The sequence below is a fragment of the Calliphora vicina genome, chromosome 1, assembly GCF_958450345.1.
Source record: "Calliphora vicina chromosome 1, idCalVici1.1, whole genome shotgun sequence".
NCBI lineage: Eukaryota > Metazoa > Arthropoda > Insecta > Diptera > Calliphoridae > Calliphora > Calliphora vicina.
The window spans coordinates 166,164,110-166,228,604 of NC_088780.1; the positions used below are offsets into that span (position 1 = coordinate 166,164,110).

The 64,495-nt window shown below is 29.3% G+C and overlaps 1 protein-coding gene across 1 annotated transcript; it reads right to left on the reverse strand.

Moving 5' to 3' along the window:
• Positions 1-10,051: 10,051 nt before the first annotated feature.
• On the reverse strand, positions 10,052-42,166 carry LOC135960368 (uncharacterized). Its single transcript, XM_065511644.1, has 4 exons — positions 41,772-42,166; positions 28,700-28,842; positions 14,228-14,363; positions 10,052-10,329 (listed from the first exon to the last, which is right to left on the reverse strand). Exons 1-4 carry the CDS (start codon positions 42,143-42,145, stop codon positions 10,080-10,082), a joined length of 903 nt encoding a protein of 300 aa, XP_065367716.1. The 5' UTR covers positions 42,146-42,166; the 3' UTR covers positions 10,052-10,079.
• Between the last annotated feature and the right edge of the window lie 22,329 nt (positions 42,167-64,495).

Here is a 64,495-nt window from a genome sequence, read left to right on the forward strand (position 1 = left end):
TGGAGAGTATTTATTTTACCCACCAGAAGCAATCTATTGGAGAGTTGTCGAAGGAAGGTTTTTGTTACAAGCAATCGTTTATTAAACCGTCTAAGATATGTCTTTTTAGCTGATTATTTGAGGTCAATTAGCACCTGTACATGTTAAAATAACTAGTTATGTAGCTATATTATATAACCGGCGCTATTTAACCAGTATGTAAATCCAATGCTTTGACTACTTTGGACCAGTTATTAGGCAGCCTCATTGTAATCCAAAAGGGTCAATTGACCCCCTGCTTAGGAAATGCACGTGTTAAAATAACTAGTCACGTAGTTATTGAAGTAACTAGTTCCCAACCTAAATTATGGGTAAAATCACTAGTTCGGAACTGTCTCCTAGAACTACTGGGTTATATACCAATAGTCGTATACAATTACATTTACTGTACAATTTTGCCTTAAATCCTTTCTTTTATTCACATGCATTTACTTTATTGTACAGTAGGATGGCCCTTATTTTGCACTTTTTGGATTTTCGATTCTCCAAAGTTTTAAAATTGTTCTCCGTCATGTAAACACCATATGCTGCTGAACATTTTATCAAAATCGAATAACGTTAAAATGTTGCAAATTTTATTTAAAAATAAAATACTTTTTGTAATTCATTTATCATACATAGATATTTAAATATAAAAAAATATAAAAAAGAAGAAGTTTTGTCGAGTTTAAGTTTTAAATTTGGACTGCATGGACCAAACAGGGGTGCGGCCAGGGGTCCCCAGAGTAGGACACCTCGGATATGTTCAAGTTTTGTAATGATCCTATTTCTTCGTCTGTATTAAGATTTCAAAAATATTACATATAGTATTGGCCATAACTAAAGCACCCTCTCAATGGATTTTTTCGAATCATAATTTTTTTGATAAAAACGGCTTTTTTGGGATGTATTTTGTATATATTTTATTAACTAATATTGTTAATGTTCATTTAATATTCATTTAGTAAAAGATAATTTTATCAAAAATTAATTTAAAATGATAAATCATATAAAAACTCAAAACGCATCGGACAAAACAAAAGCACCCTATTATAAGATGTTTAAAAATTTGACTCGGTACTGCATATTTGCAATGTGAGTTATCGGGAATCACAATGAATGGACTTAAGAATTCCAAAATATAAAAATATAGGAAGACGTAGTGTACAAAATTTAAGTTTTATACAGTTTATTGTGAAAAAAATGACAAGGAACAAGTACTCCAGTAAATTTAAAATTAAAGTTATTGAAGACTGGAAGACGGGCTTATCACTACATGAATTTAGTAAAAAATATTCAATTAACAGATCAGTTATTTCCAGGCTCGTTTCAAAATTTTTTAAGACTGGTCGAAAATCTCCGGTGCATTCTGGAGGTCGTTCGTGAAAAAAACACGATATTATGATTCCTTGATCAAAAGAGCAATTCAAGTACGAACAAGTTTAGGATTATGCGTTAGCGAATGAACAATCAATAGAAGAGTAGTAGAAGCCCGATTATTCAGCCCGATTATTCAGCTGACGACCAGCAAAAAAAAATATATCTATCAGCTAAGAACAAGAAAGCTAGACTGAAATTTGCCAAAGCCCACATGGACTGGAGTGTCCAAAAATTAAAGACACTACTGTTCCCTGCCGAATCCAAATACGTGTACGCAGACCAAAAGGAGGAAGACTGAATCCTAAGTATTGCAAAGGAACAATTAAACATAGAGAAGGTTATGTAATGGTCTGGGGTTGCTTTTCTGGTCAAGGATTTGGGCCAAATCATACAATTTATGGGATTATGGATCGGTTCTTGTACCGTGATGTATTGAAAGCTGTAATGTTGCCTTATGCCAGTGAAGAGATGCCAATTATAGGGAGCTTCCAACAGGATAACGATCCTAAGCACCCCTCCAAACATAGCAATAAGATTCAAGTTCTTCATTGGCCTGGTCAATCTCCCGATCTCAATCCTATTGAGAACTTGTGGCACATTGTTAATATGAAAATAAATCGTGAAAATTTTTGAAATAAGGATCGGAAATTTTCACGATTTATATATTTAAAATAGCCTGGAAAGGAATATCGAAAAACGCCATAAAAACATATTATCTTCTATGCCAAGAGATGTTCTTGTGCCATCCAAAACAAAGGATTTGCAACAAAAAATTAACTAAAAATTTTTTTATAGTATATCCTTGAAGGGGTGCTTTAGTTTTGTCCGTTTCATTTTCTACCTTAAAATATTTTTTGATTTTAAGTTACCTCTTATAGAAAGGTTAACTTTGAAAGTATTTGTTTATCAATAATAAACATATTAACAAATGAAAATAATACATAATAGATATTTAAAACTTTGATTTTATACAAAAAAATACCATATGAAAAAAATTCATTGAGGGGGTGCTTTAGTTATGGCCAATACTGTATATAGAATCTCTTCATCAAGCTATCAAACATCTCTTACAACTAAGGAGAAATTCGCATTTGAAAATAAAATTTTCAAAATTTTTACCCACCCTACTCCAGTTTTTTGATAACAGGGTCCAAATATTTCCCGAATTTCTCCATTTATCTTTTATTGGACTAACAATAAATTTATATGTTAAACAAAATAAAGAATTGTTTAAAAATCATGGATGACTTCAAAGTTATATGCATTTGAATTTAAACATTTAAAAAAAGGCGTGTTTCTTTTTAAGTTATCTAAAAAATTTCTAAGAAGATGTATTAAGAATTCATACATTTTGAAAAGCTAACTTTACACCAGCGAAATGCAATGAGCTCTCAAATGAGCTCTCTTGTTTTTATTTTCACATGTAGGGTACTCATTTAAACGCTTAAGTTTCTCATTTGTGCAAATGGGCAAATTTGCGCGACATGTTTCATGAACCCACCTTTTCAATTTTGTGCAAGTTTATACAGAAAATTTATATTTGTCAAATAAAAATACATAAATTCAACAAAAGCTTTAATAATTTTTTTTCAAATTTGCAAGTTTGCAAGTCTAAATTGTCGCGCGAACTTATCGGAGTTGTGCAAACGAATTTCCATACATTTTTTGACATTTCATTTGCGAGAGTGTAAAAATGCACAGATTGCACAGTTTGCGAGGCTTTTAAGCGTTTACATGAGGACCCTTATTGTATAAAAATAGTCAGTCTCGCATGAGCATTGATAGAAGCAGGTTGTGTTATGCTTTTATGCTTGTTTATTTCATTATTTCAGCTATTTGTTTTTGTTTTTGCCAGAGAATAATTCTCAACTCATACAACTACAATATCTAAAAACTGTAGTGGTGTGAGTTTGCATTTCGCTGCTTTACACTTAATATCTTAAATGAAAACAAATTTGAAAATTGTTGATACCGAGGGGACCAGATCCAAAAAGAAAACACATATTTTTTTATGTAAAATTCAACTTTAGGGCAAAAATTCTCAAATCGCATAGTTGATATCAAAATACAGTTACCCATTTCAGATGACCAAATATGTTTTTAATTGTTTCGTAAAGGGTTCCGGTAAACCCGCTATTGGTATGCATATTATAGCTAAAAAACTAACAAATCCATTTTTGGTATTTTTCAACACTTTTTTGGGAATTGCAGGATTTTCCAAATTTTAATTTGAAAAAATCCCTACAAAAAGGGAAAATTAAATACACTTCTGATCTCAATGTTGAAGTAAAGAAAAACCAAATGAAATTAAACAAATTTCGGGACATTTTTTACTTTTGCGGCTACCTAAACGGTGTTAAGAATCATTCCTAGGAAGTTCGTATGTTCTAGAATGTTGTTTATTGATTGTTTCCTTGAATTTTGAACGGTTTGCTACCTATGGACCTGCACAGGGGAAAAATGTTAAAAATTTTTAATTTTTTTTTTCGATTTTGATTCTTTATGACAATAGCTACAACTTTGCCTCAGAGAGTAAATAAAAATTCCGAACAGTTTGCAAGATATGAGCCTGAGAAAATGATCACTTTTTTGCAAAAATTACACCGAAGCCCCAAGTCTTTGGGGGCTCATAAAAAAAGTTCATAACTTTGGGCAAAACTGGGAGACATGCGTATTTATTTATTGGTCTTTTATCACGTAGTGGTGTCCCTATGTGGTTATAGTTTTTCGTGTTGCACTGTGTAATCATCAACATATAGCGCTCGCCTTGTCCGTCATGGCCTGGCTAACGTCGTTCTCAAAGTAATATGGAACGATGACACCGCCAGCCCGAAATCCACACCAAACAGTGACTTCTTCGGGATGCATTGGACAGTATTTGATCTCATATTGATTGGTATCCCAAATTCGTCCATGCTGATTTGGCGAAATAAACTGAATAAATGACAGTAAATTGTAGTGATGTAAATTCAAAAATATGGCTGATATTACCTGTCAATGTTCAGAAGAACCTTTACAAAAACTATATTCAATTGGATTTATTTTTCAACATCATTTTTTTTAATATTCGTACCTTTAACAAAAACTCTACATAGCTAAACGTTTCAGCACTTAGTTTTTAGATGACGGTGACAGATTTTACATTTTAAGAGTATCGAAAATCCAAAAAGTGCAAAATAAGAGCCACCCTATTGTCCTTTGAATACTTACTGACTTGTTCAGCAACTGGCTGGCTAACATATACGTTTCGTTTGTTTACACATAACTACACTTACTTGCATCCATTTATTTTTAAATTTTGTTGTTTACATTTCAGTTATTTATCTTTTGCAGTATGCGTGTGTGTAAAATAACAATATGTAAATATTTAGTTGCATCAGGTATTACTTGATTTTTAATTAAAATTTTTGAAAAAATACAATAAAGAAATCAACAAAAAACAAACTTGCATAAATAAAAAATCAAATGTAATCATGTTAATAATAAATTTCTTACGTGTATCCTATGTGTGTTGAGTAATAATATTTACTTGCCATGTGTTTTTATATTTTATGTAATTTGAATTAAATTACATCATAAATTTATTTTTTTTTATAATTGTTGCTTTTTTATTTTTTATTATTATATTTTTTTTTACATCAACTTAATTACCAGCAACATTTTCCATTAATAATTTACAATAACAGTAACCTTATTAAAATTACAATATTCACAGAAACTGTTCTCATTCTCATTATTTACAATATACATACGTACTATGTAAATATTATGTGTAAATAAATAAACATACCTACATAAACATAAACATAAGTATGTATATTTATTCATTTATTTATATTTGTTGGGTTTGTGTGTGCATTTTCCTGTTTTACATTATATTTATTACACCATATCTATTTTCAATTTAAAAAATATAACAACTGTTCACATTAAAAAAAAGTTTCAGTCTTACTTAAAGGTAATTTTATTGCGGAATTTCGGATTTTTTAGTTTATTCTATAAGCTAAAACGTTTTTGAGTTATGCGAATATATGTTGTGCAACCTCCTCCATTTTCGAAATAACATTATATCTCGAAAACAAGAGCTAAACTAAAAGAAACGGTTATCAGCACTGGATTCAGAGTACTCGAATTTGTTTAAACCGCCGGGTGGCCATCTTGACAGGAAAAAAGTGTAAATTTCGTGCCCAGTGTTATAATTTTCAAAATTGTTAATCAGTTTTCGCGACGTATACTTAATATTTAATTATGTATATTAAATATATATTAAGTATACGCTTCACTAAAGTAATATGTTCTCAAAAAATGGTTAATAAATAATTGTAAACAAAAATAATTGTAAAAAATGCCCTTCACCACCATAGTGGGGAGGGTATTAAGTGTTTGTACTGATGTTAGTAGCGCCAAAAATATTAGTCCTAATTTTAAAGTAAAACGATCAACTCAGATTCACTTTGTGAATCGATTAAAAAAAATATTTCGATCAAATTACGCAAATTAATTGTTTTCGGCCCAATGACAAATCGGTTCATTATTTCACCTAGTCCCAAAACAAATGTCCTACATAAATATGACTTTTTTGTAATAAATGTCTGATTTTTATCGGTATCTAGACAAATTTCTCCACAAATAAGTTTTATGTTTGACCTTCCAAAAATCACTTTAATTTAACAAAAATAAGTTTCTTAAAGAAGGAAATCACGCGAGTTATTTTGATGACGATCCAAATTCAAAAGTTCACTTTAATGAACATAAATCTCTGTAAAATGTTGCAATCCAAATAAAATTTAACAAAAACAAGTAGGATGGAAAAAAAACTTGGAAAATGACCTTGCGTGGGTTATAGGTCTTGCTGAATACATTACAAATTGTGTCAAAAAATTTCAGAAACACATTGAAATTCAGAAGTTATTCTAAAAAATACTGTTTTCAGTGATGTTCGTCAACTTATCGACCTGTAACTCAGTAAATTTTTGTCCGAATTTAAATTTGTTAACGTGTTTGGAAAGAAAACTGATTAAGCTTTAAAATGACATGCATTTATTGATATATTTGTAAGTTATAAGTATTGTTTTTGTTAAGAATATCTAAAAACAAAATTTATCAACTTTTTTGATTATAGTCGCTTTTCATTGATTATTTTGATATGAAAGCTTATAAGAATGTATATCAATGTATACAAAAATTTAGTTCTTAAAAAGACAAGGTTTGAATTTTTCAAATCGGATGAAAACTGTAAAAGTTATGCAACTTTTCATTAATACCTTTTTTTAGTATTTTCTCCTCCAGCACATATGAATAAAAAAAAACAAAAAACTATCAGCCCAATTATGAATAAAAATTCCGCGGGAGTTTTTCTCCTTTTCTCATTTTTCCTATTCAAATTCAATGGGAAAAAACTCCCGGGGAAGAAACTCCCGCGGAATTTTTTATTCATAATTGGGCTGTATACAAAAAAGCAGGGACCGTAAATAATGGTTATCCAGAAAAATTAAAATTAAAAAATCTCTATGTTAGAGTCAACAGTGACCTATACTGTTATATACCAATAGATTCGTATTGACGTGCTATTTCAGAATCTATAGTGATGATCTCTAAAACTGATCTAAAAGATTCCAACGTAAAAATAAAAGTTCGCTGTCATACATAAAACTCATTTGAGAACTTTTATTTTTTCCGTCAGAAAAAATATCTCATTTGAGGAGTTTTATTTTTCCCGTCAGAAAATAAAACTCTTTTCGTTTATTTTCTAATTTATCTCATTTGAGGACTTTTATTTTTTCCGTCATAAAATAAAAGTTATTTGAGGAGTTTTATTTTTCCCGTCAGAAAATAAAACTCTTTTCGTTTATTTTCTACTTTTTTCAGTATATTTCTTTATTGATTCTATCTGACTCAATTACTGAATGTTTGTAGTAACAAAAATTTGATAATAGGAATCAGACAATAACAAATTTGGAATCCCACTTGATTTTATTTTAATGAAAAATTATTCAATTGTAATGCAAGGGGCTTTACAAATTATAATGATCTGCAAGCTTTAGGAGCCAATTTCCATAAAATGAATTTTATTTTCTGACGGAAAAAATAACAGTCCACAAATGAGTTTTTTTTCTGAAGGAAAATATAAAAGTCCTCAAATGATTTTTTTTTATAACGGATATTTAAAGATCTTTTTTTAAGAGTTTTGTTCGAACTTTTTTTTTACGTTGAAAAATAACTGTTTTAGATGGATTTTTATTTTTAAAGTCACAAAATAACTGTTATAAAATAACTTTTTTGATATCACTTATAACAGTTACGGTCCCTGCAAAAAAGAATATTTGTAAAATTTTTAATTTACAAGGAACATTTTGTTGAACTTTAATAACTTTTGCAAATATAACCCGATTTAAAAAATTAATATCACGTTATTGTCTAAATAAAATTTTCTTTAAAACACTGTGCAAAAAGAATTTGGTTTTAAAAAAAAAAATTTAAAATAACTATTGTTGAATTTGAAAAATTCTGATGAAAATAAAAAAAAATTTAACTTTTTATAAAAACGGTCTAAAAATGTGTGAGTTAGAGGTATTAAAGTACTACCTACCCTAAAACAGTTTTTTCAAAATAACTCAAAATTTTGAGTTATTTTGAGGCCTAGGTCCATAGCGGAAACTAGAAAAAAACTCAAACAAAAAATATACTCAAAATAATCACACATACGAATGTTGTTTTTGTTTTCACATAGTTTTTTCTACTAATACATTCTCACCACTTAGGTTTCTGACAACTGAGTTAGGTCTTTGACAGCAGAGTTTCCGCTCTATGTCTATTCTCTATGCCTAGTTCGCTTTTCAAGTTCTGACAAAAAGTGTCATTTTGTAGCAGAGTGTAATAATTAATACCTTACAGAAAGTAAATGAGCAAAAACATTTTGTTTTAAAATTTCAAATGGTCCTTATATGGGAACTATGACCAACTAAATACCGATCGCCATGAAAATAGGTCTTGCGATTTATGTTATTTCTGTTGAATTTTATTTTTAAGAGATTTTCGTAATGTAAATTTTAACCAATTTTTTTTTTTTAAATTTGTGTAAATATTGTTGGGTATATGACTAAAAAATGCGGAAATTTTTAAAAATTTTAGCTTTTAATTTGCAACAGTTGTACAATATAATACATTCAAAGTATTGGCCATTTACTTTTTCCCATCTTTCTAGCAACATATGGATTCCGATCCAAAAGAACTGCTGCCAGAGCATTCTGCATTGATCGAAACAAATAGTAGACGGATGGAGCAGAGTCTGGATTATAAAGTGGGTGGGGGGCGTTTTCCGGCCATTGCTCGCTTCAAACGAGCAATAGAAAATATCAGAAAATTTTGTTTTTGAGCAAATGAATACTTGATTTAATTAAGAAATAATTGAAACCAGTTCAATATGTGACAAATATTTGAATTGAAACGGTTTAAGAAATAGTTTTTTCTGTGTAATGGTCTGGTCAGATTTCAGCAGCTCATAATCATCATTCAAGAGCTCTCTGCTCTCAGGGAATTGGTACGAATCCAGCACTTTTTGAGTTTTACAACAATATTCATGGAGTAGTGACTCCAATTTTTGGTCTTCAAATTTATTTGGCTGGCCTGTGCGATTTTTGTCTTCCGTGAACCACACAAACCAACTCTCTCACGTTGAAACCTCGTAATCCACTTCACAATCGTAAGTTGTGAAATGGATTAAAAAAAAAAATTGATTGCCAACCAGCCTTGTAGTTTTGGTTATTTATAACCAAAGACCTTTCAAATTAATAAAAAATGTCGATGGTATCTCACACACATTTTGTTTTATTTAGATTTACAGAAAACAATTAATGAAAACCCCTTTATATAAAATAGTAAAATAGCCAAAAGTAAAGACATGAAATTTTGATTATGTACGACAACAATATATTGCTACAATGAACACAGTATAGATACCGTAACGTAACATGTTGAACCATTTTTTTATCTTCGTGTAAAATCGAGTCATTCGATTTTGAAGAAATCTCTACTAATCTGTTTTATCTAAGAAGAAATAATAAAATGAAAATTATTAAGAATTGGTTGAAATTTCTAAAAAATACTTTTGATGCATAGGTATGATAACTGTACAGAAAATATTGAATGCAATAATATTAGAGCTGTGTTAATGAGAAACAGATGGAGAACAATGAACAATTCGTAAGCCGCTATCCAGATTTGGTGAGTAATCGAATATTTTCTAATTGATTTGGAGCCAAAACAAATAAAAACACATAAAATTTCATTTTATTTGAATTAATACTATTATTTATTAGTTTCACAATAAAAATTAAAATTTCTTTAAATTTTTGATGAGAATGGTGTAGCTAATGAGTTCATTACTACATAAAAAAAAATCTGCAAGCACTCAGTAGTCAACATGGCATACACAAATGCAATCACTATTTATTTTCTATTTCTTTTGCTGGTCTTTATTTTTCTTTTTAATGAAACGCCAATGATTTTCATTACGATTCCATTATACCTACTATAGTACATTTAATATGTTTGTTTGCTGCTGCAGAAAGTAAGACCATCTAACAAACTCAATTGAATTGAATCAATCCATACGTTCAAACATCCATCTATCCATTCATCCATCTAGCCAACCATCAGTATACAACCTCCAAGCATCTACTTTATGACATCAAGTGATGATTTTTTATCATGAAGAGCAAAGATATGGCCAGCCATAATGTCCAATGGCAATGCTGCAGTTGGGCTATGGTAGGTGTGCTGCCGCACGTTGATACTTCAAATTGACGACAATTGCTGAAATGCTTTTCATCGGACAACATTTGAGCTGTGGCACGTGCAAATGCGGCCGAATTCTGATAGCATTTGTACCGGGCACTATTATAGATGCAGGTCTCATAAGCATAACGTGCGCTGCAAGTAATCAAGTTAAAAGGAAAAGAAATGAAATGAAATTTTAAAAATGTTGTGAAACATAATATTTTTTGCTATTTGTAGGACACACAAACAATTAAATGATATTAATATTGTACACTCATACTTGAGGTTTTTTTAATTAAAGTGAAGAGCTAGAATTATTTATTTTGGGAAAATATTTGTACAAAATGTTGCAGTTTTGAAGACACATTTCCTAATTAGGATTTTTCACTGAAATGCGGAGAATTATAGCAGTGTTTGTTGGAAAAAAAAACTTTCTCAAAAAACATTTTACATGTTATTTTTGTCCTTTTTCTGATTAACGATTTATGAGTGATTTTAGTTTTTTTTATATAAAAATCGATATTTGATGGGAAATAATAGTGATCACAGATTTTTGTCCTTTTTCCTCTAGGACTCCTTTTTAACGCCTTATGATTGATTTTAGATTTTTCATATAAAAATCGATATTTGGTGGTAAATAAGAGTGATCAAAGATTTTTATCCTTTTTCGTCTAGGACCTCTTATTAACGATTTATGAGTGATTTTAGATTTTTCATATAAAAATCGATATTTGGTGGGAAATAAGAGTGATCACAGATTTTTGTCCTTTTTCCTCTAGGACCTCTTATTAACGATTTATGAGTGATTTTAGATTTTTCATATTAAAATTGATATTTGGTAAGAAATAAGATTGATCACAGATTTTTATCCTTTTTCCTCTAGGACCTCTTATTAACGATTTAAGAGTGATTTTAGATTTTTCATATAAAAATCGATATTTGGTGGGAAATAAGAGTGATCACAGATTTTTGTCCTTTTTCCTCTAGGACCTCTTATTAACGATTTATGAGTGATTTTAGATTTTTCATATTAAAATTGATATTTGGTAAGAAATAAGATTGATCACAGATTTTTATCCTTTTTCCTTTAGGACCTCTTATTAACGACTTATGAGTGATTTTAGATTTTTCATATAAAAATCGATATTTGGTGGGAAATAAGAGTGATCACAGATTTTTATCCTTTTTCCTTTAGGACCTCTTATTAACGACTTATGAGTGATTTTAGATTTTTCATATAAAAATCGATATTTGGTGGGAAATAAGAGTGATCACAGATTTTTGTCCTTTTTCCTCTAGGACCTCTTATTAACGATTTATGAGTGATTTTAGATTTTTCATATTAAAATTGATATTTGGTAAGAAATAAGATTGATCACAGATTTTTATCCTTTTTCCTTTAGGACCTCTTATTAACGACTTATGAGTGATTTTAGATTTTTCATATAAAAATCGATATTTGGTGGGAAATAAGAGTGATCACAGATTTTTATCCTTTTTCCTTTAGGACCTCTTATTAACGACTTATGAGTGATTTTAGATTTTTTATATAAAAATCGATATTTGGTGGGAAATAAGAGTGATCACAGATTTTTGTCCTTTTTCGTCTAGGACCTCTTATTAACGATTTATGAGTGATTTTAGATTTTTTATATAAAAATCGATATTTGGTAAGAAATAAGAGTGATCACAGATTTTTATCTTTTTCCTCTAGGACCTCTTATTAACGATTTATGAGTGATTTTAGATTTTTTATATAAAAATCGATATTTGGTGGGAATTAAGAGTGATCACAGATATTTGTACTTTTTCCTTTAGGACCTCTTATTAACGACTTATGAGTGATTTTAGATTTTTCATATAAAAATCGATATTTGGTGGGAAATAAGAGTGATCACAGATTTTTGTCCTTTTTCGTCTAGGACCTCTTATTAACGATTTATGAGTGATTTTAGATTTTTCATATAAAAATCGATATTTGGTGGGAAATAAGAGTGATCACAGATTTTTGTTGTTTTTCCTCTAGGACCTCTTATTAACGATTTATGAGTGATTTTAGATTTTTCATATTAAAATTGATATTTGGTAAGAAATAAGATTGATCACAGATTTTTATCCTTTTTCGTCTAGGACCTCTTATTAACGATTTATGAGTGATTTTAGATTTTTTATATAAAAATCGATATTTGGTGGGAATTAAGAGTGATCACAGATTTTTGTCCTTTTTCGTCTAGGACCTCTTATTAACGATTTATGAGTGATTTTAGATTTTTTATATAAAAATCGATATTTGGTGGGAAATAAGAGTGATCACAGATTTTTGTCCTTTTTCGTCTAGGACCTCTTATTAACGATTTATGAGTGATTTTAGATTTTTTATATAAAAATCGATATTTGGTGGGAATTAAGAGTGATCACAGATATTTGTACTTTTTCCTTTAGGACCTCTTATTAACGACTTATGAGTGATTTTAGATTTTTCATATAAAAATCGATATTTGGTGGGAAATAAGAGTGATCACAGATTTTTATCTTTTTCCTCTAGGACCTCTTATTAACGACTTATGAGTGATTTTAGATTTTTCATATAAAAATCGATATTTGGTGGGAAATAAGAGTGATCACAGATTTTTGTCCTTTTTCGTCTAGGACCTCTTATTAAAGATTTATGAGTGATGTTAGATTTTTCATATAAAAATCGATATTTGGTGGGAAATAAGAGTGATCACAGATTTTTGTTGTCTTTCCTCTAGGACCTCTTATTAACGATTTATGAGTGATTTTAGATTTTTCATATTAAAATTGATATTTGGTAAGAAATAAGAGTGATCACAGATTTTTGTCCTTTTTCGTCTAGGACCTCTTATTAACGATTTATGAGTGATTTTAGATTTTTCATATAAAAATCGATATTTGGTGGGAAATAAGAGTGATCACAGATTTTTGTTGTCTTTCCTCTAGGACCTCTTATTAACGATTTATGAGTGATTTTAGATTTTTCATATTAAAATTGATATTTGGTAAGAAATAAGAGTGATCACAGATTTTTGTCCTTTTTCGTCTAGGACCTCTTATTAACGATTTATGAGTGATTTTAGATTTTTCATATAAAAATCGATATTTGGTGGGAAATAAGAGTGATCACAGATTTTTATCTTTTTCCTCTAGGACCTCTTATTAACGACTTATGAGTGATTTTAGATTTTTCATATAAAAATCGATATTTGGTGGGAAATAAGAGTGATCACAGATTTTTGTTGTCTTTCCTCTAGGACCTCTTATTAACGATTTATGAGTGATTTTAGATTTTTCATATTAAAATTGATATTTGGTAAGAAATAAGATTGATCACAGATTTTTATCCTTTTTCCTCTAGGACCTCTTATTAACGATTTATGAGTGATTTTAGATTTTTCATATAAAAATCGATATTTGGTGGGAAATAAGAGTGATCACAGATTTTTGTTGTTTTTCCTCTAGGACCTCTTATTAACGATTTATGATTGATTTTAGATTTTTCATATTAAAATTGATATTTGGTAAGAAATAAGATTGATCACAGATTTTTATCCTTTTTCCTCTAGGACCTCTTATTAACGATTTATGAGTGATTTTAGATTTTTCATATAAAAATCGATATTTGGTGGGAAATAAGAGTGATCACAGATTTTTGTCCTTTTTCCTCTAGAACCTCTTATTAACGATTTTTGATTGATTTTAGATTTTTCATAAAAAATTGATATTTGGTGGGAAATAGAGTGATCACAGATTTTTGTTGTCTTTTCTCCAGGACTTCTTATTAACGATTTATGAGTGATTTTAGAATTTTCATATAAAAATCGATATTTAGTGGGAAATAAGAGTAAGATGATATTTAACTACATTGCTATTTTCCTCATCACTTCTGTGTTTTCATAAGTTTAAATTAAATGTAAAACATGGCTATATATATGTATGTAATTAGGTGTGTAAATAAGTGTAAATGACAATGAGTTAAATTCTCATGTTATTATTTGCTTTACAAACAAATTGTTAACTTAATAAAACTTACCAACAAAATTCCAAAAACTTTTCCGTTATATTTTTCTCCGAGTGTAGACCTTCTGACAAAATATTTTGAAAATTTTTCGTACAATGCATCCAATCCTCTTGTATGTAGGAAAAACATTCTTTGTGACTTAAATAATCTGGATAAAATGAAAGAGAAGAGAAGCAAATAAATCATGAATAAAAGCAAATTTGTCATATTAACAAATGTATCAAGTTGTCTTTTCTAATTTGACACAATAGTAAACTTATTGCATATTAACAAACAGGAAGATGTGGTCCAATGGGTGGTGGTTGGTTGATGTGTTTGAGAGAGTTTGAGTGGAAAATGTTGGTACTTTGTATTTAAATGGAAATTGGTAAATTTGTTACTTAATGTCACATTTCACAGAGAATAAGTTGATTTTGGTGTTTTGTTTGTGTCAAATGTCCTTAATGTGCAAAAAAATAAACAGAAACATAACCAAAACCAAAAGATACATATATTTTGCAGACGTGTCGATAAGTAACTGGCATAAACCAGCAAACAAATTAGAGGGATTTTGATTTGTAAAAGTCTGTTTATTTTCAACTACATTTTTGATAATAATTTTTAATAACAATGTGTGTAAAATGATAGTAGCTGAACTAAAAAACCAAATCCCTAATAGTTTTGCAAAGTTGGCTCTAATGTCATTTTAATGGGATTTAAAAGTTTGTCTACATATGAGGGTCTTAGCTACATATGTAGCGTATACTTAATATTTATTTGCTTTTCAAATTGCATATTAAGTATACGCCACATATGAAACATTTGGAGATATTCATGATTAGTGTTGGGTTATGCATGCATAAAATTGAACAGAGTTGTAGATTGGAATGATTCACACCAAGTAGGTACTGGTAGTTCTACAAAAAAAGTACAAAAACAATAATATTGCATATTGGTGTATAACACACTTAACTACGAAAAAGCTTCTAGGTTTTGAAACTGGGACGAAACGAAACATATCGTTCAAACAAATTAATTTTTCAACATTTACTCTTCTGTTTTCGATAACATTTGCTATACATGTATGTATGTATGTATGTATTCCATGCCCACACAAAACTTAAAGCTCTCTAGAATTTGGAGGTTCAAAGTTAAATTTTTTTGATAGATTCGTGCAATATACCTAAAATAAAACTGTTAATAACTTTAGAACTGTTAGTGGGATTTTAAAATATTTGACATTGTATTAAATCTAATGAATCCTAGAATTTTTTTTCATGAAATCATTATCTCATCAAAACTGGGTATAACATTACGTTCTTGAACAAAGGAAATCTCAAAAATTCTATCTTTGTTTTTCCAAAGATGTTCATTGATGTTACAATTCTTTGAAATTTAACCATATTTTATTCAATTGAAATGTTGTGACTTTAATAGCAATAAATCTAAGCATAATAAATATAAGAAATGTATAAAATAATCTGCAAATGTTAGCACAAAATATCCATATTTTGATTTATGACCCTCTTGTCGCAAACCAATGTTATTCATGTGTATTTCTCTTCAAAGTAAGGTTTTCTCATTAATATTTAATACTTTAAAGTCAAGTGCAAACATACGAATGTTTATAGCTGACTTTAAAATACAATTTGCCACAATTTTGACCTTATGTTATTTAATCAGTAATAAAGTAACGTTTATTTGAGCCATTTCCATGAATTGACTTAACTTTATTAAGAATGTTTTGTAATTGAAATGTAGCCTTTGGTTCTTATAATATATTTTACATACATACTTATATATATACATATATTAGGCTGTGTCGATTTGCATGGACGATCAAAAAGTAAAAAATCAAATAGCAGAAACGCAATCTACGGAAAGATCCTAAGAAATTTTCCCCATGAAACCATAGGTCTGAAATCAAATCCTATCTTCTTTTATCCAATAAAAAAACTATTAAAAAAAATAAATACTGAAATATCATTGGATAAAAGACGAAATGCGCAAGATATGATTTGATGTTAGACCTATGGTTTCTTGGGGAAGATTTCTTAGAATTTTCCGTAGAATGCGGTTCTGCAATACGATTTTTCGTGAAAAAAATCTACCCACTTTAACGTATATATATTAGAGTGACAGCCGATTTTTTTTTTTTAGATTTCAAAGAGTGCCGGGTGGAATATTGTGACACTAGGCCTAAATGTTAAGTGCTGAAAATTTGAGCCAAATCGGGCAACGATTTCTGGACGCGCATCGAGGTCAAAGTTCAGATATATGCAAAATTATACTATTTATATGGGATAAATAGGTGAAACTCGTTAAATTTCTGCATTGTTTTCTAGAAATGTATAGATTTATTTATATTAATGAATATTACATTAAAATTTTTTTTTTGGAAGTTAACCCTGCATCTCCTTTGTGTCAAAATGACCCAAAAACTGTATTATCGCCAAAATTCGGAAAATATGCAAATTTTTCAGATATTTTAAAAATTTTGCTACTAAATAAATACTTTTGCAATTGAATGCAAAAGAATCGAAATGTGTACGTAATTATCGTTGTAATGAGATATAAGTGACAAAATTTGGTTAAAAAATGTTAAAGTTATTACAAATTCGCCAGACCATTAACGTGTTTCAGGCCACTTGAACAAAAAATTTAGGAAAAAAAATTAATATATTTCGAGAAAAATTAAAATAAAAGCTCATTTTTACTTAAAATATGTCCATATTTACTTGTATATAAGTTTTTGTCTTCGTAGGATACCGTTAACCTATTCGCAGGTATGGCCAAAAAAAATAATTTTTTTTAACGGCTGTTTCAAAACTCCATTTTCAAATTTTTAAAAATTTTGTTAAACAAATTTCAGATTTTTTCGATCATCACATTGGGGTTTATTGAGATCAAAATAGGGAATAAAAATATTGAAAAATTATGTCAATACCTCTTACAGTTTTTCCGTACCTGCGATTGAAATTTTGCGTTTTTCAAGAAAAACTAATTTTTTGTCCATATTTAGGCGAATTAGTCCAATTTCCTTACTGTTATAAATTTTAAGTAAAACCTATTCATAACATTATAGTCCTTATAATTTTAAATATGTTCTGAAAGTTTTACTAAAATCGGAAAACGATTACCTTTGAATCGTGAAGGTCAAAGGTCAAATTTTTCAATATTTGGAATTTCTAATGAAAAGATAGCGAAATGTTACATATTTTTGGGCCGATTTTCATGAAACTTGTGGAAAATATAACATAAAGTCCAGAATTTAAAATAACAGCACAAAAATGGAAATTAACCCTTAGCAGCACTTGGGGTCCAAATTATTCTCAACTTTTAAAATCAAGAAAAACACAACCATTTTGACCCCAAGTCCTCTTAAAGGTTAAAATTCATTTTTGCACTGTTGTTGTAAATGCTAGACCCCAATATATATTTTCCTCAAGTTTCATGAAAATCGGCCCAAAAATATGTAACATTTCGCTATCTTTTCATTAGAAATTCCAAATATTGAAAAATTTGACCTTTGACCTTCACGATTCAAAGGTTATCGTTTTCCGATTTCAGTAAAACTTTCAGAACATATTTAAAATTACAAGGACTATAATATTATGAATAGGTTTTACTTAAAATTTATAACAGTAAGGAAATTGGACTCATTCGCCTAAATATGGACAAAAAATTAGTTTTTCTTGAAAAACGCAAAATTTCAATCGCAGGTACGGAAAAACTGTAAGAGGTATTGACATAATTTTTTCATATTTTTATTCCCTATTTTAATCTCAATAAACCCCAATGTGATGATCGAAAAAATCTGAAATTTGTTTAACAAAATTTTTAAAAATTTGAAAATGGAGTTTTGAAACAGCCGTTAAAAAAAGTTATTTTTTTTGGCCATACCTGCGAATAGGTTAACGGTATCCTACGAAGACAAAAACTTATATACAAGTAAATATGGACATATTTTAAGTAAAAATGAGCTTTTATTTTAATTTTTCTCGAAATATCTAAATTTTTTTTCTAAATTTTTTGTTCAATTGGCCTGAAACACTGTAATGGTCTGGCGAATTTGTAATAACTTTAACATTTTTTAATCAAATTTTGTCATTTATATTTCATTACAACGATAATTACGTACATATTTCGATTCTTTTGCATTCAATTGCAAAAGTATTTATTTAGTAGCAACATTTTTTCAAAAACTGAAAAATTTTCATTTTTCTCTAATTTTGGCGATAATACAGTATTGGGTCATTTTGAACCAAAGGAGATACAGGGTTAATTTCCAAAACTTTTTTTTTAATGTAATATTCATTAATATAAATAAATCTACATATTTCTAGAAAACAATGCAGAAAGTTAACGAGTTTCACCTATTTATTCCATATTAACAGTAAAATTTTGCATATATCTGAACTTTGACCTCGATGCGCGTCCAGAAATCGTTGCCCGATTTGGCTCAAATTTTCAGCACTTAACATTTAGGCCTAGTGTCACAATATTCCACCCGGCACTCTTCAAAATTTTAACAAAAATTTTTTTCCATACAACTGATTGTCACTCTAATATATATATGTATGGATTTGTGTAGATATTTACCCTGCAGTTTATTGAACTAGTTCCGCCATATTGAATTAGTTAGCCACTGAGAACTACTACTAGTGAATTTTCAAACCACGAGCAACGTTAATGACTGGTGAATTTAACATGGAGATGTCATTCCAGGCGACCGATTAGCACACTCAAATACAGTAATAACACTTCACTCTTAAATTCAATAGTACTAATACTCCACAATTTGGGAAAAAAGAGAGCGGGGTTGAACCCATAACTTCTCGTTTTATAGTCAAATGCGCTAATCACTAAGTCATGGAGCTCTTATTTGTAATGCTCGGTATTTGTTATTAAGAATTGCATATGAGCCTATTCTCCATTTTTGCATTTTCTGCATTATCAGTGAGTTACAAAATACCAACAGCCACATTCAGCATTACATGTGGTCATCGAAGTGGTATATTTTACAGGATTTTATTTTACTTGAATTTATTTTCAGAAACGTAAGACCAATATCTGTCTATTAGTTATTACTGAATACACTGGTGAATGTAGTAAAGTTTCCAACTGGCACTTTTCAAACTGCTGGGTAGTTTTAATCTTGATGATTAAGTGGAATTATCAAAATATTTACATATGTAATATGCCAAACTATTTTTTATTTTAATACTTAGAGATTATTATATTTATACTTTTAGCTTATTTTCACATACATATGGGGCAAGTCCCAGAAACAGTCTACCAACAAAAAAATGTTTAAATGAATCAAACTTGGAATTCTTAATTGTAATATTAGACTAAATATGTATATTATCTATATCAGTGGTGCCCAAAATCACAATTCCCTAGCACGCGTAATAGGGCAAGAAAATTCTGCTGACGTTACTTTGATACACATACACTATAAGCTTACTTGTGAGTTTTCTTATAATGATCATGTGTTTGTTGCTTTGTTTTCATCTCAGAGAACAAAATCAAATCAAATTCTCCGCTGTTCTTATAATGATCATGTGTTTGTTGCTTTGATTTCATCTGTTTTACCAACACAACCAAAGTTTTGATGGTATGTGTTCGGGCACCACTGATCTATATATATAAAAGAGTAACGTTACTGACTGACTGACTGAAGGACTGACTGATTCATCATCCTACAGCCCAAACGACTGAAGCTAGAATCATGAAATTTTAACTATGGGTTCCTCCCTCCCCAAAACGATCCACTAAGAAGGGATTTCCAACGTTTAAGGGGTAAAAACGGGCAAATCCGGTAATCTTATATCTTCAAAACTAATAAAGATACAAAAAACATTGAAATGGCATGTTACTCCATTTAAAAAATAAGCTGACAGGTGTTTCGTACTTTTTCGAAAACGGGTAAAAACTGTATTTTGGTACTTTTTTGGCACCCTATGTATCTTTTAAACCAATAAACATAGAAACAAAATTTAAAACGTATTCTTTACTTATCAAAAAATAAAAAATATGAGTTTGGTACTTTTTGGAAATTCGAACCCTTAAGGGATAAAAATTGTGTTTATTTTTGGTACTTTTTCATAAAATATGTTTTTCTATAATTTGACATAGACATTCGAATATTTTACTATGAGCTTCCACCACGATACAGAAAATTATTTTAATAATATTTTACCACCGCAATGGGAATAAAAAAGGTACCAAAAAGGGGATAAAATCGGGAAAATACATTTTATTGCAAATTATTAAGCCGATTTTGATAATTTTTTTTAACATTGGTTCCTGGATTCATACAAAAATTAACTAACAGGTTGTTATTTGGAACTTGAGTGCCATGATGTATTTTAGGCCAAATCCGGGTAAACAGTTTGGTACTTTTTTTAAAACATATTTATTATTGGGCACATTAACACAGATTTTAATCGATGGAGACATGTCTGTAGTATAAACAACTTTTGCAAAATGGAATATTTTTAAATTTCAAACTTGAGGATTGTTCAAGGAGGAAAAGGGAAATTGGTACTTTTCTCCTAATGGTACCTTTTTAATATTTTAAATTACTTCACTTATCGACATTAAAGTTAGATGATATGTATCTGAGTGAAGTTAGTGTTAGAAATAAGGGATTATATTTAGGTACCAAAATGTGAGAACTTTTCATTCTTCTAATGCTACTTTTTGAATTTCAGATTTCAGATAACGAGCGTCACGTAACGTGCGTCACAAAATGTTCTCGGCTTTTTTCTTTTAGGAATAAGATTTTGTGTGCTTTATTATGCCAAATTCGCCAAAATTACTTTTAATGTTACTTCCACTTTTTGTAACAAAAGGAAATGTCTTATGCCATTTGGAACTGCACTTAAATCTCACTATAGCGTATAGTATACGTTGGAGGTATCTTATTTGAAAAATCAAAAAATTTTCATATTTAAACATGAAAACGTGTACGAATGAAACGTTCGTCACGCAGGATTTACCCATATGTACATATGTATACAAAGTATTTTTCATATTTACAAAAACATTTGAATTTTTTTAATTTTTAATATAATCTCTAAGGTGTCTTTGGTGTTGTGTGTTCCATGTATTCCATCTATTTCAATGTGCCAGAGATAGTTTGTTCTGTGCAGATGTGGTGAAGATTGTTGTAAAACTCAACAAGAGCTTTAAAAATCATTCAAGCAGCAATTTCAAAACATTTGCAAGCAACAAGATGGGAAATTGGGTCCCATACAAATTGAAGCCGAGAGACCTTGAACGCTATAAAATGAAATAATTTTTGCACCGAATCATTACTTACAATGAAAAATGGATCCAATGGAGCCCGGTCAACCAGCCGAATTGACACCAAAGCCAAATATCAATGCGCTAAGGTAATTTGTTGGGGGCAAAAGGCTCCTATCTATTATGAGTTGCTGAAATCTGACCAGATCATCACATCATATGCAGCCAGACATGAAACCGTAATATTCCATCATGACAACGCTCGGCCACATGTTGAAATACCTTCTAAAAAACTATTTAGAATGAAGTGGTTGGGAAGTTTTGCCTCACCCGCCTTATAGTCCAAAGCGTGCCCGTCCAACTACTATTTGTTTCGATCGATGCAGAACGCTCTCTCTATGATACGTTTCACTTTGAAACAGAGTTTTTTAAGATATTGGCTTGATTCGTTCTTGGTCTCAAAAGATGAGCAGTTCTTTAGGTTCAGAATCCATATGTTTCCAAAAAGTTATGAAAAGGTCATAGCTAAAAATTACAAATGTTTCAAATGCATTTTTAAGACTAAAAAATCTAAAATTCTGAACTCTTTCTCTAATACTATTTCAATCTTTTCACTTAATTTAATTAATATTTATTTGTTCTCATGTTATATAGTACCTAAAAACGTCCATGACCTTAACATAAAATTGATGCTAATCTAGCAGAAATAATAAAAAAATTACTCATTAATAAACACCTAGTATTACATATATTTTAATGGACAAAAGTAGCTACTAAATTCCCTGAAAGTATGCAATACACTTTTTGATTGTTTTACCAAGAAACCACATTATGAAAATGTGATAAATGAAATTTGGTGATTCACACCATCTGATTTGGATTTTTTTTTTAGCTCAAAGTGTCCTTCATAAGCCAAACAAAAACCCATCTGTATGAATAATATTGGGTTTTGCTGGTTAACCAGTTAATAAATGAAAGTGCTTTGGAAAAATACACAAACTAATACATATACATACATATACATTAGAGTGCTCCAAAAAAATAAAATTGCCAATTGTGACCATCCCCTTCTAGAATTGTTGTATGTATTGTAGAAACAAGTTGTGTAACATATTAGGATGCTAAGTTAACGCTAACTGGTGCCGCAACGATGCTTATGTTTTGAGGTGCATTTACAAGTGGAAAAATGCAATTCTTTTAGTTTTTGTAAACATTTTTAAATTAAATAATTACTTTTGCCAATTAATTTAAAAGAATCGAAATGTGTACGTAATTGTTGTTCTAATAAGATATAGAACACAAAAATTGGTTAAAAAATGTTAAAGTTATTAAAAAATCACCAGGCCACTAACGTGTCTCAGGCCACTAGAACAAGAAACAAAATTAACATATTTTGAGAAATATTAAAATGAAAGCTAATTTTTACTTAAAATAAATCCATATTTACCGTTAACCTATTCGCTGGTATGACCAAAAAAATTATTTTTTTAACGGCAGTTTCAAAACTCCATTTTCAAATTTTTAAAAATTTGGTTAAACAAATTTCAGAATTTTTTGATTATCACATTGGGATTTATTGAGAACATAATAGGGAATAAAAATATGGAAAAATTATGACAATACCTCCTATAGATTTTCCGTACCTGCGAATTAAATTTTGTGATTTTCGAGAAAAACTAATTTTTTGGTCATATTTTCTCGATTGAGCCGAATTTCCTTACTGTTATGATTTTTAAGTAAAACCTATACAGAATATTATAGTCCATGTAATTTTAAATATAGTCTGAGAGTTTTACTGAAATGCGAACACGTCAACCCTTAAATCGAGAAGGTCAAAGGTCAAATTGTTAGCTCTTACGAAGAAAAATGAATCCATTACGATTAACCAAGGCATAAGATCATACGTGAAGACCGGTTAACCAGTCGAATTGACACCAATGTTTGTTCGAGCAATGGCGAAAAATCGTGCAGAATATATCGCCAGACATGTCTACGCTCGGCTTAATGTTGCAATAACTGTTAAAACCTATTTAGTTATTGCAAAGTTTTGTCACACCCGACCTATAGTCAAGACATTGCACCGTCCGACTACTATTTGTTTCGATCGATGCAGAACGCTCGCTTTGGGTTACGCTTCACTTTGGAACAGAGTATCCGAAATTGGCTTGATTCGTTCTTGGCCTCAAAAGATAAGCAGTTCTTTTGGCTCGAAATCCATATGAACAAATCCCACGCCCAATACAAAAGATCGAATATTTTTGTATATACATACAGGAAAAAGACGTTTCACGTATATTTCCTTTGAGAGAAATATGAAAAAAATCATAGATGCCTTTAAAAATTACCTATTTATCCTTCTATCCAAATAGTGAACACAAGGCAAACATTGAGAAACGGTATCTTATAATGAATTAATCATTTATTTTAATTGGGAACTTCCCCAATTTTTTTTGTTTGGACCAGCCTAATGTACATGCATATGTGTAAAACTGTCCATGCGTGCGTGATATACATACATTTATCTAAATGGATAAGTATAAGTATTCGTATATGTATGTATGTGAGTTTTACACGACATATTCCAAAAAGAAAAACTTTATTACGTATTGCCTTTAACAATTTGCTGACGGTTGTACTGTCCCTTTGTCGCCACATAAATAGGGAGAAAATTGAGTTTGAATATGAAGCTTGTACCATGTATCTATACCTATATATTTCCATCTGTATTTCTGTGTGAATACATGTGTTTCTTTCTCTTTAATGTTTGTATTTGTAGTTTGCTAATGACAAATATGACCAGCAGTTGTGGTCCTATTTCAGTTCTGTCCCGATTTTACCTATCATTTAGGGTGTTATTTTAAAACGTGAATGTCCTAAGCAGGGGGTTGACCCTTTTGGATTAAAATGGGATTATGTGATAGCTGGTCCAATGTAGTCACCGCATTGGTTTCACATACTGGTTACATAGAGCCAGTTACCGTACTAACTACTTAACTGTTTACTTGATCAGCTAAATAACTAATTATTTTAACATGTACGGATACCAATCGACCTTAAATAGTCAGTTAAACAGTCCAATAACCGATTGTCTCTAAACAAAACTTCCTCCCACAACTCTCCAATAGATTACTTTAGGTGGTTACAATAACTACATTCTAAAATACAATAAAAAATAAACATTTAAAGTGACTACACTCTAGGTTACTTAGAGACACTGAAGTGACAGGGGATGTCAGTATAATTATGCAAAAAATAAAAATAAACTGTATGAGAATTATATCAACATAATTTGTATAAAACCAATTTGTACGAATTATTCACAAAAAAAAACTGTAATACAAAATAAATGTTTAAAGTGATTACACTCTAGATTACTTAGAGACACTTAAGTGACAATTGACTCCACGCTAGATTACCTGGGATGAATAAAGTAAACAAATGACTTCTGTCTAGACTATAAAGAGCACTTACGTGTCAAATGTACCAAAATATATAAATGGAAGCCAGCCAAGTGATCAGAGATTATTGACAAATTATTGTTTATTAGGGATACGTTGACTACTTGCTTAACTGCTGGGCGGATTTATCTCCATTGTATGTATTTGTTTTTATCAAAGTAGCAACAAACATACATAGATACTATCCCAAATTCAGTTATAAACCTATAAATTATGTTTTGGTTTCTTTTTATAACAAAGCAAGATATATGAATGTATTTCTGTTCGAAACAATCTGCAGTAACATGAATTTGACAGATTCCATTCAGCGACCAACATGAATGAATGAAAGGAATAATTGGATGAATGAATTCTTTTTCTAAGTATTAATAACAAATTTAATACATTTTATGTTTAATTAATGTTTTGAACAAAGTACGGATTTTCATTTGCAGCATCCTTGTATATTCATTTAATTATATTTTCGAATACATATAGATGTTTTGTAAATGTTTGCTTTGTTGCATAAAATGTATAAACAAAATAAGACATGACACATTTATAAATTATTTACGAATAGTTAAAGTCACGTACATGAACATGAACATGAATGAACCTGTTCGTTTTCACAGATAGATTTTCATTTATTCATCGTATGTATATTGAGTATTGAGTATAAATAAATATTTGCGAATCATTGTGCACCATCAACTTTGATAGTTTATTTTCAGTCATTTCTCTCGAACTGGTTTTTATTATAAATACAAGTGTAAATGGCAACAAATTCAAATATTTAACAGATGGTTCATTTGTTGCAAATTTATTAAAGTTTGACGATTCATATGTACTTGTGCCATTGGCAATTCATCAGAAAATAAATCCATAGTTGAAGTTTAAATCGAATGAAAACAAGTTTGTAATTAACGTTTTTTAGCTAATAGTTGAATGGGGGAGGAATATACATATTAACAGTTAAACACCATGTTTTTAATACAATTTTAATGTTAACAAAGGTTTTTAAAAAACAAATTTTGTTTCATAATTCATTAATAAGCTACAAATCCACAGTAGTTAAGCAAGTAGTCAATGTATCCCTAATGGACAGTAATTTGTCACAAATCTCTGATCACTTGGCTGACTCCAATATATATATTGTTACGAAATTATACTTGAATTCAAATATAACGATTTTAACGGCTGATTTAAAGTTGCATAATGCTATTTGAAAGCAGTGCCTCTCAAACATAACATATCTGTGGGCATTATTAACATTAAATAAAAGCTTTGAGTTGATCATTGATCGTAAGTATGGCAACGCTGAATGTTTGCTAGCTTTGACAGTTAAAGAACATTGTAGAAAAATCACCAGAGATGGCGTATGCTCTGGGCTTCGAAAATACGAGCTTTGACAGTTAAAGAACAATCTAGAGTGCAGATGGCAGTGTTATAAATAGTGGCAGCGATTGCAGTCGTTAGTTAGTTTATCAGAGACACTTTTCGAATAAACATCAACTGAGTGCCTTAAAGTGAGCTGTATTTTTCAAGTGAATTCGTGTACATTATAAAGTGTGTCTTTATTTCTGCGAATTTATAAACGTGTATAAAAACATTGAGTGATTATTTAATTCTGTGGTTGTTGTACATTTTAAATAAATATAGAGTTGTTACAATTTTTAAACTACTAAACGGCTTTTATTTGCAATCAAAAGTATCCGGTTTATTTAAAGGAAATAAACCAACGTTTTGAAAAGGCTAAAACGTAACAATATTTTGGTCCTTTGACACGTATGTGTTATATGTAGTGCAGAGACAAGACAATTGTTTACTTTATACATCTCAAGTAATCTAGCGTGAAGACAATTGTCAATTAAGTGTCTCTAAGTAATCTGAAGTGTAGTCACTTTAAACGTTTTGTAAGTGATTCGTACAAACTGGTTTTATACAAATTGTTTTGATATAATTCTCATACAGTTTATTTTTATTTTTGCTTAAATATACTGATATCCCATTTAACATAGCATAAAGTCAATAGTCACTTTAGTGTCTCTTAGTTACCTACAGTGAAGTCACTTTAAACGTTTATTTTGCCGGAGGAAGGCAATCCTTTATTAGACTGTCTATGTTAAGTCTTTTAGCTGAGTATTTGTTAAAATAAATAGTTATGTAGCGGATCAAGGAACCAGTTTGGTAGCTAGTAAGGTAACTAACGCTATTTAACCAGTATGTATTCTCATTCTATGATAGTCTCATTGTAATCAAAAAGAGTCAATTAACCCCCTGCTAAGGACATGCACGTGTTAAAATAACTAGTCACGTAAGTAGTTCCCACCCTAAATGAGGGGTAAACACACTAGATCGGGAATGTCTCCTAGAACAGCTGAGATGTTATTATGAAGAACCTAGCAGTTAAGCTAGTAATGTTTACACAAAATCTTTTTTCAATATTGGGGCCTCGGTATGATTTTTGGAAAAAAATTATCATTTTCTCAGGCTCATATCTTGCAAACAGTTTACTATATTGATTTACTCTCCGAGGCAAAGTTGTAGCCCTTGTCATAAAAAACAAAATTTGTGAACATATAAAATCAAAAAAACTTCATCTTCAAGATCAAAATCGCAAAAAACTTTAACAAATTCGAAATAAAATTAGAAATAAATTTTTTTGAAGCTGCCTTAAAGTATGCATTAGTTTATAATAATTTAATGGTGTATGGCCCAAAACACTTAATTCCTTTAGTTTTTTCTTACTAACTTATATTGACCTACCTAAACGGTGCTAAGAATCATTCCTAGGAAGTTCATATGTTCTAGAAAGTTATTTATTGAGATCTTAGGTACATTTTTGTAGTTGATTGTTTTCTTTAATTTTTAACGGTTTGCTACCTATAGACCTGAACATGGAAAAAAGGTAAAAAAAACGATTTTTTTTGGATTTTATATGTTTACAATTTTTGTTCTTTATGGCGAGGGCTACAACTTTGCTTCAGGGAGTAAATCAAAATTCCGAACTGTTTGCAAGATATGAGCCTGAGAAAATGATCACTTTTTTGCAAAAATGACACCGTGGCCCCAAATCTTTGGGGGCCCATACAAAAAAGTGCATGACTTTGGGAAAAACTGGGAGACATGGGACTTTTTTTTGCTTTTTTATCACGTATATGGCTATATTTCCATGACTCAAAAAAATACACACGAGTAATTGAAATCTTACTGACGATTTGGTAAAATGAAACAAGAGAAACGTTACAACCGGTTTTACCGTAAAACTAATACCCTGGTTCCTAAAAATTTATGTTTTTGACACTTTTTCGTTGGGCGTTTCATTCTACAAAATGAAGAACTTAAACTTCTTTTTTTCTTCTGAAAAAATTTCCATAAATTAATATTATTCAGCTTAATTTGATCCTTAAAAAATGTTCATATTGGTAAATTAAATCAACTGTCATTTCTGCAATCAATATTGTTTTACAGCCATAAAATCCACGTCATAATTAACTGGAAAATTCTGGGTAATTTTTATTGATATCTATAATTCCAACAATACACAATTGTTTCAGAGGAAATTAAATTTGTATGTAAACAAAAAAAAAAAAAACGTTTCACATAAATACAAGATTCATTTTCGGACAAAGTTTTTAATCCGCTTAAGTTTTTCATGGAAATTCAGCAAACCCAAACCAATTTCCTTTCAACCACTCACTCACTAACTTACTCAATTACTTATAAATATTTAATTTAATATTTAAGTAATTTCTAACTTTTATTTCTTTTTTTATTTAAATTTATTTTTTTTTCTAAATAGAATTTGACTTACCTTGTTGAAAGTTTTTATCTTCACAAAATTTTGTAAAGAATTTTCTAGCTCCTTCAACATTGTTGTTCAAAATGTTAATGTTATTCGAGGGGATACAACGTGAGGTGTAGTCATCGAAGCACTTCATGCCACGTCGAAAAACACTGTAATGGAAAAGAATTTATTTAGTTGGTTGTTGTATATAAAAAAATGTAATAAATTTCTTTGTGGTTTGTTGATAATTAAAGAAAAATATTTAAGATATCATTAAAATCGCTTTTGTGTAATTAAAATATTGGCTAAACAACACAATGCAAAATTTGAGCTGATGTTTAATAACGCTGATGAAATGAAAATATGATCCCCTGTCTGTTGCCAGCTAAATCATCCTAATTAAAAATAATAAAATAAGCTTTATTCATTCTTTTTTCTTTATTTTGTACTTTTAACAATGTTGTTGATGTTGATGTTGTCACAGTTTCCTTTTTTCTACGCAGCTTTGTTCAAATTTTGTTGTTCTTTTGTTCATTGTGTTGATTTTTGGCTTAAAAAAGCATAAATATTTATTATTATGTATATGTATTCATTCACTGCATGTAATTTAATATTTTTCAGTTCTTTCTTTGGTCCTTCCTGCTTGTTTACAGCTACTCTTATTCTCACGCTCTCAACAGAAAGAGAAAAAAAATAATAGAATTATGTACAACAGAGTTTAAAATGTATGCGGGGTGTTTCGTATGGTTAGACAAATATTTGCCTAATGAACTAAAGAGAAATAAGTTAGAGTACTTATCAGCATAGGCTGCTTTCAATACTTTCATTTGCTTTTGTGTCAATACAATAGAAACTTTTTTTTAAACAACACCTTTTATCAAATGTATAAGTATATTTTTAAGATAAATTCAAATTTACTTGGTTTTAACAAAACAACATTTATAGAATGTGGTTATATTTCTTAAGGTTGTGACCCTACCTGATAATGGCAAATATTTGCTCAAAAAAGCGTAACCACTTTTTTAGCACAAATTTGTTTGACGTGTTTACTCTTACAAGTGTTTTGTAAGATCAAACTGCATCACTAACTTAAACTAAAGAAAACTAAATTGTTTGTTTTGAATCATCCAGAGTAAAATAAGTTTTGGAAATTAATAAAAGAATTCAAATATATTTTATTTAGTGGTTACGTCTTACTCGTCAAATATTTGTCATGTATGACCCTACCTTTAGTATTGACAAAACAACGGAAACTTTTGAACCTCTACATGAAAGAAGACAAAGCCAAAAAGAACTCGAAGTAAAATCAGCAGTTTTAAAAATTATAAAAAAAATTTCGTGAGGAAGACCTTATTAAACTAAAAAAAAAAATCTTTAAGAAATTTCTAAAATTTATTCCCCGGGATTTTCATCAATAATTTAGAATTGGAAATAAGTTCTCAAAGTGTTAGCAGCCGGGCAAATTAGGCTGGTACTACTTGTACAATTTGCCAAAGAACATTTAAACTACAGTTGTCTATTCGAATGAATACAAATACAATTTACAAATATTTGAGAAGGCAATAATTCCACTTTTTAAGATTTTCAGATTTCTTGATTGAATTCAATTCTACACATTAAACCATTGTGAAAACCCACACCAAACGTAAATAATTTTACTGTAATTCAATATGAAATATAATGGTTCAAACCAAAATGGTTCAGATCAACATGTGAGGAAAATCTAAATTTTTAAAGAACAGTTGAAATTGAATTCAAATGGCTTGTGTTTCTTTTCAGTCTTGAAATGAAAATAATCCGTGGCACATATCGGTAGACCATAGAAAAATAATAATATATTGAATTTATGCTTAAAAAAGTAGTATTTCTACTATTTCACAGTAAGCACCAAAGCCCCAAAAATTCAAGCTCTTGAACATTTTGTTGGAATTTGACTTGAATGCAAATGTAATTATACTTTAAACATGAAAAATATTTGAAAATTTATTTATTTTTCAAACAAAATATATATGGCTTGAATTTATGTTTCCTTTTTACTGGAGAATGCTATTGAAATAAAGTGTAATTCAATTGCTTGACTGTAATTCAAGGCTTGAATTACACTTGCTTTCAACTTGAATTCCAGTAAAAATGCTTATTGGGTTTGTTATAATAGTAGTATTTCTATTACTTTTTTAAATTAGTAGTATATTATTACTTTTTTTTAAAAAAAAGTAGTATTTCTACTACTTTTTAAAAAAGTAGTAGAAATACTACTTTTTAAAAAAAGTAGTAGAAATACTACTTTTTTAAAAAAGTAGTAAAAATACTACTAATTTTGAAAAGAATTAAAAATACTACTTTTTTAAAAAAAGTAGTAGGAATACTACTTTCATTAAAAAAAGTAGTAGGAATACTACTTTCATTAAAAAAAGTAGTAGGAATACTACTTTCATTAAAAAAAGTAGTAGGAATACTACTTTCATTAAAAAAAGTAGTAGGAATACTACTTTTTTAAAAAGTAGTAGGAATACTACTAATTTTTAAAAGTAGTAAAAATATTACTTTTTTAAAAAAAGTAGTATTTTTACTTTTCTTTAAAAAAAGTAATAAAAATATAAAATTTTTAAAATGGTATTTCTACTATTTTTTTTATAATAGTAGTATTTCTACTACTTTTTAAAAAAAGTAGTTTTACTATTTTAAAGAAGTAGTAGAAATACTACTATTTTAAAAAAAAATATGTAGTAGAAATAGTAATTTAAAAATGTAGTATTTCTACTTTTTTAAGGAAATTAGTATTCCTACTACTTTTTTTAAAAAAATTAGTATTTTTACTTCTTTTCAAAATTAGTAGTATTTCTACTACTTTTTGTAAAAAAGTAGTATTACTATTTTAAAAAAGTAGTAAAGATACTACTAAAATAGTAAAAAATAAAGTAGCTTGCTAAGAACACCAAAATATGAACGCCTACACTTTTGAGTTGATTTTACTTTAATTTACTAAAGAGTAAAATATATTTTCCCCGGCATCTTATGAATCGCTCCTCTGTTAAAAAATTCTATAGAATTTTTGACGAGTTTTTTTCAGCTCAGATTCGTTTTCAGTATCAAAAGAAAATGTATTTATTACTCCCGTTACCAACCCAACTCAAAGCAAGAAATATAAATATGTCTAACTGTCTATTGAAGTAACAGGAGTAAAGTAATACATCGTAATAATAGGAAAAGGATTCTCTTCCTTTGACAACATAATAATATTAAGCTTTAAGTTGTAAGAAAATAGAAAAAAAATATAGAAAAATATTGTATTTAAGCAAATTGTCTTGTTATGAATCTCAGATGTCTTGTAGATATTTTAAATATTTCAAAATGTCACAGTGTATTTCAGCCATAAACAAAATAGTCTCTTATAGAAATTGACAGCATTATTTGTTTTCGTTATAGGGAAATGAAAAACAAATATTTGTTATAAATTATTGACAGCTTAAGGTTGGAGACGTGACGTAATTGTCAAAAACAAAAAAATACATGCTAGTCAATGTATTTTGTTGTTGTATCAGACATATGATTTGTTATATTATTGTTTCACAAATCTTAGTGTCCCGTCTCTATGTATAACTCTCTATGAATTTAGAACAAATTTAGAAGAATAAATATAAAAAGATCTGCGTGAAAAATTAGTCAATTTAACTGAAAATAAACAAACAATTTAGAATAGCTTAAGTAGCAATTATTTATTTAAAATATAAATTTACTTATGTTCTTTAAAAAAGCTTTATTTTTTCTTTTTAAATTTGCCATTTGTTTGCACCCTTGTGTAAGTATTGTATAAAATAGAAAACAATTTTAATGGGCACTTGAGATGTATGGATATATTTTTGTCTTTAAAAACAAATATCTAGTTCTTGTGTTTCTACTTAATAGCTTTTTTATTGTTACAAGTACTTAGATTGACCTTTTTCTACCTTTTTAACATTTTTTATATTTGTCAATTTTCTTGTGTTTCAAATTTGTTCATGTAAATTAAATCTTTTTATAAACTGCCAGATAATAGCCTGAGCTATTAAAAATGCATAAAAGTAATGAAAAGGTTTTATTTATTTATTGATTACGATACAATTGCAAATTATGGGTTAGAGAATGACAAACCGGAGACTGTGGCGGGAATGGAACAGGAAATCATATAGAAAAATCAAGACAGTGAAGTAACATTGTGCATGAACAAAGAAAAGTCCACTCTACTAGAAGATTAAAAAAGCGAGATGTTTGGCAGAGTGGCCCTTTTATTTCAACTTTTATTTTTAATAGTTATGGTTCATTAGAATACGGAAATTGTTCTTAACAAACATACTTATTTCATAAACTTAATAAACTTTCCTGTCTTGGACAGTTTTGACCCCAGATATAAATGGGTTAACAATGTCCAACAAATTTAAAATTGTAAAATCGTAGATTAGCAACACATAGAAATAAACTACACCATTTTCAATTGTATTTCAGATGTTTCTAATTATATTTCAGATATTTTTAAATTGTAATGCAAATAGAACGTTTTTATATATTGGGTGTATGACTTAAAAATGCATATCTTCTGAAAGCGGATTTTGTTTTTAATAACCTAAATATCATTTTGAAGGATACATAGCTGCCATTTATTCTCACTTACTTATTGAACATTATAGTGTAAACAAGAAAGTTTTCTTATGCAAAGCGTCATATGCGTGAAGTTTTGCTTTACTTCTATAATTTGTAACCAATTGCTCACCAAAGCTCTGCCCAGGCCAGCCAAAAAAGTTTGAAGACCAATAATTGGAGCCACTCCATGAAGATTGTTGGAAAACCCAATAAAAGCTTGCAAAATCATTGGGAGCTTGTCAAGCAGTAATTTCAAAACATTTACGAGCAGCAGGATTCAAAAGCAGAAAAATTGGGTACCATTCGAATTGAAGCCAAAGACCTTGAAAGACGATTTTACATGTCCGAAATAATGCTATAAAAAAAAATCATTTTTGCACTGCATCGTTACTTGCGATGAAAAATGGATCAATTACAATAACTCGAGACATACAAGATCGTATGTGATGACCGATCAACCAGCCGAATCGACACCAAAGCCAAATATCAATGACGCTCAGGCAATTCTCTGTATTTGGTGGCAGCAAAAGAGTCCTATCTATTATGAGCTGCTGAAATCTGACCAAGCCACACAGGCAACCTGTACCGAATGTAACTGATTCGTTTGGCGGAAAACGCCCAGAATATGCGGCCAGACATGAAACCGTAATATTCCATCATGTCAACACTCGGCCACATGTTCCAATACCCATTAAAAAGTATTTAGAAAGAAGTAGTTGGGAAGTTTTGCCTCACCCGCCTTATAGTCTTGACCTTGCCCCGTCCGACTACTATTTGTTTCGATCGATTAAGAACGTTCTAACTGGGATACGCTTCATTTTGATTCGTTCTTGGCCTCAAAGGATGAGCAGTTATTTTGGCTCGGAATGCATATGTTGCCAGAAGGATGGGAAAAGTTTATAGCTAACAATGGCCAATACTTTAAATAAATTTTTATTGTACAAATGTTTCAATATAAAAACTAATCATTTCAAAAAATCCCTCATTTTTAGGTCATTGGATTGGAAATTATCAAAAATACTGTTAACTATAAATTCATTTAACGGTTTTTGAAAATAAAGTGCCTTAATTTGTATTTCGCTTACTATATGCAAACATTAAGCTTAAAAGTTTAATTCTATTAAAGATTATTTCCTCCCTTTTCTACTGTACAATACAATGTTGATATTATTTATTTTGGAATTCTAAAAATTAGTTCAATTTTTAATTATATTACTTAACACTTTGTTTAAAATTCCTTTTCATTTCAAATTACTTCCAAAGGCTTTAAGCCTTTTTACATAATAAATATATGTATGTATTATAAAACTTTAACCAGCCTCTGTCAGCTTAATTAAAAAAAATTCTAGGAACAACTGTTTTTTGTAGAATTTGTTTTGTTTTGGGTGGCTTTTAGTAATTTCTATATTTAAAGTCATCATTAAAAAAAGTACAATTGAATTGTATTGTTTATCATTTATTTATGCGAGTATTTTAGTCATTCAAATAAATATTTTAATTACGTTCATTATGGTGGATCTTCTCTCAGGAGTTGTTGTTGTTCCACCCTCTTTTTTTACGCAATATTTTATGTTTTAGTAAAGTAATTCCTTTATTTTTTTATACTCTTCACCACGAGTGGTAAGTATCATTCGGTCATTCCGTTTGTAATTACTACATTTTCATTCGCGACTCCATAAAGCATAGATATTCTGGATTGCTATAGTCTATATAGCCATATCCGTCAGTTCGTTTGTATATTGAAACTTTCAGCAGCTCTCAAACATGATTGATACTTCAATATATCTGTCCCGGTTTGATTGCTATTTATATTCGGGAATATCGGGCCACAAATGGCTGAGATATGAGCCACAAATTTTTTTAATCTATTTTTGACCAATTTTTAATTTATTTTTGGATTGCTAAGTCATTACATAGACAATATGAATACTTATAATGATAGACATTTCAAAGAACTTTCCAACAATGTATGGTTCAAAATCAGGAGAAATATTTTTTCTCCATTTTTTTCCAAAGCATTTTGTTGTTTCTTGGTGAAAGGTATATAAGATTCGGCACAGCCGAATATAGCTCTCTTGCTTGTTTTCATTTTAAGTTGACATTTTCCGACAATTGAGACATTTTTGTTTATTATTATTCTGTTATATAGTGGCTGTTGTTGTCATTGTACAAAGTCTGTATAAAATATAAACAATAAATTGAAGCAATTTCTTGTGGCAACAATTTAGAATCTCTAATGCAAAAATACAAAAGTGGTTTAAAAATCCTTTAACAGAATATTTAAAGTGGTTTGATGATGTTTTAAGTCGATTAAAAAATTCTAAAATGAAATTAAGTCAAATACTTGAGATTAACACATAGAATGAATTCTAAATGCATAAATATAAATCAATCAATACTACACCATTTTCAATTGTATTACAAAAGTTTCTAATTGTATTTCAGAAATTTCCAATTGTATTTCAGAAATTTCCAATTATATTTCAAAATTCTGAAATACAAATGGAAGTATTTCAGAAACTTCCATTTTAAATTTCAGAATTTTCCAAACGTATTTAGGTTGGGTTCCATTGGTAGCCACTCTTCAAGCAGCTCACTTGGGTCCATTCAAAACTGATCCCGTTGTGATACCCAAAGGGTAAACATCTGGGTATTACTTATACGTCCATTGCTTCCAGGCTAAACCAACCAGATTCTCTGATGAAAGAGTAGATTCGTCTAAGACTCATCCTTGATAGATCGTCTAAGCATGATAGGAATGGCAGTCCGAGGATGCATTATGACAGCTCCTACAGTGGTCATTGTACCGTAGGCCCAATCTCCTAGCATGTGTCCCAATTGTATAGTGTCCTGTAATGAAGGAAACAATTAGACTTATTTGCTCGCTACGAAATTCCATAAGTAGATTCGTTCTACTGGCATCATATACGGGCCAAGTAGACCTCGTTATAACACAGTAAGACTCATTGGTCCACCTGCTTTGTGCAGATTCATATAGTATCCGCTGAATATCCATCTTGCATTTAACAATGGAAATACCAGAAAAGGGGTCGATCTCCTTATCATCCATCATCGCACACCTTTTGGCCAGTTCGTCTGCTAGTATGTATTTAAGAATTATCTAATTGTATTTCAGAAATTTCCGATTATAAATCAAAATACTGAAATACGAATGGAAATTTCTGAAATACAATTAGAAATTTCTTAAATACAAATGAAAACTTCTGAAATATAATTGGAAATTTATGAATTTCAGTTGGAAATTTCTGAAATACAATTAGAAACTTCTGAAATACAATTGTAATAATGTTCTCCCTTTTATAACTTTTTAGTTTGAAATTTTACATACCTGCTGTTCCATTATTAACTGGAGCCAAACATAATTTTTTGGATTTTATCTATTTATTTTCTCGAACATAACAGAAAATATTTCTTTTTTGTTCTTTTGGTTCTTTTAGATATTTGAAAAATTGTTAATTGCCAGAGGCTGCATTTCGTTATTAACGAACTATTGACATTAAGCCAAACATCAAACCGAATTTTAAAAGCCAACAACTTGTATGCGATTTCATGACTGCTCCTGTAAATATCATGTTTTCAAAACAATAACTCACAACAATGTGGAGATTCAATTAGCAACTACAGAGCATCAGCATAGTGCCAGCTTTGGTGTCGATTTGGCTGGTTAATGGGCTTCACTTACGATCTCTTACCCTTCGGGTTATCGTAATGGCTCCATTTTTCATCGCAAGTAACGATTGAGTGCAAAAATTTTTTTTTTTATAGCGTTCAATTTCCCAATTTCCCTACTTTTGGATGAATCCTGCTTCTAGGAAACATTTTTAAATTGCTTCTTGACTTTTTGAGCTCCCAATGATTTTACAAGCTTTTATTTAGTTTTACGACAATCTTCATGGAGTAATATCTCAAATTATTTAAACTTTTTTGTCTGGCCTGGGTGATCTTTGTCTACCATGTCAAAATCACCACTTCTGAACCGCATAAACCATCTCCCGCACGTTGAAACCGATGGAACACATACACCATAAGCTTCGGTTAACAATCAGTGTGCTTCAGCGGCACTTTCTTCAAATTAAAGAAGTAAAGCAAAACTTCACCCATATGATTCTTTGTTGGTACAAAATTCGACATTTTCGAAGCAAAATTAAAACATTGTTGTTTACACTATAATGTTCAAGAACTAAATGAGAATAAATGACAGATATCTACTCTTGAAAATGACATATGTATACATAAGTTATTAAAGACAAGAACCGCATTCTACAGCTCCGCCATCTATTGTGAATTCCGCATTTTTAAGTTATACACCCGGTCAGTGTTCGAGATATTTTCACTTTAAGATTTTACTAAAGAATTGATTTTTATCCAATTTTATCTCCATAACGTAGAATTTAAAAATTAAAAAAACTAGGTTTTTAGTGAAAACCTTAAAGTGGTAATATCTTTAAAATTAACATAATTATTTGAAATTTTTTTGAGATATAATTTAAATAAATGAAAAAATTGTTTTGGTTTTTATTTGTGTGAATACGTTTAATAATAAACCTAGGTCGTGGTGTAATGAGTTAGTCGCTTGATTAACAAGCAAAACTGATTGAAGTTCATAGGTTCGAGTCGTATACTTTATTGCTGACCAAGTTAAAATAGCTTACTTTTTGGGCATTGGAAACAAAAATCAGTACTTTTTCTAGTAAAACTATAAGTAGTCTTTTCGTCAATATCTTATTATTTGACAGCTTATTTTGTAAGTAAAGTTTTAGCTTGGATGCTTATTAAAGTCAACAATACAGCTGTTTAAGAAATAACAAAATTCAACTACATCCCTAAAATTAGGCAAAACACCTTGAATTCAAGGTTAAATTCAAACATTTCTAGCCCTTCTATCAAACACACTTTATTTTGTCAAACACACAGTAAGATGTTTTTTTTTAAATTTTAAATTCTTTGTGCCTTAAATTTGATCAATATTAAATTAGAATTTAAGCGCAAACCATTTCATCCATAAAATAACTTCAAAGACAAATGAACACCTAAAAGTAGACTTTATTTTATTCAAACAAGTAAATATTTGCACGTGTAAATAAACAAGATGTAACAAAAACAACAACAACATCAGAAACTACAAATAAGGAGTGGGCGAATTACATTTTATAACGAATAATTTAAGACAGCAAAAAAAACATATTAACGCTATTACACGTGAAAATTATAAAAAACATACATATAAACATATATATAAATAAAATTATGTAAGTGCTAAGTAACTAAAAAATAAAACAGAGGATTGTATTGTAAAAATCTTAACAACTATTACTATTTTTGATTTCAATGCATCTTTTACATTGGCTAACAAATTCTGCCATTAATTTGGAATTTATCGTGTGTGAAACACACGAGTTGTTACTCAGAAACTGTTTATTAGAAATGGTTTTTTGTTTTTCTGTGATGTGCTATAAAACAAAGAGTCATAAAAAGTTAAAAAAAGAGACACACTATAGTAATTTTACACACAATTTATTTTGTCCCAAGTCCATTAATCAATTACATAGACTTTTGAAAGCTACAGTGTAACTAAAAAGAAAGTGCAAAATTACCCAGTTGAAAATAGCAGTTCAATGCTAATTTTTATTGAAATTTCTACGAAAGTGCAAAACCAAATGATTTTAAATCATACTAAATTTTGTTGAATTTGGCACAGTACTACCAATTTTTTTTTTTAAAAAGTATTTTTCTCTATAAGCGAAATGTTGATAACGTATACTTGTTACAATTGATCAATATTACTCATACGCCGACATAATTCATACGAATAATCAAATTAAATCAAAATTTGTAAACAAAAAATGTCAAAAAAACGGCAAATTAAAAAAAACCGGTTTCCGGTTTAACCGAAATGCGTGTTTTTGAAAAAACCGGTTTTGATTTTTGTCTTCAAAAAAACCGGTTTTTCAAAAACCCGAAAAGTTAAAGAAAACCGAAACCGGTTGAGTTTACAAATATCAAAAAACCGGTTGACCGGTTTTCGTTTTCGGTTATGGATACTCTAGTGTAAGTTTGGGTTCATTTTAACCCCATGTTCCATTTAGGGTTAATTTCCATATTTTCCATAAGTTTCATCAAAATCGGCACAAAAATATAACATTTAGCTATCTTTCCATGAGAAATTCCAAATATTGAAAAATTTTACCTTTGACCTTAACGATTTAAGGTTTAACATTTTCCAATTTTAGTAAAAAATTCAGACGATATTTGAAATTACGTGGACTATAATATTCTGAATAGGTTTTACTCTCCAAAATATTGTCAAAAAATTAGTTTTTCTCGAAAATTGCAAAATTTAAATCGCAGGTACGAAAAAACTATAGGAAGTATTGTCATACTTTTTTCATATTTGTATTCACTATTATATTCTCAATAAATCCCAATGTGATGATCAAAAAATTCTGAAATTTGTTTAACAAAATTTTTAAAAATTTGAAAATGAAGTTTTGAAACTGCCGTTAAAAAAATATTTTTTTTGGTCATACCTGCGAATAGTTTAACGGTAGCCTACGAAGACAAAAGTCATATAGAAGTAAATATGGATATATTTTAAGTAAAAATGTGCTTTTATTTTAATATTTCTCAAAATATGTATGTTAATTTTGCTCCTATATTTCTTGTTCTACACGCAGAGAAAAAATATAGTTGGGCATGGTTACTGTAACCATTTCAATATGGTTATAAGTTTTTTAACTATATTATAGTCACAGTAACTATTTTCATGATTGTGGTAACAATAATATGGTTAATTTACGATTCACATGAGTGTATCAACCATATATATGGTTACAGTAAACAAATATATGTTTGTGACAACCATTCATATGATGAAGGATTTATCATATTATGTTGCTCTCGGCTTAAGGCTTATCATAATCTGAGAACAACATATTATGATAAAATTATTCATCATAAATATGGTTGTCACAAACATATACTTGTTTACTGTAACCATATATATGGTTGATACAATCATGTGAATCATAAATTAAACATATTATGGTTACCACAATCATATAAATAGTTACTGTGACTATAATATAGTTAAAAATTTTTTAACACTATTTAAATGGTTACAGTAACCATGCCCAATTATATTTTTTCTCTGCGTGTAGTGGCCTAAGACACATTAATGGACTGGGTAATTTTTAATAACTTTAACATTTTTTAACCAATCTCTGTTATTTATGTCTCAAAAATTTTTAGAAAAACTGAAAAAATTTTATTTTTTCCCCTTGTAAATGCATCTCAAAACTTTATCTATCAAATAAGTATTTTAATGCAAAATTGTCCAATTATTACCAATAAATTTTAAACACATTTGGTAAAAAAAATAATTAATTTTAATCCAATTCGTTAAATTTTCCTCCTCCTGAGCCAACTTTATATTAAAGAAACATGTCACTTTCATGTAAATTATTAGAACTGCTGAAAATCTAAATGTTAAACATTTTTGTATGTACAAAAAAGGTACCAACCCTGAAGGAAACCTGGGGACAAGTGTCACCAAGTCACCAGTTTTGTCGACTATTTTGGTGACTTTTTAGCGACATTGTCAACGAAGCGTTAACGAAGACGACTCTTCCATCTGTTATGAATTCATACCATTTCGTTTTTTAATTTGTTTAATACAACGTCAAATATTAACAAAATATGCAGTTTCATTATTTACATCTACTTCAGAAAAGTACCAAAAGTGTAGATTAGAATTACTAAAATGTACTAGTGAATAAGTACCTAGTCAATAGTAATATCGTCAGTAGTAGACTTCCAATGACACGCACATGTTAAATGTCTATAGTTAGTAAATAGCATTGTCTGGGTTAAAATAAGTCACTAATCCTGGTGACTGTGTCAATAGTAAGTCAGTATAGTTTCACTATTGACAATTCCTGCAGGTAAGGTATGAAAATGCCTTTTATTTTAAATTGATAATATTTTTAGTGCAAGTTTCTTAAATCACACAGAAATAAACCAACAAATTACAGTTTGGAACAGAACCACAGAAAACTCAACAAATAATTAATTAAGGACACTACTGTTTTCTCCTCATGAAAATATAAGTTTTATATATTAATTTTTATAATTAATTTTTGGAAAAATTAAAAAATATTTGGTATTGAAAATGGGAAAAAATAGGTCAAGCAGAACCAGTGTTATGAACCAAAATGTGAGATAACCTCCAAAAAAATTTAAATTTTTCCAAAAATTTTTACAATTTTCTTCAAAATATATTGCAGACAAAACCTGTTCACAAAAATTCTATTAAAGCAAACTAAATTTCAATTTGGCAACATCCAGCTTCTTCAAGAGTCATCGAAATATACAAACATACACTGATACAAGGAATGTTTCACAAAAGTATTTGCCACACGACATGTGTGGAATGATATGATTGATTGTTTTCTTTTTCACTTACTTGCACTTCGATACAATGTCCTCTTCATTGATGGCAATTTTAGATGTTTGCAAAAACTCCATTAGATGTGGTGGCAGATCCCTAAAACAATTGTCTGCCATCTTTTGTGTATTGCCACACATAACATTGTTGCTGCTATTATTAGATATGTTGCTGTTACTATTGATATAAAGATTCGAATTTTGTTCAGCTGCTCCAGCCTCCCCAGCTCCTCCTATTAATGTCATATCCCGAGTATTTCTTTTAATTAGATTTTCCGAATTGACACATGTTAATACTGTTGCAGTGTAAATTTGATAAATTAATATTAAATACAACATGTTCTGTTTCTCATGACAACGATTACCACACAACACAAACATTTTTGAAAACATTAATTGACTCGTTAAGCGTAAAGATCTGACAAACTTTAATATAAATATGTACACAATTTTTTTCTAATTAATGCTAAAATTACTGTGAATTTCACTTTTATCTTCAATTTAAATTTCACCTCACGTAATCAGGTAATAATTTTTTATTTTACAATTCGTGACTTGTTGCTGTTTGGTCATTTTAAATTCATTGGAAACACTTAAAATTTTCTTAAACTTTTCATGATTTTCAAATTGTTTTTTTAAAAGATGCCAATAACTTGTTAGTTTTGCGTACTTTTCTCAAGAAGCCTGTAAATATTGTAAATAATTCAACTTTTTATTCCGTTTTCTTTTATTGCTTCAAGTACATTTAGCGAGTGTAAACAGTTAGAAAACGTGTCAACAACTGCCATGGAATTCAGTATATTGTTACTATTTTATATTTGGCCAATAAGAATATATGTAAACAGAGGTTGCTGTTAACATAAACATTTACTATCCAGTTAACATTGTGAGAGCATTAACTGCTCTCTCGTACTCATTAATTACAGCATGCGCAGTTGAAATGAAAACACGTGCTTTTGTTTAGATATTTACATTATATAATGTAATAAATGGTAAAGAGTTTCTTTAAATATGATCTGTTGATATTGAAAAAATCGGTAAAACATATATGGACAAAGATATGTGGAAATACGTTGACCCACCTCAGCGAACATCCGCTGTTAATAACATGATATGACCGAAACTAATGGAACTAAAAATACGAAATTTGGTCCGAATATTTTATAATAATAAAATTATAATGATATAAATGTGAGAAAATATGTTTATTTAAAAAAAAAATGTTTTTGGTCAAGTTGGTCAATTGACACAGTCGAAAATATTTGAAAAAATAATTGACAATTACATGGAATTTAGCAAACAAGTTTTGTCTTAAATTCCTGGCCACCACTGTAAGTAATATTTCTACTCCTTTTCTTAAAAAAAGTAGTACTTTTACTCATTTTTTTAAGAAAAAAGTAGTATTTCTACTCTTTTTTAAGAAAAGAGTAGTATTTCTACTCCTTTTTTTAAAAAAGTAGTATTTCTACTCCTTTTTTAAAAAAAGTAGTATTTCTACTCCTTTTTAAAAAAAGTAGTATTTCTACTCCTTTTTTTAAAGTAGTATTTCCATTCCTTTTTTTATAGAAAGTATTATTTCTACTCCTTTTTTTAAAAAAAGAGTAGTATGTCTACTCCTTTTTTTTTTAAAAAAGTAGTATTTCTACTCCTTTTTTTAAAAAGTAGTATTTCTACTCCTATTTTTAAAAAGTATTATTTATATTCCTTGTTTTTAAAAAGGTTGTATTTCTACTCCTTTTTTTAAAGAAAGTAGTATTTCTATTCCTTTTTTGAAAAAAGTAGTATTACTACTCGTTTTTTTAAAAAAGAAGTATTTCTACTCCATTTTTGAAAAAAGGAGTATTTCTACTCCTTTAAAAAAAAAATAGGATTTATACTCCTTTTTTTTAAAGAAAGTAGTATTTCTTCTCATTTTTTTTAAAAAAGTAGTATTTTTACTCCTTTTTTTCAAAAATTAATATTTCTACTCCTTTTTAGAAAAACTAGTATTTCTACTCCTTTTTTAAGAAAGAAGTAGTATTCTACTCTTTTTTTAAGAAAAAAGTAGTATTTCTACTCCTTTTTTTAAAAAAAATAGTATTTCTACTTCTTTTTTGAAAAAAGTAGTATTTCTACTTCCTTTTTGAAAAAAGTAGTATTTCTATTCCTTTTTTTAAAAAGTGTTATTTCTACTCCTTTTTTTAAAGAAAGTAGTATTTTACTCCTTTTTAAAAAAAGTAGTATTTCTACTCCTTTTTTAAAAAAAGTAGTATTTCTACTCCTTTTTGAAAAAAGTAGTATTTCTACTCCTTTTTTTAAAGAAAGTAGTATTTCTAATCTTTTTAAAAAAAAAGTTGTATTTTTCCTTCTTTTTTTAAAAGAAGTAGTATTTCTACGCCTTTTTTTAAAAAAAAGTAGTTTTATACTACTTATTTTTTGGAAAAATTCAGATATGTTGGATTTTTTGTGATAGCTTTATTAGTTGCGGAGATGTAGAGATAGTAAAGAAAATCGATTTTCATGAAGTTAATATATATACACTATTTCTAGTGTATATATATTACCTCAAAAATTATTTAAATTACTTAAATAACAGTTATTCCGTAAGAACGTATTAGCTGCGAGAAATTAAAAAAAAAAAAACTAACGACATGTACAACTTCACATAAGCTAAAAACAACGTACACACAAATTAAGCCTTTAATTTTTAATTTTTCTCTCTTCTCGATTATTATTGACATTTAAAAAAGGAGAATAACATTTAGAATCTAAATTTTAGATGTTCTAAGGCAGGGAAAGGCAACCTATACTATTGCATTTTACGACTGTATTAGTTATACACTCTCTCCGCTCTCACCTCGAATCGGTGTTGCCAGTAAACTTTCGTCTCTTTTCCCCAATTAAAAATGTAAAATCTCATATTGTTCATCATACATCTTCAAAAGTTGGGACATTTTTTTTTTCACTGGCAACGCTGATTCTTAAATTGTGCGATAAAAAAACGATACACAACCTGCTTGTTTGAGTTCTCAAGCTAGACTGATTAAAAGTTGTTTATTTCTCCACAATGCGTGTGTACACGTACGTAAGAGAAGAGTAAATGAAAAACGCGGCGCCCATGTTTTGCCTTTCCCTGTTCTAAGGTTATAACATTAAGGCTGGGTTAGCCGACCGTTGATGTAATGTAACCGTAATGTTGACTTAACGTAACACTTTAGTGCGATTATAGAACACTAGCAGACCCGGTGCGCTTCGCCACCCCAATTAGAAGAAAGAAATAGTACTATTAAGTCTCCGTTTGTGAATCTAATTGTAAATGTCTAATTTCATATTTCTGGGTCCATTATTATAGAAAATGCAAAATGTGTTCCTAATTTTAAATTTTTATGTTTATTATTATAAAATATTCAAAAAGTACCATTGCAATAAGGAAATAGTACCATTGATTATCACTTTTAAATTCGCATTCACTAAACCATAACCCGTCAAGTTTGAATTTTAGATTTGTATATCATTTCCTATATTATCAACTAATTTTGTTTATATAATACTTAAGATTTAATAAATTATCACAAAACCGAAACCGATCGGTTTTAATTTTTTAAAACCGAAACCGCGGTTTTGAAATTCTTCGATTTTTTGGAAACTCTAGGTCCATTATTATAGGAAATTCAAAAAAGTACCATTAGAATATATAAAATGTACCAAAAATCCCCCACTTGTGGTTTCCCACTCACTCGGGTCCATATAAGCTTAATTTCATGGCTTTAGGTTCATTGGTGTAGAAATTACAAAAAGTACCATTCGAATAAAGAAAAAGTACCAAAAAGTCTCCCCTAGAATTCTAACTCACTTAGGACCATGTAGTATGCTTAATTTCATGTTTTAAGTCCATTGCTATAGAAAATTAAAAAAAGTACCATTAGAATAAACAAAAGGTACCATGAGGTATCCGCTTGAATTTTCAATCACTTAGGACCATATACGCTCAATTTCATATTTCTAGGTCCATTATGTTATAGAAAATTCAAAAAGTAACATTAGAATATAGAAAAAGTACTAAAAAGTATACACTTGTGGTTTTCCAGTCACTCGGGTTCATATAAGCTTTATTTCATGATTCTAGGTTCATTGGTGAAGAAATTACAAAAAGTACCATTCGAATAAAGAAAAAGTACCAAAAAGTGGCCCCCTAGAATTCTAACTCACTTAGGACCATGTATGCTTAATTTCATGTTTTTAAGTCCATTGCTATAGAAAATTAAAAAAGTATCATTAGAATAAACAAAAAGTACCATGAAGTATCCGCTTGAATTTTCAATCACTTAGGACCATATACGCTTAATTTCATATTTCTAGGTCCATTATATTATAGAAAATTCAAAAAGTACCTTTAGAATATAGAAAAAGTACCAAAAAGCACCCACTTGTAGTTTCCCACTCACTCGGTTCCATATAAGCTTTATTTCATGTTTCTAGGTTCATTGGTGAAGAAATTACAAAAAGTACCAATCGAATAAAGAAAAAGTACCACAAAGTGTCCCCATAGAATTCTCACTTACTTAGGACCATATATGCTTAATTTCATGTTTCTAAGTTCATTGTTATAGAAAATTCAAAAAAGTACCATTAGAATAAACAAAAAGTACCAAAACGTCTCCCCCTAGAATTCTCACTCACTTAGCTTAACTTCATATTTCTATGTCCATTATTACAGAAAATTCAAAAAGTACCATTCGAATATAGAAAAAGTACCAAAAAGCAGTCACTTGTAGATTCCCACTCACTCCGGTCTTAATTTCATGTTTTTAGGTTCATTGGTGAAGAAATTACAAAAAGTACCATTCGAATAAAGAAAAAGTACCAAAAAGTCTCCCCCTAGAATTCTCACTCACTTAGGACCATATATGCTTAATTTCATGTCTCTAAGTCCATTGTTAAAGAAAATTCAAAAAAGTACCATTAGAATATAGAAAAAGGACCAAAAAGCCCACACTTGTGGTTTCCCACTCACTCGGTTCCATATAAGCTTTATTTCATGTTTCTAGATTCATTGGTGAAGAAATTACAAAAAGTACCAATCGAATAAAGAAAAAGTACCAAAAAGTCTCCCCCTAGAATTATCACTTACTTAGGACCATATATGCTTAATTTCATGTTTCTAAGTCCATAGTTATAGAAAATTCAAAAAAGTACCATTAGAATATAGAAAAAGTACCAAAAAACCCACACTTGTGGTTTCCCACTCACTCGGTTTATATATAAGCTTTATTTCATGTTTCTAGGTTCATTGGTGAAGAAATTACAAAAAGTACCATTCCAATAAAGAAAAAGTACCAAAAAGTCTCCCCCTAGAATTCTCACTCACTTAGGACCATATATGTTTAATTTCATGTTTCTAAGTCCATTATTATAGAAATTTCAAAAAGTACCATTAGATGAACAAAAAAGTACCTATAGTACAGTTCACACATTTTGGTACCTAAATATTATCCCCTATTCCTAACACTAACTTCACTCAAATACATATCAGCTAACTTTAATCTCGATAACTGAAATAATTTAAATTTTAAAAAAGTACCATTAGGAGAAAAGTACCAATTTCCCTTTTCTTACTTGAACACCCCTCAAGTTTGAAATTTAAAAATATTCCATTTTGCCAAAATTGTTTATGCTACAGGCATGTATCAAAATATTAAAATCTGTGTTAATGTGCCCAAGAATAAATATGTTTTAAAAAAAGTACCAAACTGTTTACCCGGATTTGGCCCAATATACACCTTGGTACTCGAGTTCCAAATAACACCCTGTTAGTTAATTTTTGTATGAATCCAGGAACCAACATTAAAAAAATATCAAAATTGGCTTAATAATTTCAAATATAATGTATTTTCCCGATTTTATCCCCTTTTTGGTACCTTTTTTATCCCCATTGAGGTGGTACAATTTCATTGAAATAAATTTCTGTAACGTGGTGGGAGCACATAATAAAATATTCGTATGTCTATGTCAAATTATAGAAAAACATATTTTATGAAAAAGTACCAAAAATTAACACAATTTTTATCCCTTAAAGGTTCGAATTTCCAAAAAGTACCAAACTTATATTTTTTATTTTTTGTTAATTAAAGAATACGATTTAAAATTTGTTTCTATGTTTATTGGTTTAAAAGATACATAGGGTGCAAAAAAAGTACCAAAATACAGTTTTTACCCGTTTTCTCCCCTAAAAGTTTCGAATTTCCAAAAAGTACGAAACACCTGTCAGCTTATTTTTTAAATGGAGTAACATGCTATTTTAAGTTTTTTTATATCTTTATTAGTTTTGAAGATATAAGGTTACCGAATTTACCCGTTTTTACCCTTTTTTACCCCCTAAACGTTCGAATTTCCAAAAATCCCTTCTTATCGGATCGTTTTGGGGAGGGAGGAACCCACAGTTAAAATTTCGTGATTCTAGCTTCAGCCGTTTGGGCTGTGCGATGATGAATCAGTCAGTCAGTCAGTCAGTCAGTAACGTTACTCTTTTATATATATAGATTAAAAACGTTTCATATGTTTTTGACATAAACAAACAAATTTAAACAGCTGTTTGAAAGTGTTATCAACACAATTGTTCTAAATACTGTTCAAGCGATTTTATAATTTTTTTCTGCGATTTTAAAAAAAAATTATTAAACTTTTTTGGTAATAGTACTTACATATAAACCGTATATTGTTACACATAATGTATTCATCATCATTGTGAAGTGCTTCGAAGTGACTTCATATGTTTATATTAACCCATTAGGAGACAATTATAAATATTATTTATTACCTTGTCATACAGACTTTATTTATTAAAGGTCCGATAACTTAAAAATTAATTAATATTGTATTGTACTTTATACTAAGGGCCATTATTACAACTTGCCTTTATGTTCGTAATAGTAATAGTTAACTTTAAGGGTACCTTTTTCTATTGCTTAAATTTTCACCTTTCACTATTTCGAACATAAAGGCAAGTTGTAATAATGGCCCTAATTTGTTAATTTAATTTGTCTATACAAAATATTAATTTAATATTTTCAAACTTATTACTTTCGACTATTATTAGTATACATTTTATAAATGCTTGTATGAACTAATTTGTATATAATTTTTTTGCTTTTTTACAACTATGTGTGTTTGAGGAGTGTGGTGAAAGTGGTTTTTTCACCAATACATATAAACAATATATTACTAATACATTCATATAGTTATTTTTTTTTTGACAACCGACTTAGGTCTTTTTTGACAGCGTTTCACTTCTTGTTAATATTCTTTGGTTCTGAGCATAAGTATTTTTTATACAAGACTTTAAAATCAACAAGTTGACAGCACCGTTAGTAAATGTCTTGTTGAAACGTAAAGAAATTCTGTTTTTAACAGGTTCAGACGTTACATTTTGTCACTATAACTGCTTCAACTACTTTACACACAATATAAACGATCAGCTGTTCCGTTCCGTTAAGGTTACATTACATTACAGTCGGCTAATCCACCCTTTACCTATATAAATAAATGTAACTGTTACATTTATATGTTTCTGTTGCTTGAAGCAACATGTCAATGTCTCTTGTTGCATTTAAATGACCTTTACAACAATTGTTAGTAATAACAAAAACCAAACACATCCTGTTGATAACAGAATTTTAATATTGTGTAGGTGTGTGGTTGTTATTTGTCTTTGTTTTTATGTGCTGTTTATGAAGAAAAATGAGTTGCCCTCAGGTATAGTAATTGGCAAATGAATTATTCCAGTCGTCTGCAATGTAATTGTTCATATCGTCACCTAAAAGATGAATATCTCAAAAATAATAATAAAGAAAAGAAAGATCTTAATTCGAAAATTTGTTTGTCATTGTGTTTAAAGATAAAATCGAAAAAGTTGTAATGATTTTTTGTACATCACTGTAAAAATTTATAAAATGATGTTACGTTATTTTGCGTTTTAGATGCAGATATGAACTATTACTTACAGCAGCAAATTCCAAGAAAAATTAATGTACAAAGAGGTATATTACATGTCAAAGCAGAGATCTTTTTATCTCAAGATATGACATTTGACTTATTGCATAAATAATTTGTATTTGTACTATATTAAATTACTATATTAAAATTAAATAAACATTAAATTAGATCATTTTAGAGTTTAAAAGTTGTGGCCAATAATCAATGAGTGCAAATCATAGACTTTTGAATATTTAACATTTGCGGTAAATACTTATCATTTGCATGGATTCATTCAAGAGCTACGTACAATTAAATACACTATCATATTCTGTAATTAGTTGAGTGTACAAATATATTATCTTTTTCCTTAATATCTTTGTAACACACCATCAAATTCCCAAGAATCGATTCAAAGCCTCGGGTATAAAAATGTTTCATGCAACACTATACTGTAGATGTGTGGGTACAAGATACTATTATTTGTTTTGTGGTTGCAACGTAGTAAATTTTTAAGTGCTTTTAAATTGAACATGAACAAGCGAATGAGTGAGTGAACGAATGAACGAACGAAGAAAGAAATAAATAAACTGCAACTTGAACACTTGTAGATCCAGAGTAGTTAAGTATAGTAGAGTAGAATAGAGTCTTTAAATAAATTATTGGTTTTTAGCAAATACTTGTGTGATGCAAAGAGCAATTTATTGATTTTTATGTTCTTTGTTTTTGCTTTAACAGAGAAAAAATACACATTTTTATACACCAACATAACCACTTTTCATATAATTTATAAACATATTTATGGAGTTTGTGTACAACATGATTAATGTACATTACAAAATGCCACAATCAATGTTTATTAGGTAGTACGGGTAAAACAATAAATAAATAAGTAAACAATAGAAAAAAATGTATTTAAAAAGTCAACAATGTTTATAATTGTATAAAAGAGCATCAGAATGAGATGTGGCATGCTCAATCATGTAGAACACGTGACGTATACGCAACATTTGTATATAAAGAACTCATGTACTAGTTGTTTTAGAAAATTGTTAATCATACGTACTGTGAGTTTTTTGAATGGTTTCATTTGCATGAAGCAGGGATAGGATACAAAATTTTAGTTCGTTTAGTACACACAGAAAGGTGGGAATTCTGTTCCTAATATTAGAAATGTAGTTGATAAAGAGATTTTTAATGCTTACACAGCGAAAAGATTAGTGCTCACGACCGAATTTGGCACCAATAAAATTTTGTTGGTTCCACGTACTATCAAATAATTCGGTTAACTAAATATATGGTTCAAAAATAATATTTTTAAAAATTGTTTTATTTAATTCAGGAAAATCCCGGCATAACGAACGATATGTTTTCAGACCCATTCGTTAATTCGAAAAATTTTAAGCGGAGCGACATTAGATTGAATTGAGGCATTGCCTTCATTGAAGGCATGTTTTAAACACGATTCTACCATTAAAATATCCTTTAAAAATATCCGAAGATAATTTACAACAACACTTTGTTACGAAAAGAGCGGTGTACGGTGGATCAGAATTTAATTTCATCGGCCAAAAGTCATACTTTTTGTTAACTCCGATTTAAATTTTAATGCTATTACATATTAAAACTAAGGCAGCTATTGTCAATTGTGGGCGTGGCATTGCTTTATGTTATTTTATAAAAAATGTGATTCTTGGAAATTTAATGAGAAGTAAATTATCATTACTCGCAAACTATTATCAGCAATTAGATGATTTTTTTTGTTTGTTATGTTGGTAGGATAATGGTCTTTAAGAAATGGTATGATGTGTCTTTATTTTGTTATTAAATTTTTTTCTCTGGTATTATATGTTAGTCAAATTTTAATTTCAGTGGAATAGAATTCTTTAGGTTCAAAAAGGGGTTAAACAAATTTTACTACCAGGAGAAAGGCCAAAGTGTCCTCTTTAAGCCCATATAACTTATTGAACTGTTTGTTTAACACTTTTTTCATTTGAATGAAATTACTCACACTCCACCATTATAAAGCCTTTTTTTGTATTTCTATGGCTCTGGATTTTCAAGCAATTCTATGTTTTTACCTCTACTCGAATTATCAACAATTAAACTCCTTTTCCACAAGGAGTTACACATCATTCTTTAGAGATGGGTGATTATTTCAGGCACTCTTGATAGCCTGTGTCGTAGAGTTGTATGTAGAGTTTTTAATTTCCCGACCTTTTTTGATTCCCGGGAATCGGTAAATTTTTTTCTACATTCCCGGTTACCCGGCTATTCCCGAAATATATAATGATACTGTAAATTAGTAATATTATAGCCAAATTTCATATAAAAACTTAGTGTTATAATTATTAAATATCAGAGCTTTGAATGAATTAATAAAATTTGTGTTTAATTCACTAAAATCTTAATTAAAGAATATCAGCCTTTCATTCCATAAATCTATTCCTAATATTTATTTTTTTAGATTCATTCCAAAGCCTTTGTTTAAACTGAATTAATTTTAAAGTTAATTAATAACAGAATTTATTCAAACTTTTAATGATTAAATCAAATCATTTACAAAATTAATCAAAAAAATTGTCTTAAGCCTTTTTGTAATAGATCTGAATTGAAGAACAATTTAATCATTTAATAAATGTTTGAAGCTATTTTTTGAAGAAGAAATTTAAAGAAATTAGAATGATTCAATAAGAAATAAATTCTATAAATAATGAATTCACTTTTTAAATTTTCATACAAAAAACCCAAAATAAATAATAATAATAATAATAATATTGCCTGTTTTTTGGTGAAAAAAATAAAGTTCTAACTTGTTTTCTATGTATTTTCATCAGTTTTTAATTCCCGGAATTCCCAACTAAAAATTCCGGGAATCGGGTTGTGAAAAATTGGCAAAATTCCCGGGATATTTGTACCGCGAATTCCCGGGATAAAAACCCTAGTTGTATGTCATAAATATTTTTCGAAACTGAACCAAGACATTTGAAGCACAACATCAATTTGTTTAAACTATCATAACATAAAAAAAGACAAAACTGTTCTGATTTCAATTCACAATGAGAATACAATCTACTTGCACTTTCAGTCGTTTTCACCGAATTATTTTTTTAAACGGTTACAAGTATGCATCAGATATTACAAACGAATTGTGGGTAGTACTTGGAACTAACAAAATTCGATTGGAAACAAATTCGGTTGCCACGACGAAATTGCTCTGTGTATTTAATAATTTTTTAGTAAGGTTTATGTGCTAAATTCCATATTTACTTATTTGGTCGATTCACAAGGTTATAATGTCCTAATATTTCACGACTCGGCGGCACGGCTTAACCGTATGGTACCCAATTTCTCTGCTTTTGGATGATTTTGCAAGCTCTTGTTGAGTTTTACAACATTCTTCATGGAGTAATGCCTTCAATTCTCGGTCAAATGTTAAGTAGCACTTTATTCAACTGCATAAAAATTATACTTAAATTACCCATTTTTCTATTCAAAGAACAAATTAAATATGTATTTTTTTGTAAACTTGAAAAGCTTTTTTATAGAAAATCAGTTACCTTTAAACAAATGAATTTGATCTATTGTTTTTTTTCTCTCAACCTGGTGTTGAATGTTATTCAATTCACCATAATTTACGGCAGGCACACAAAAATTTGTCCATGTTTCCAACCAAAATTAATGTTATACTGATCTTTAGCCATTAGTTACATGGATCAAAGGACAAAATGATTTTTGTTTCTCTATTTTTCATTTTTTCAATTTCATAGATTGTAAAGTTATTCTGTTAATTGTGTTCTTTTCATCTCTACTTTAGTCTTTTCATGTTTATAAGAAACAAATTGCCTACCTTTTATTTGGGAAATGTACAAACAAAAAACTTACATATTCAAAATATTTTTATCATTTATTCATTCCTGCCTTGTGTAAATGTTTCATATTTTGTTGTTTTTATTATTGTTTGCCGCCATTGTTGTTGATGTCGTCCCCATCGCTATTTGATGTCGCTTTTTATTGTTTGTGTCAACATCACGGAAACTCATTGCAACACATCCTTTATATGGGTTCTTATACATATGAATGTATGAGGAAAATCAAAAAATGTTAGAGAATTTTACTAAAACTATTGGGTGTAAAAATGCGGAATTTTTTAAAATGTTTAACATTAATTTGTACAATATAAATTTATTCAAAGTATTGGTCATTGTTAACTATAACATTTTCCCATCTTTTGGTTTCCGAGCCAAAGGAACTGCTCATCTTTTGAAGCCAAGAACAAATCAAGCCAATATCGGATACTCCAAAGTGAGAGACCGTTCTGATTCGATCGAAACAAATAGTAGTCGGACGAGGCACGGGCTGGACTATAAAGGGGGTTAGGCAAAACTTCCACTCCACTTCATTCTAACAGCTATTGCAACATATGGCCGAGCTTTGTCATAATTGAATATTACGGTTTCATTTCTGATCGCACATTCTGGGTGTTTTCGGCCAATGCTCGCTTCAAACGAATCAGTTGCATTTGGTACAGGTTCTCTGTGATGATCTGGCCAGATTTTAACTGCTCATAAGAGATAGTACTCTTTTGCTCCCACCAAATACAGAGCATTACCTTAGCGCCATGGATATTTTGCTGTGGTGTCGATTCTATCTCTTACGCTGCTATCTCTTACGCTTCGGGTTATTGTAGTGGATCTATTTTTCATCGCAAGTAATAATTCGGTGCAAAACTGGTTTTCTTTTATAGCGTTCAAACATCATTTCGGACATACAAAATCTTCTTTCAAGGTCTCTCGGCTTCAATTCGTATGGTACTAAAATGAATGAGTACTTTTGAAAGTGAGTTTGACAACAATATGAAGCTTTAATGCCACAAAATTCGACATTTTGGAAGCAAACAAAACTTTGTTACTTACACTATAATGTTCAATAACTAAGTGATAATAAATGACAGATGTGTACCCTTCAAATTCAGTTTCAACAATTCTTCAAAATTTTTGATTTTCCTCATACATAAATACATACATACATGCGAGTATATGTATGTAAGTATTCATGCATGTTTTGTGTTTTTCCACAATATTGTTCCTCCATCTGTACAAGTAGTAGAAGTGAAAGTAAAATGGAATGTAAACTGGGAATTACGAGAAAGATTGTACGTTAAAACATGTGTTTATTTCTTTATGTGATTTTTAAGACTTCTTCGTTCCCATTCAATCCTTTCAATTGCTGCCATTCGTTTGAAATCTCTTTTAGCTTGCACCCAATTGCCAACAAATACGAAGAATCACGTTTGTAACGTGGCTTAAAGGAAATAAATTATTTTTTGAACAAGAATGTTGAATGTTGTAAAAAAAATATTAAGATTTATATGAATTGAGATTCATATGAATGTAGGTGTAAGTGTACTGGAAGCATTGACGTGGATAAATAAATACTCCTGCTCAAATAAATTAAATTTTTCTTTTGGTTAAAAATCCATTATTTTGCGAACAAATTGGGGTTTCTTACAAACTTTATATAAATATTAGAGTGGTCCCCACTAAAGATACCAAAATATTCTTAATAAAATTGAGAGATAAAAAAATACTTCAAGTCGTAGTTAGTTGGAATCAGTCTTGGAACCGAAAACTTATTATTTTTTTCACAATCTGACTCTCTGCAGTTTGATTATTTAATAGGTTTTATTTTAATCAGCATGAGAGATTTTCGGTACGAAAACAAGATACGAGTAATACTGTCAAAAATTATAACAAGCAGACAAAGTAAATACAAAACATTTTAACTTTTGTTTAATTTACGAATATAAAGGCAAGTTGTAATGAAGGCCCTTAATGTTACATCTAAAAGCGTCTATGATAAACTGACTAACGACTGCAACCTCTGCCAATATTTATAGACAGCGCCACAGTGGGGGATCTGAAAAAAAGTGTAAATATATCTGTAACTTCTAAACGAATAGCCCGATTTTAATAAAAATTTACCAGGAGGTGTTGATATGTAAGTTAAAGTTTTGAATTTGGGCGTATAACACCAAGGGGAGGGCCGAGCCACAATGCCCCAAAGTGGGGCACCTCGGGTATATCAAAAATTAAATATGATGCCAAATTTTTGTTTCCAATCCGATTTGAAAGATTTTTATACATATGGAATCTACTAGACGAGATCTATAGTTTATAGTTTACAAGTTATTATAGTTTACAAGTTATTTCTAATGAAAAGATAGCGAAATGTTATATATTTTTGGGCCGATTTTAATGTAACTTAAGGAAAATATAACATAAAGTCAAGAATTTTAAATAAAAGCACAAAAATGGAAATTAACCCTTAGCAGCACTTGGGGTCCAAATTACCCTCAACTTTTAAAATCACGCAAAACACAACCATTTTGACCCCAAGTCCTCTTAAAGGTTAAAATTCATTTTTGCACTGTTGTTGTAAATGCTAGACCCCAATATATATTTTCCTCAAGTTTCATGAAAATCGGCCCAAAAATATATAACATTTCGCTATCTTTTCATTAGAAATTCCAAATATTGAAAAATTTGACCTTTGACCTTCGCGATTCAAAGGTTATCGTTTTCCGATTTTAGTAAAACTTTCAGAACATATTTAAAATTACAAGGACTATAATATTATGAATAGGTTTTACTTAAAATTTATAACAGTAAGGAAATTGGACTCATTCGCCTAAATATGGACAAAAAATTATTTTTTCTTGAAAAACGCAAAATTTAAATCGCAGGTACGGAAAAACTGTAAGAGGTATTGACATAATTTTTTCATATTTTTATTCCCTATTTTGATCTCAATAAATCCCAATGTGATGATCAAAAAATTCTGAAATTTGTTTAACAAAATTTTTAAAAATTTGAAAATGGAGATTTGAAACAGCCGTTAAAAAAAATTATTTTTTTTGGCCATACCTGCGAATAGGTTAACGGTATCCTACGAAGACAAAAACTCATATACAAGTACATATGGACATATTTTAAGTAGAAATGAGCTTTTATTTTAATTTTTCTCGAAATTTCTTAATTTTTTTTCTAAATTTTTTGTTCAAGTGGCCTGAAGCACGCTAATGGTCTGGCGAATTTGTAATAACTTTAACATTTTTTAATCAAATTTTGTCATTTATATCTCATTACAACGATAATTACGTACATATTTCGATTCTTTTGCATTCAATTGCAAAAGTATTTATTTAGTAGCAAAATTTTTTCAAAAACTGAAAAATTTGCATTTTTCTCTAATTTTGGCGATAATACAGTTTTTGGGTCATTTTGAACCAAAGGAGATAGAGGGTTAATTTCCAAAACTTTTTTTTAATGTAATATTCATTAATATAAATAAATCTACATATTTCTAGAAAAAAATGCAGAAAGTTAACGAGTTTCACCTATTTATTCCATATTAACAGTAAAATTTTGCATATATCTGAACTTTGACCTCGATGCGCGTCCAGAAATCGTTGCCCGATTTGGCTCAAATTTTCAGCACTTAACATTTAGGCCTAGTGTCACAATATTCCACCCGGCACTCTGAAAATTTTAACAAAAATTTTTTTCCATACAACTGATTGTCACTCTAACACACAGCCTCAAAAGTGAGTAAACACCTGTGAATTTTTTGACATTTTTAAGATCATAAAAATCATTATATACCAACTTAAATCTTTTTTTTCAGAACCGAATCTATTATTCAACCCAATCTCCAACAAACCGATACTTTTAAATTTGAATCGATGGATAGATTTTAGGATTTTCATTATTCTAAAAAAATCAAATAATTTTTGGTTTTTACTCACTTTTGAGGCTCACTGTAGTAGAGAGTATAGGTGTCCTCATGCTATGTTTTTTTTGAATTTTTAACACCGCGATCATTGATATTTTTACATTAAAATATATACTCCTAATATTGACCTTCAACCTTTTGTAAGTAAACAATTTTATTCACACCATTTTAAAGACAATATCTTTGGCTTTAAAATGGAGTCAAAAATTATGCTGGTCTTTGAGTAGTTTCAAAGTTATAGCCAATTATGTGCATATAATTTTAGACAATTTTAATTTTTTTCAATTTTCAAGTCGCAATATTTTTACATCGGAATGAGTTTCCATTGAAAAAGTCACTGATATGTGGAACATATTGGATATATTAAGTATGTGGTAAATTTCATTAAAATAGGACATTGTAAATCCGACTGATGTCCGCTTTCACATGAAACCTTCCCTAATAGCACATAATAAATTTACTGAAGCAAAAATCTATGATATGCTTTGTCCAATAATCTACTTTAATTTCGAGTATAAATCATTGAGGCTGAAGTTGATGACTTTGAAATTTGTTACAGAGTGCTGTTCAAAAAAAATTGCACTGAGATTTAGATTTTCAATATTTGGTTGGGTCTGTAAAGTGTTTATCATAAAATTGTTTCACATTAATATGATTCCCAAAAAAAAAACTGATTCTCTGAACCATCTTATGTTCAGGGTATTTTAGAATTACCCTACTGATAGAGTGAGGATGAATTTATAATTCTTAAAAACATACAAAAACAAATCCTGCTCACAGACACACACCTTGCATGAGCTCTGTTAAGAATTGCCAGTATAAGTTTAGCTACATTTTCATACCCTTCACCATGAGTGTTAAGGGTATATATATGTTTGTCATTCCGTTTGAAACCCTATAGAATGTATATATTATAGATCGTTATTGGTAGCGAAGTCGATATAGCCATTTCCGAAGTCCCCAAATATCAATATATCCGCTATTGTTCCCGTTCGGTTGCTATTTAAATTCGGGAAAATCGGCTCACAAATAGCTGACATGTAACTTTTGATTTGACCTCTCCATATGACCTTTTTTTGACTAATACCATTTTTTTCAGCAACAAATAATTTGAGTCTTTGGCATAAAGTATACTTTGGTAAAGGGTATATAAGATTCGGCACAGCCGAATATAGCTCTCTTAGTTGTTAATTCATGTTTTGTTAATTTCATTTAACATCCGTAATTTAGAAGGATTATTTACCAGTGTTTAAAAAGCTACGATAACTAACAAATTTTTAACTGTTGCTACAACTACTGCTTCAAAAAAGTGTATGTAGCGGTAGCAGTAGCATTTGTCTTTTTTCGTTTTCTTGTTTTTTTTAAAACTACTGCTACCTTCAAAATATAAAACTCTTAACAGAGCAGTAGTAATGAAACATGAATTGTAAATGGAGTAGTAGCATAAAAATACAAATCATTGCTACTGCTCTATATCGAGTATTAATTTTTATTATTTAGAAATAGCAGTTGATGCAGCAGTTAAGGTAGCAATAAAAGTAGTCAATAAAGAAAATATTCAGTCATAACACCAAAATTGACAGAATTAAACACTGTGTGTTGTTTTTGTTTTGAGAGTGTTTGAAAGAATTATTCGTTTTTATTCGTCTCAGATGTTCGTGTTGCTAACAGAAAGATCGTGTTGTCTGTGTTATAACAAAAAAGCCGAACTTTTGTTTACAACACGACCAACTTACACAAATATACATTCACAACAACAACACACAATATACTTTTTTGGCTGAAGATTTTTATTTTTGACTTATTTTATTGCTACCTCAACTGCTACTTAACTGCTACTTCTTCTACTACCTCAAATTAAATTAAATTTTTCTTTTATTGATGCTACTACAACTACTGCTACCAAAATGTGAAGGTAGCAGTAGTAGTAGTAATTGATTGACTCCGAGTTTTTATTAATTTTTTAACTAGACTACTTGTGTTTTTTCGTTGCTACTGCTACTTGTAGTCTAGTTTTTTAAACACTGTTATTTACTTGAAAACAATCTCCCAATTTAATTAAATTTAGACGGAAATCCCAAGATTCTATGAATTCAAAACAAATTCCTTAAATCTGAGAAGAATTTACACTTAGTAATAAAATATTCAAGCACAATAAAAACATTATAAACATTTATGTATTAACCACTAAGTTAGTCAGTGCTAGATACCCACCAACCTACTTACTAGGTTTTTGACTGTCGAATTTAAGAAGACGAATACATTGTGAAGTGGTTAAAAGACACTATTTGCATAGCCAGTTACTAGAGAAATTACAACTGAATAGTGGTCGGTTTGGTTAATGCTGGAGAATATTTTTACGTGATGCTAAGGGTCATAGCTGGGGTCGAATGGGGTCAAACTTACACTTACATCGCTGCCAAAACTTGTTCACCAACTTAATGTGGAACTAGTGATGCTTTTGGTGAAAAGTAACTGAGGTTGCGATAAATATAATGCTAATTTAACAATTGCTACCTATCTGCAGGGTAGTTAATTTACACAAAAATCCACTTACGTCATCATACATGAGATAATTACTTGTTGTATGTGAATTTATCAATGTATCTGTATCTGTATTTTAATGTTAAAAATAGCTAATAAATAATTAATTCCTGAGCAATTCATCAATTATAATCATTTACATTATTAGTTGTAGTTTTTTTGTCAGTTTGTTCCATAAACTTTGTGGTCATTATACGTAAATTGAATTTGCGTGTTATAGATTACAATTAATTTCCAAATTAATTTTCATACACAGTAAAAGAACTAAATTTTAGGGATGCATTGAAGATGAAAATAATAGCACAGACTGTTTTAATATTTTTTGTGGTCATTTATTATAATTTTTTAATACTTTTTCATCCAATAAGCCATTTCAGCTCGATTACCGTTACCGAAATCACAGAAATTACCGTTACCGATATAATAGTAAGTGCCGTTACTTCTAAATACCGTTACCGATACTATGTAAATAATTTTAAAATACGAAAATACAAACATTTGAATTCAATAATTGATTTTATTGAAATATAGAGAATTTAAAATGTAAATAAATATGTACCCAGGGCATACTAAAAAAGGTGACTGCGATGAAACAGCTGATTATTTTTTTTATTCAGTTTGAACTGTCAACAAACCCAAAAGCAAAAACAACAACAGGCAACTTTGACAGTTCACCTACAAAAACAAAGTACCTGTTGTTTATGTATTGTTGTATTTGTTGTAGTGATGCAGTCACCTTTCTTATTGTGCCCTGTATGTACCTTTTAATTTTTGTGAACTTTATTAATCATTTAAGCCAGATCGAAATTGCCGTTACCGCTAAGCTACCGTTATCCATTTCAATTTTATTTGTACGAATGCAAAAAATTCTAAAAATACCCTTTCAGCATGTTAACGCTAAGTTCTCATTACCGAAATAATTGCAATTACCGTTACCGCCAAAATACCATTACCGCTATTCTACAAATAATTTGAAATTATGAAAAAAAAAATATTCGAAAGCGAAATTGACGTTGTCATTACAATACTGTTACCGAAATAATCCAAATTATTTTATATTTTAATAGTTTCGAATCGGTAGCCAACATTTCATAAATTCAATTAATGTTCTTCAAAAATGTATTTAATATAACCAAAATAATCCAAAATTCTTTCGTTTTCACAACTATAATTTTATTTCCATTTACAATTTAATCCAGTCTAAGCCCAAAAATGTTTTCAATAAATAAATAAAATACCTTATGGAATAAAGATACATGATGCTGATAAATCGAAATCACAAACGAAAAAAAAGATCCCTAAAATATAAGAAGAAAAAAATAATAAAAACTTACAAAAGATGGATTATTTTGGTCTGCTAAATGATTGTCTGAAACATGAAATTTTGATTTCGTTGACATAGAAATCGATTGTGAAAAAAATATTTATTTTTTATTTATAAATGTAATTAGTAAATCACTTATCACTCATTAATTATTACGGATTAATGCATTAAAAAAATAAACGTTTATTTTATAATATCTTCTTCATCCAACTGCAAACTCTAAAAGGAATTAAAAAAAAGTTCCCCTTATTTTATTTAACTTTTATTAATATTAAATATGAAGGTATGTGGGTTTTTTTATCTTATTGGTTTTGGAAAGTCAAGGAAAAAAGTATTAATTATAAATGCAATTAAAATTAGAGAAGCTTTAAAAGTTATAACTTGCTCTTGATATTTTTTATCAAAGTTCAGGGAAGAAATTTGAAATTTAATGCAGAAAATACAGTAAATGGCATAAGAATGTGTTTTAAATTTAACAAAGAGTGTTTAATAATTTAAATTGTTTCTTATTAAAGTTAAATTCAAAATTTAAGCCTAAATCATTTTTAATATTTATTTGACCTTTTTATTTAACTTTAGTATTTCAATTATTTAAGCATAAGGTCGTTTTTATAAAAATATCTAAATTTTCAGTTCAATATTTCGCTACATCAATGTGTAGCATCTTCAGGAAAAAAGTTTGTTTTAGTTATTTCAAATATGTACATACTTTTTCATATGACAAATAATTTGAAATAACAAAAATAAACTTATATTGAAATATTGAAATAAAAATTTAAATATTTTTATAAAAACAAATCAATGTAGGTTTCATCAAACGAGAATTCTTGTTCGAACTTAAATATTATAGGGAGGAAACAATATTTGTAGACAATGCATCGTATCTTACCCGTTCCAAATTCTGGTCATACAAAATTTAATGTTTAAAATTTAAATTCGTCTTGGTTTGTCTTTCAAATTTAATATAAGAATTGTGTAAAATCGCTCAATTTCTGTTTCAAATACAGTAGTTTTCCACTATTTGATTTGCTCCATTAATGTTAAAACAATTTATGTTAAAACAATTTTACAAGTACACAGAAAAAACTATATTTCAATTCAAATATTTCATAATAGAATCAAGTATTCATGTGCTCAAAAATAATATTTTCTACTATTTTTTGATTTTGATAATTTTAATAAAAAAAATTATTGAAAATAAAATTTTTATATTTAAAAACACATTTTAGTTATTTTTTGTGTTTTCAATTACGAAAATATTCAATAATTTTTTTATTAAAGTTCAACCAATAACGAAAATTGTACAGTACAAAAATTAGAAATTTTCAGGAGATGGTTTGTAAAGAACAAAAATTCAAAAATTCCGGGTAAAACTCGGAAATTTTTTTTTGAGTCCAGTCAAGAAAATCTCCCTAAAGTATGCTGTACAAATTTAGATATTTTATTTGCATTAAATAATAATAGGCAGGAGTATGAGGGTTGAAGAAACTTGAAGAACTAACATTAGTAAATGCTACCGGGCGAAGCCGGGACGGTCAACTAGTATATGATAAATATTTGAATTGAAACTGTTTAGGAAATAGTTTTTTCTGTGTAGTAATTAAAAACTGATATTTTTAATAACTATTATGCAGAATGTGTTTGTAAAAGGAGCGAGCGCGTCGAAGGCCTTGGATATGATTTGGTAGTTAACAAGTTGTGCTAGTTCAAATGACTGCGAGAATTCAATATGTGTTTATTTTTCATTCGTAATTTAACATGTAGGTTGTTGGTGTATTGAAATTTTCATTAAATGAAACATTTAAAGTTTTATATTTACCTACATATGTTTTCATTTACCAGTTTCATAAAACCCATGTTTATTAAATTTTTGTTTAAACAATTTGAACTTTAATATCGCAACATATACACAATGTACATTACATTGCACAGTGGGGCAGAATCAAAAGTTTCTAGAAATAATTTCGAAACGGCTGGTGCTTTACTAAGCCCACGTCAAATTTTATCGCGATTGGATCAGCTGTCTAGGAATGCCAGATTTATTTCAAAAAAATTTTGAATATGCCTCACTGTGCATCCTAATACATTTATTAACACATGTATACCGACAAATATATATATGCAAATACGTACATTGTAGTCCCAGCTAACATTGAGGTTTGATATAAAATTGAGAATTATTTGAAATCAACACCTTTCTTAACCTTCAAATGTTTGAGAATGATTAAGACGGATAAAACATTAGTTTTTTAAAAACAAACACAAACTGCGATACTCCCAGAGTCTCTGGCGGGAATTGAACCCACAACCCTCAGATTAATAGTCCAGCTCACTTAGATTTGAGATTAATAATTGATATTAAATTGAGATAATGCCATTCTTCGTATATTATTGTTCAAATGAATCTCAAATTGAACTCAAATGTGAAATAACGTTTAATGCCAAAATTTAATAATACATATAATTTTCAAACATTTGATTTTGTGTTTGTTGGGATTCATCGTATTTGAACATGTGCAAACATTCTGTAAATATCCAGCGGGAAAAATATGCAGTAAAGAGGCCTTCCTAAAGGCCATATCTTGCACACACAAGGACACCCAGCCGCATTGAAAAATCGTTTCAGTTTGTCACAGCTTATAGAAGGCCTACTTAAGAAGACATATTATAAGGCCTTCCGTTGAAGGTCTGTAATGAGATCTTCCGGATGCTAATTGAAGGTCTGCTGAAGCAAGCCTTTAAAGAAGATTATTAAGGAAAATATTATTAACTAGTTGACGAGTTTTAATTTTTTTTTTTTACAAACCATCTCGTGAAAATTTCGAATCGAATAAAAAAAAATAAGCCAAATAGGTTCAGCCGTTCTCACGTGATGTCATTACATACATGGACCATTTCATTTTTATATATGGGGCATTTCATGTCAAGTGAACCAACTTTTGAAATCGATGTCTTCCGATCGGGATGAAATTTGCACCAAGGTTAGCTCTATTGGATAGTAACTCAGACACAATTTTTCAACAACATCGGTCGAGAACTCTCTGAGTTATAGGGGGTAAAATTTTGACAATTTGGTCAAACAGGGGTTTTTTCTTATCCATGTAACTTATTACCTATTGTTCTTAGCAAAA

Coding starts and splice junctions, on each gene's coding strand:
- LOC135960368 (XM_065511644.1), bottom strand. CDS start 42,145: ATGTTTTCAAAAATGTTTGTGTTGTGTGGTAATCGTTGTCATGAGAAA. Junction 28,843..41,771: donor GACATTGTATCGAAGTGCAA/GTAAGTGAAAAA, acceptor TTTCCATTACAG/TGTTTTTCGACGTGGCATGA. Junction 10,330..14,227: donor AAGTTTTTGGAATTTTGTTG/GTAAGTTTTATT, acceptor GATTACTTGCAG/CGCACGTTATGCTTATGAGA.